This window comes from Bos grunniens, chromosome 24 (assembly GCF_055505025.1).
Source record: "Bos grunniens cultivar Pamir isolate PY7600 chromosome 24, Bosgru_T2T1.0, whole genome shotgun sequence".
Lineage (NCBI taxonomy): Eukaryota > Metazoa > Chordata > Mammalia > Artiodactyla > Bovidae > Bos > Bos grunniens.
Genome location: NC_141188.1, coordinates 37,843,383 through 37,915,471, shown reverse-complemented (window position 1 = coordinate 37,915,471; position 72,089 = coordinate 37,843,383).

Here is a 72,089-nt window from a genome sequence, read left to right as displayed (position 1 = left end):
CCATTCCAGGCATTGGGTGTAAAGCAGTACCTAAAATTAATGAAAACATTCCATTCATAGAGCCACCATTCTAGGGGAGGAGACAGATAATAAAGAAAATAAATTTGCAAAGTAAATAATATGTTGGATAGTGATAAAAACAAGGGATAAAAATAAAGAAGGGATGTCATACTGTGAAAGTGAAATTTGAACAAAAATCTAAGTGAAGTGAAGAGGCAAGGCATAATTGTAGCTGGGGTAGAATATTCCAGGCGTAAGACATTGCACTTGAGTTGCCTGCATGTCTAATACATTTGAAGACAGAAAACAGAAAAAATTGATAATAATAAAACAAAATTAAAAACTAGTTTTAAAAATTTAGTGAAAAGAATAGGGCATATGTTTGTGAAGAGTGTGCTCACAATCATGTACACATATGTACGTATAGAAAAAGCCTGTTTGGAAAAACAAAAAATGATTGAAAGTAGGATTAAGGGTGATTTTTGTTCAACTTTTACTTTTTGTTGTTTTAATTTTTTTCTAACAACCATAGCTGTCTTTCACACTAGAATTTTTATTTTTAAAACTCACCAGACAGGGATGGATTGAGCACCTGGAAGAAATGTACAATTATAAAATGAGGATAATAAAACCACCCACTTGATATTAAATATCAAATTTTATGAATACATGTAAACTCATGCCAAGTTCTTGGTCTTATACAGCAAGTGATGAACAGAGAGCCCCATCAATAAAATCATTTTCACTCTCTTCCCAGAAGAATTGCTCAGCCCACAAATACCCAGACAGGAAACTTACTGTCTCATAGTGAGGACATCAGCCTTGTGCTTAATTTAATTTATGACTTCACAGCAACTCACCAAAATTTGAGATAATGTCTTCACATTCTTTATTAGTTTACTGAAACATCTAAACAGGCACAGTTGAGCCCTTAGCAGATGGCAAGCTTCAGTCCCTGAAATGGGATTATAGTTCTTTCTTGGCCAGGAGCTGACAGATGTGTATCATCACATGCCTCCAGGGCAAAGACTGGATGCTCAGAGCTTACATGGGAACAATCGGGTTTAAAAAGTGCATTCCAGTTCTGCCAGCTAAATCAATATGTGACAACTGACAGCTGGAACTATCAAGTCATGGTGGGTCTGGAAATCGCTCTTAACCTTTGCCTTTATTTGCAGACTGCCAGCTCTGGAGAGAAACATCCAAAATGTGAGTGGATCGAATGGAATACTGCACGGTGACATTCTGATTAGGCTGCTATTTTTATAGATGGGTTACAGGGTCGTTAGATCTTAAGCTGAACTGCTTTCTCTTTATATTGTATTCCCAGCATGTTACCTAGTACAGAGTAGGTAAAAAACCTACTGTGTGATGAGAATTGGTCTTCTGCATGATGAATGCCCTCAGGTAGCACAGACCTGTCTACAGAGAGGCCTGCACGTGCTGGACGATCTAGAAGGTCAGCGAACACTGAGCCAAAGCCTAACCTCCAGTTTGTATTGAGCTAGGATTAGACTGAGCAGGTGGTTTTTCCCCTTAGTTGTGCAAATCAGCTCAATTCAACCTGGAATTACATCACCCTCCCAGGTTCCTGGGACTCAGCCAAGTTTTCAGCGCCACGTGTGTAGCAGATATTTCCTTCTTCTAGGTCTGTTTTTTTTTTTAATTATTATAACTGGTAAGTCTTCATTATTTCTGTTCCTTTTATGTATCTGTTAGGGTAACATAACTGCCATAACTTGCAGTGATTCATACTTTCAAAAGATTAGTTCAAGTTTACAAGGCAATATGGAGGTTCCTAGTCTGTAGATGGATTTCCTCCTCTGGATTTCCTCCTCCTAGCAATTTGGGAACTCAATCCTGAATATTCACTGAAAGGACTGATGTTGAAGCTGAAGCTCCAATACTCTGGCCTCATGATGTGAACAGCCAACTCATTGGAAAAGACTCTAATGCTGGAAAAGGAGAGGGGTTGGTAGAGGGTGAGATGGTTACATAGCATCACAGACTCAATAGACTTGAATTTGAGTAAATTCAGGGAAACAGTGAAGGCCAGGGAAGCCTGGCATGCTGCAGTCCATGAGGTCACAAAGAATTGGACACAACTTAGTGACTGAACAAAAACAGCAAGCAGTTTGGGTCTTAGGCTTCTGCCAACTTGTTTATCTGTCAGTTGCTGAGGCCCCCAGAACCATCTGCATCCAACCTGTTAGAGGAAGACAGGAGAATAAAAATGCTCTTGATGGATTCTTAGAAACTCTAAGCTGAAACCTATTCCTCCTAGTTCCATTTCAGGCAAAACGAGCCATACAGCCATCTTTGGGTTACAAGTGGGATCAGGATATGTTGCTTTTTGTTTAGCAGTTCGTCATTTGGCATCTTCTGGAAGGTGAAGCATGACTGGTGAACAGTTAATCATCTCTGCCACAGTGACTTATACAGATTCTTTTCAGCATCCAGAAGTCTTTGGAAGATGGCATGTCAGAGTTCCAATCTATTTCCTTCTAGGGACAGAGCTTTGTGGAGGTAGAGATCGAAGGGGAAACAATGACCAATGACTTCCTCCCAACCATCTGGAGTCCTAGAGCTACTGCGGCTGGACCTGTGGTTCATCTGCTCACACAGCTGGGGGAGGATCTACGGCTGACTCCCTTAGACAGCACCTATTTAAAAACAGTAGGCTCTTGACTCTAGGTGGCCCTCCCCCATCGTTTTCCTTTGTAGCTATTTCTTAACTAGTAATGGACTTATTTCACTGAGGCAGCCTCAAACACTCACTGGAAAGAGCATGGGCTTTGCAATCAAACAAGGACAGGAATAACAATCTGGTTTTGAATTCCTGTTCTATTGCTTACAAGGATAGGATTTTGGGTGATTAAATGAAACTGACCCTTGGCTTCTCTGTCTTCCAAATGCTAATATATCTGATCTCAAAGAAGCTGATGTGTATTTGGCACTTGGTAAACGGTCTGTTTTCTCTTCAGGATAACAATTATAGGAAGTTATTCAAAAGCTGAACATTAGTAAGGTAAGCTTTGAAGATATTCTTTTGGTGATGAGTATACCAAATGTCATTATAGGGCTCATGATAATTTCACAGAAAATATAGACATTTTTGTAATTTTTTCAGAGGAAAAGAATATCTTTAAGGCCTACCTTGTGCTATGTGCTAAGTCGCTTCAGTTGTGTCCAACTCTCTGTGACCCTGTGGACTGTAGCCTGCCAGGCTCTTCTGTCTATGGGATTCTCCAGGCAAGAATACTGGAATGGGTTGCCATGCTCTCCTCCAAGGGATCTTCCTGACCCAGGGATCAAACTTCCATCTCTTATGTCTCCTGAATTGGTGGGCAGGTTCTTTATCACTAGCACCAATCTGGAAAGCCCAAAAGCCTACCTTAGCTCTCTTTAAAGTATTTTTGGAAAACTGTTTGAAGGGCCAAAAAGATGGAGCAACCAAAAATAAGAATAAAAGTGGATATTCTCCAACTAAGAATAATAGTGCCTTCAGATGCCTATTTCTTCATAGATGGTGATAGAGATCTACTCCCTAGGCAGGGTAGACAGTGACACTTGCACTTTTCTATGGGATAATGCCCAGTTGTCTCGGTTACTATTCCTAGGGGCATAGATTCCTGGATTGCACAAGGGGCTCTCAAGTATTGTTCTGAGGGGATCATTTACTCTCTTATTTATTCGGGTTAACATCTTAAGGAAAATTACATCAAGTATCTTTTCTAACCACAATGGAAGTGGCATTGTTCTTGCTCAGTTGTGTCCGACTCTACAACCACAAGGACTGTAGCACACCAGGCTTTCCTCTCCTTCACAATCTCCTGGTGTTTGCTCAGATTCAGGTCCACTGAGTCAGTGATGCTATCTAACCATCCTGTCCTCGGTTGCTCCCTTCTCCTTTTGATTTCCATATTTCCTAGCATCAGGGTCTTTTCCAATAAATCAGCTCTTCGCATCGGCTGGCCAAAGTATTGGAGCTTCAGCTTCAGCATTAGTCCTTCCAATGATTATTCAGGACTGATCTCCTTTAGGATGGACTGGTTGGATCTCCTTGCAGTTCAAGGGACTCTCAAGAGTCTTCTCCATCACCACAATTTGAAAGCATCAATACTTTGATACTCAGCCTTTTTTTTTATGGTCCAACTCTCACATCCATACACAACTACTAGAAAAACCATAGCTTTGACTGTATAGACCTTTGTCATCAAAGTGATGTCTCTGCTTCTCAAACCACAGTGATATGTATGAAATGAGAAATACATAACAAGAAGTAAACTGGGAATTTTGTGAATCACTGGAAATGAAATAACACACTCTGAAATAATCAATGGATCAAGGAAAATATAAAAGAACAATAAAAAGTATCTTGAAACAAAAGAAAATGAAACCACAACATACAAAAATCTATGAGATGGCAGTGAAAGCTTCTAAGAGGGAAGTTTGTTATTGGAGGAGGTCATCAAGAGGCCACAGCCACCTGCTGATCCATAGCTGGACCCTAACAATGGAAAGGTTCTCACCACCTCTTCTGTCCTTGAAATGTACATCTTGCCCACTGTTTCCACGGCTGGAACCATATTCAAGGAAGGATGTATCCTTCCTTAAGAGAGAAACGTGTAATTTCGACCATCTGGATGGTATATACGACTGGACTCAGTTTACTAAAGATTTAAGCCTTAACCTTCACATCATTTATTCAGCATTTATTTTATTTATCTGATACTATCTAAGAACACAAAAATTAAAATGAATTACATATCTCTTCCTTCTTGGAAAAGACCTCCTTGTCTGGTAAGTACAAAACATTGTTGTGGTTTAGTTGCTAATTCACATCCGATTCTTTGTGACCCCATGGACTAAAGCCCACCAGGCTCCTATGTCCATGGAATTCTCCAGGCAAGAATACTGGAGGGGGTTACCATTTCATTTTCCAGGGAATCTTCCCAACTCAGGGATTGAACTCATGTCTCTTGCAGGTGAATTCATTTCAGTGACCACCAGGGAAACCCAATTTAGTCCTTGCTGTTGCTATTGCTGCTAAGTCGCGTCAGTCGTGTCCAACTCTGTGCGACCCCATAGACGGCAGCCCACCAGGCTCCCTTGTCCCTGGGATTCTCCAGGCAAGAACACTGGAATGGGTTGCCATTTCCTTCTCCAATGCATGAAAGTGAAAAGTAAAAGGGAAATCGCTCAGTCGTGTCGGACTCTTAGCAACCCCCTGGACTGCAGCCTACCAGGCTCCTCCATCCATGGGATTTTCCAGGAAAGAGTACTGGAGTGGGTTGCCATTGCTTTCTCCAAATTTAGTCCTTAAATATCTGCAAGTTGTGGGGAAAAAAAAGTACAAACTATGATGAGAATAATGAAACAACTGATATCAGGAACCATCTTCCTGAAGATTATAAATACAATTTGAAAATTCTGGAGTGAATAGTACTATACATTCTATGATTTTATTTCCTAGCCAACTGTGTAAATGTTGCATTTGGCAAGGAGATATTAAAAAGTTCTGCAGACTCTTCAGTAGAAGACATAGGCAATTTTAATCAGAGTTTGACATTAACACTCATCTGCATGCCAGAGTGCAGTTTCACCTCTATATAAACACCAGATTATTGTTTTCGCAACAGCTTGGAAGTCACCAGGTGGAAGAATAAGCAGCACTTTTCAGCCTCAGAAACAATGAAAAGAGTAAATGAACTTTGCGTGAATCCTCCAGTTCTCATGATATTTTCTCTGGCCTCCTCCCCAGGATGCTTTATCCAAAAAAGAAAGAAAAAAAAAAAAAAAAAGGAAACCAGTTCTCACACCTACCTCATGTATATTGGAATCAGAGTACTGAAAATCGAGGAAATTTGTTTTTCATATGGTTGAGTGATATATCAATGAAATAAAAATTTTTGTGTTATACAATTCAGAAAATTCTTAATGGATAAACATTCTTAAATGGATAAATTAGTTTTGCAGACTTAAAACAAATAATACTCTGTGTATTTACCATATTACATTTTATGTGTACCAAAAAACCAAGAAATTGACAAGTATATTCAGTATAAATATGAATATGATTAAATATCAATGTTTTAATGTTCATACTGGTGTTTCATAATAGTCTTATTTCAAAAGAATATATCATTTAATACTTAGGAAATATGTAGAAGAGTATAAAATGATCAGTATGTTTAACTCATTGTAGACATCTGAAAGAAAGCTTCTAACTATTCAATTAAATTAGGATGTGTAATATGTTAACAGTTTTTATATGCTACATTTCTCTATTTTACAAAGGAAAATATTGCAATTTGCATTTTATGAGCTAGTATTATATTTTAAAATGGAAACATAATGCAAAGAATTACTTAGGGAGAACCTATTTTAAAATTCAAAGATTTAAGCATCCTTATTCTTACAGAAGTTGATTTAAATTTCAATGGACAAAGAGATGTCCAAAATTTTATGAAAAGTGCTTTCTTTCCCATTTCAGGAAATGAAAATTTCTAGTAATTTTATCTTATACAATAATGCCAATTTTTGAAAGATGAACACCATGCTGGGGAGTCATGTGAGGAATATCAAACTTTTTCTGAATATGTAAAAAATCTATAATTCCATATAGTTATTAAAATGTGAGCAACTTCTATTTTCTTTGTATGTTCTCATGCTGTATAACCAGTCACCCAGAAATTTAACAGCTTCATTTTATTATGCTTATGGGTTTGGAATTTCAGGAATTTAGCAAAGACCAACATGAAATGTTGGCTTTTCTTTGTTGCATACTATCTCAGGCTCAGATTGGAAGAGTGGGAAGCTGGAGGAAATTCAGTAACTTGGGTTCCAGCACACTGTGAATCTGGACAAAATGCTCTATATAAATATAGTCCTCTGGGCTTCCCTCCTGGTCCAGTGGTTAAGAATTCACCTTGCAATGCAGAGGACACTGCATTGATGCCTGGTCCTGGTCCACTACATGCTGTGGAGCAACTAAGCCTGTGTGCTACAACTACTGAGCCTACAGTCTAGAGCCCGTGCTCCGCAAGAGAAGCCACCACGACAAGAAGCCCACGCACCACAACCAGAGCGTAATCCCCATTCACTGCAACTAGAGAAAAGCCCACGGGCAGGAACGAAGACCCAGCACAGCCAAAAATAAGTGAATAAAGAACTCTTTAAAAGGTAAATACAATCTTCTAATCCATAAAGCTAAAATACTATGGTGGCTCAGACAGTAGAGAATCTGCCTGCAGTGCAGGAGACCTGGGTTTGATTCCTGGGTCAGGAAGATCCCCTGGAGAAGGAAATGGCAGCCCACTCTAGTATTCTTGCCTGGAGAATTTCATGGACAGAGAAGCATGGTGGAATATAGTCCAGGAGATCACAAAGAGTTGGACATCACTAAGCGAAATCCATAAGACTAAGAAAATAATGCAGTCTTTTTTTCAGGGTTGTGTGTAACACATATATGTATGGATGTGTGTGTGCCTGTATACATAAAGATTTGTACACACATATATCTCTCTATATCTCATCAACTCACATTTCCTAAAGTAAACTGAATTGGTCACCTAGCCTTATTTGGTAGGAAAATTTAATTTTCATACCAACAGGAATTCATCTACTTACAAAAGCACTCTAAGGGTATATAAACAAAGGGAAATTTCCTTTGTAAGTCTGCATGGGGGGCAATACAAGACAATGATTGAAAGACTTGGCTGTGGAGCAGAATGCTTAGGTCCAAAGGTTGACCCCACAAATTAATGTTGGCAAGGCTTTAGGTAAGTTACTTGTCTGCACTGTAATCTTCATAATATGTAAAACTGCTATTTAATTAATATAATTTTTAATTTAATATTTAGTACATACATCACAAATGTGAGAAATAAATGAGTTAGCACAGGCAGAGTCTTAGAAGAGTAAAAGACATATGGTATGCTAGTAAATGTGGAAACAAGCCAGGCTTTATAAAGTAGCTATACGACTTACAGCAGAGTGACTATGAAATATGAGGTGGTAAGAAGTAAGGCGATCATCTCATACTGATGGCACAAAAGGCTGCCAATACTGAAATGTTTTTACTGATGGTTAAAAATGCAGTTTCCAGTAGAGCTTTCATAAAATCAAAGAATATTGATATAATCTGCCTAGCTAAAATGTGAATTTTTAACTCAATCAAAATTGCGTGCGTGTGTGTTAGGTCGCTTCAGTAATGTCTGACTCCTTGCGACCCTATGGACTGTAGCCCGCCAGGCTCCTCTGTCCATGGAATTCTCCAGCAAGAATACTGGAGTGGGTTGCCATACCCTCCTCCAGGGAATCTTCCCAACACAGCGACTACACCTGAGTCTCTTATGTCTCCTGCATTGGCAGGAGGATTCTTTACCACTAGCGCCACCTGGGAAGCTCCTCAATCAAAATTGTTCTCTTGCAAAAAGTACATCTCTTTTCAAAACTGTGTTTCTTCACATCGAACACTTCCTATGTGAGAATTTGGTCAGCATAGTGGTTGGTAATGTGTACAGAAAAAAAATATTATCTTCCACTCTGGAAGAAAATAGAAAACTTCCTGCCATGAGACCTAGCAAAGTAAACACTGGAAGGAACGTAAATGAAAGAGCCATCCATACCCAGGGAACCCCATTCCCATGATCCTGGCTCTTCAGCATGTAGGAATGACAAGTCAGAGATGTGGGGCTCCAGGAAGTAATCTTGAGCAGTTGGCAGGAGAGCCAGAAATACCTCATTTTTGTGTACATATGCGAAGGTGCTCTTGGTCTGTGTCAGAATTTCAGCAGTGTCTTTATCAGACTCTGAATTTGATCCACTTTCTCATAATATCCAAGACAGAAAGAAAGCAACCATCTGTTGGATCACCAAGGTAGAAATTGCATTATAATGCGAGAAATTAACCAGAAGGTCTGAGTCAGTGGGACCATTGCTGTGGTTCTGTCATGAGCAGAAAATAAACTCTGACGAATATGTTCCATCTTTAGGATAACAGTCAGTACCTCAGCCCAAGTATGCTTACTTCAGCCTGTAGACTTAATAAAATTGTGAAGTCTTTTCTGTGGTGATGTCTGAAATTGATTGGTGCCAAGTCAGTGTCAGAGCAAGAGATGCTGCTCATTTTAACCGAAGTGTTTGGTGTCACCAAGAAAATTGAGCCATCACTCATGTGAGCCCTGCTTTCAGAAAAACATGCAATGGTTGTGTTCCCTCATGTATACCTACAAAGTGAAAGTGAGAGTGTTAGTTGCACAGTCATGTCCGACTCTCTGCAACCCCATGGACCGTAGCCCACTAGGCTCCTCTGTCCACGGAATTCTCCAGGCAAGAATACTGGAGTGGGTTGTTATTTTCTTCTCCAGGTTGTTATTTCCTTCTCCAGGTTGTTATTTCCTTCTTCCCAATCCAGGGATTGAACCTGGATCTCCCACATTGCAGACAGGCTCTTTACCATCTGAGCCACCAGGGAAGCCCTACATCTACAAATGGGTGTCCGAATGAGAATAAGGTACTAGTACAGCATGGCACCCCACTCCAGTACTCTTGCCTGGAAAATCCCATGGACGGAGGAGCCTGGTAGGCTGCAGTCCATGGGGTCGCTAAGAGTCGGATATGACTGAGCGTCTTCACTTTCACTTTTCACTTTCCTGCATTGGAGAAGGAAATGGCAACCCACTCCAGTGTTCTTGCCTGGAGAATCCCAGGGATGGGGGAGCCTGGTGGGCTGCCATCTATGGGGTCGCACAGAGTCGGACACGACTGAAGTGACTAAGCAGCAGCAGCAGCACAGCAAGCATGTAGAAGAGAAATTTTATGATACAATAAGCCAAACACAGGTGTGGATTCCAACAGTCAAAAGAGGGCTGTGAGTACAGAAATGGAAACATTGATTATCTTCTCCTTCTCTTCTTACCACACACCTCTGTTCTGGCTCCCTGTGTTCATAAAACATGGCAGAAAGCTTTACCCCACTTTCCTATAGCGCTGAAGTCCTCAATGTTCTTCAAGGCTCATTTCCTCTATCTATGAATGAAGGCTTTACTGAATGTCTCAGCTCTACTCACCCATGATATTTAGAACTTTGAACAGTGTTGGCTGCCTTCAGTATACATTTATGAATTGATTGTACTCTATATTTTGATCATCTCAAATACTGCCGATTTCTGAAAATATCCTCTAACTTAACTACCTCAGAAACAAGTACCCATCCTCTGTCTTCTCCTAGTCTATAGTGATTAGTTTTTTTGTTTGTTTTCTGATAGCAGTAACTGCTCTGCACTGCAATAATCCCTTGAGTTCCCTCAAGAGATTAGAAAATGCCTTTCTCTTACTGTATCCCCACCATCTAGCAGAACCTTGCACAGAATCACTGCTCCCTAAGTGTTTGCTGAATGAGTATTCCTTTCCCAGACTCTTGCAGCCCTAAAGATGAGCAGGGGAAAAAGGGCTGTCAAATAAACAAATTTAGATTTAAGTTGGTGTTCAGTCACTCAGTTGTGTCCAACTCTTTGCAACTCCATGGACTGAAGAACACCAGGCTTCTCTGTCCTTCACTATCTCCTGGAGTTTGCTCAGACTCATGTCCATTGAATTGGTGATGCCATCCCACTATCTCATCCTCTGTCATCCCCTTCTCCTCCTGCCCTCAGTCTTTCCCTGCATCAGGGTCTTTTCCAATGAGTCGGCCCTTTGCATCAGGTGGCCAAAGTATTGGAGCTTCAGCTTCAGCATCAGTGCTTCCAATGAATATTCAGGACTGATTTCCTTTAGGATGGACTGGTTGGATCTCCTTGTTGTCTAAGGGACTCTCAAAAGTCTTCTCCAACACCACAGTTCAAAAGCATAAATTCTTTGGCGCTCAGCCTTCTTTATGACCCAACTCTTATATCCATACATGACTACTGGAAAAACCATAGCTTTGACTAGATGGACCTTTGTCAGCAAAATGATGTCTCTGCTTCAGAAGGACCATAAAATTTGTAAGCTTTACTCTTGCCTGGAAAATCCCATGGACGGAGGAGCCTGGTAGGCTGTGGTCCATGGGGTCGCTAAGGGTCGGACACGACTGAGCGACTTCACTTTCACTTTTCACTTTCATGCATTGGAGAAGGAAATGGCAACCCACTCCAGTGTTCTTGCCTGGAGAATCCCAGGGATGGGGGAGCCTGGTGGGCTTCCATCTATGGGGTCTCACAGAGTCGGACACGACTGAAGCGACTTAGCAGCAGCAGCAGCAAAAGGTCAGGCAAAAAAGGCTTTTCTTTAAAGAGAAGAAATAAACAAGACAAGAAAGACTCAAGGTGGGAAAGTAAGATGAGCATTGATCTGCTCTGAAACTTGGTAGTTTTTCTAGGATCAACAGATTCTGGAGGGGTTGTTAAGGTTGCGTTGTTCTGGGTCATGTTTGCTCAAGGATGGGATAAGAAGAGGAGCTTAACTAAAATTTGCTCAAGTCAAGTTAGCAGATATTTCATCTAGATTGGTCAGTGGTTACAAACAATTCAGATAATAATTTATAAGACAAACAGCAAATTTGGAGTGTGTTTGGTCCAGCCATATTTAATGAAGGGGAGCATCTACTTATTTTATTTATGTCATATGGGTAAGGGTGCCTGCCCTACCTGCTTAGTTGCTTCAGTCCTGTCTAACTCTTTGTGACCCTATAGACTGTAGCCTACAAGGTCCGTACATCCATGGGATTATCCAGGCAAGAATAGTGGAGTGGGTTCCTGTACCCTCCTCCAGGGGAATCTTCCCAACCCAGGGATGGAGCCACCATCTCCTGCATTGCAGGTGGATTCTCTACTGCTGAGCCACTAGGGAAGCCCCATGGTAAGGGTAGTTTTTTGCATTAAACTATTTCTTGGAAGGCTGGGGAGATTTACTACTGTTAGCAGTTTCCAGGAGCATTCAGGTAAAATTTAATACTGTCCAGGTAAAGTGATTATTTGACTTCAAGGATACAACAGCTCTTACCATTTGCCAGGCATTGTGCTTACTTTATCTCTGACTTTTATGTGGTTAAGCTTATAATTGGGGAACAACTTTCCAGAAAGAAGGACAAGCAAGAGTGAAGGTCCTTAGTCAAGAAAGAGCAACGAATCATCTGGGAAGAGAAATAAATCTAGTCAAATGGAATATTAAGAAAAAAACTAAACTAAAAGATTAAGAAAAATATTATATGATCTCTGAGTGAATAAGGTATTTAAAGATGAAGTTGGAAACTAATTGAAGAAAAGAGCTGGTTTTGACTCTATGACATACAGAGACTTCTATAAATCAAAGAATGTCTGTGCATCAGGTCTTTGCTCCTTGTTTTGCTTTGAGTTCCTGGAGACCAATTTCTATGAATTAGGACCCTGGGCTCCCACTGCCTTCTGGCTTCTGGACTATACTGTACTGTGCATGGCGCCAGCAGGTCAGAAGAATCCTCTTCCATGGTTCCAGGTTGGACTCCTGTAACACTGTTCCCTCCTATTGCCTTTCCAGGCCTAGAGAGGGTAACAGCTCCCTGTTGATAATTCTTGGGTGTTTCATTATTCCTCGTCTGGTCCCTTAACCAGGCCCATAGCTTTGTAAACTCTTTTAAATTAAACCCTTTGGTTGTGCCATCTGTTTTCTGCAGTAGTCTGGATCGAAATATCACAACCAAAACAGTAAGTGACAAAGGGAAAGAAAATGCTCTAACCTGCATTACAAAAGAGCCTTTACCAATTTCACAAGCATCAAATCATAGTCCTTAAAATTATTATGAAAATTAACAATGAATAACTCAGTAAAGATGAACAAGTGGCCACAACATTAAAAAATATTAATGTCACTAGATAACTATGCAATAGATACTTGAATGCTTGTAAGCAGAGATTTATTTGATGTCAGTTTCTGTGTTTCTTGAATTTCCTACTAAGAATAGCTTTTGTGCTCCGTCGCTCAGTTGTGTCCTACTCTTTTGTGATCCCATGGACTGTAGTACACCAGGCTCCTCTGTCCATGGGATTCTGCAGGCCAGAATACTGGAGTGGGTTGCCATTTCCTCCTCCAGGGGATCTTCCTGACCCAGGGATCAAACCTGCATCTTCCGCATCTCCTGCATTGGCAGGTGGATTCTTTACCTCTTGAGCCACCTGGGAAGAAGAATAGCTATTATAGGGAAATTAACATTTTTTTCTAAACCTAGTAGGTTCCTGGAGGTACAGCCTGTAAATATGAATGCCCTCAAAATATTGGTTCCTCTGTAGTTTCTCATTCTCGTGAGAATCCACACTCATTCTCCAGAAATTCATCAAAATAAACATTCAGGTATTTCTCCAGGTTGTAGCTCTGGTGTCTCCTGCCCAAGCTAAATCATCTTGGCTGTGATCCTCTAGATTTACCTTTTCCTACAGATTTCCATGGGGCAGGGTGTGCTGTGCCCTCAATTCTCTGAAAGGATTTTGGACACATTTATCAATGCCGCTGTCCTCTTATCTGAGGGGAAATCTACAATCCAAATGATATGAAGAAAATCTAACAGTCTCTTTGCCTTTAATACATTTAATCATTCCTAAAACATAAAAATATCTCCTTCTTCTCCTACCCTGAAAAACATGAAGATGCTTTAAGAATGACTACATATATTTCAAAATGATAAAATAAAATATATTTAAACCAATCCTGCAATTTCTAAAGTAAGTAAACATGTATTTGCAGAATTTGCAATGCCTTTTAATTATGCATTAGGGTAATCAATCTGAATTACTGGTATAATTTGTCATGTTAAACCTACACAAGTCCATGGCAGAAATCGTCACTGTAAATGTTTATATGTAAATTAGGCTTCTATTGCTTCAAGCCTCATAGAGCAATTACTCAGCTTCTTTGAAAGTGTGATTTATTGATCAGCAATTTGTAAAGATGGAAAGATGTTAGCTGATTTTCCCCTGTAGGTTATTCCTTTGGTTGGAGTTTTGAAATATGCTTTCCTTTTTTGTAGGCATGTTAGCCATGCAGTGTCATCTGTCATTAAACTCCTCTCTGTGAAGCTGCATACATAATATTGTAGATTCCTGGGTACTTTTTGTTGTTGTTGTTCAGTCACTCACTCGTGTCCTACTCTTTGTGACCCCATGGACCGCAACACACCAGGCTTCCATGTACTTCACCATCTCCCAGAGCTTGCTCAAACTCATGTCCATCTAGTTGGTGATGCCATCCAACCATCTCATCCTCTGTTGCCCTCTTCTCCTCCTGCTTTCAATCATTCCCAGCATCAGGGTCTTTTCTAATGAGTCAGCTCTTCACATCAAGTGGCCAAAGTATTGGAGCTTCAGCTTCAGTCCTTCCAATGAATATTCAGAGTTGCTTTCCTGTAGGATTGACTGGTATGATCTTGCAGTCCAAGAGACTCTCAAGAGTCTTCTCCAACACCACAGTTCAAAAGCATCAATTCTTTGGTGCTCAGCCTTCTTTATGGTCCAACTCTAACATCCATACATGACCACTGGAAAAACCATACCTTTGACTATATGGACCTTTGTTGGCAAAAAATGTCTCTTCTTTTTAATACGCTGTCTATGTTTGTCATAGCTTTTCTTCCAAGGAGTGAGTATCTATTAATTTCATGGCTGCAGTCAGTGTGTGCAGTGATTTTGGAGCCCAAGAAAATAAAGTCTCTGTTTCCATTATTTCCCCATCTATTTGCCATGAAGTGATGGGACCAAATGCCAGGATCTGCATTTTTTAGATATTGAGTTTTAAGCCAGCTTTTTCAGTCTCCTCTTTCATCTTCATCAAGAGGCTCTTTAGCTCCTCTTCACTTTCTGCCGTAAGGGTGGTTCATCTGCATATCTGAGGTTATTGATATTTCTCCTGGCAGTCTTGATTCCAGCTTGTGCTTCATCTAGTCCAGCATTTCTCATGATGTACTCTGCATATAAGGTAACTAAGCAGGGTGACGATCAGTACACAACCTTGACATACTCTTTTCTCAGTTTCGAACCAGTCTGTCATTACATGTCAGGTTCTAACTGTTGCTTCTTGACATGCATACAGACTTCTCAGGAGGCAGGTAAGATGGTCTGGTATTCCTATCTCTTGAAGAATTTTACACAGTTTGTTGTGATCTACACGGTCAAAGGCTTTAGTGTAGTCAATGAAGGAGATGTTTTTTCTGGAATTCTGTTGCATTTTCTATGATCCAATCAGTTCAGTTCAGTCACTCAGTCATGTCCAACTCTTTGCAACCCCATGAACTGCAGCACACCAGGCCTCCCTGTCCAACACCAACTCCGGGAGTCCACCAAAACCCATGTCCATCGAGTTGGTGACACCATCCAACCATGCCCTCAATCATATCTGAGGTTATTGAGATTTCTCCCAGCAATTTTGATTCCAGCCTGTGCTTCCTCCAGTCCAGCATTTCTCATGATGTACTCTGCATATAAGTTAAATAAGCAGGGTGACAATATATAGCTTTGATGTACTCCTTTTCCTGTTTGAAACCAGTCTGTTGTTCCATGTCCAGTTCTAACTGTTGTTTCCTGACCTGCATACAGGTTTCTCAGCAGGCAGGTCAGGTGGTCTGGTATTCCCATCTCTTTAAGAATTTTCTACAGTTTATTGTGATCCACACAGTCAAAGGCTTTGGCATAGTCATTGTCGGCAATTTGATCTCTGGTTCCTCTGCCTTTTCTAAATCCAGCTTGAACATCTGGAAGTTCTCAGTTCATGTACTTCCCTTTCAAAAATCTGTCTTTAAAAGTAAGGAATCAAACTAAATGCCAACAGATTGTATGAAGTTAAAAGTATTAATTAATATAACTCTACCTTAGTGATTGGAGTAACTATAAAATAATTAGCTTTGTTTCTCCCTCTCTTTGATTATCAAAATATTTAAAATGTATGGGTATATAGAATTTTGGGGCAAGTAAGGAGGACCTGAGAAAGCAAGATATTTTTAAATGTTAAATATTTAATAAGAAAAGGAAAGACACTATAACCTACCATTTATGGTTTCACTATTAATAATATATAGTCAGATTATTATGTCTCCAATACATTAATCATCTTTGCTTAAACTTAGTTAACTTAGAAACATGGATTTCAGTGAAACTTAATGAAAATTTTGAGTAAAAAGTTGCTGAGAATGTGATTTTGAGAATGACAAATGTTGAGTTAGCTGTTACCCTTTGTTTGGAAACATGAGTCAATATGTTTACAAAACAATCACCAAAAAGTTAAATCCACTCTTATTCTGTATTTTGATAACTTAAAATTGAATTTTAGACTAATGCAAAATTATCCTGTTTTTCATCACCATTAGGTTGAATTCTGACTCCATTTTGCTCTTTATTTTAATCATTTTCAATCAAGAGCTGACGTTTGGTAACTTTAACTTTACTGATCTTAGTGCAAACAACTACATATATATGTACATACACATTGTGGGTTCTCCTATCAAGTTAGGGAAAATCATCAGAAAGTATTTTATTAGAATGAATTTATTTCATCCCAGTAAAATAGATGTGCTGCTGCTGCTGCTGCTGCTGCTGCTGCTGCTGCTGCTGCTAATTCGCTTCCGTCATGTCCGACTCTGGATTTAACCATTAATTTTGAACCTGCAGGCAAAATTTCATTCTTTTGCCTATGTGTGCGTGCTTGCTCAGTTGCTTCAGTCGTGTTCAACTCTTTGCAATCTGTGGACTGTAGACTTCCGGGCTTCTCTGTCCTTGAGACTTCCCAGACAAGAATACTGGAATGGGTTGAGAAGCTCTCCTCCAGGGGATCTTCCTGCCCCAGGAATTGAACCTGTATCTCCTACATTGCACGTAGATTTTAACCACTGAGCCACCTGGGAAACACTTTTCTACCCATTTTATATTAATTCTGGATTTAAGAGAAACATCTCAGTTTCAGTAAGGGAGCATCTTTACATCTGACGTGGCTGGGTATTGCTGTCCCATTGCATTCACAAGGAATTGGATATAGCCCCCTCAGGTAACAAATCCTCAGATGCTCAAGACACTTAAATAAAATGTTGAAGTATTTGCATATAACCTATGGCTCATACTCCTATAGAATTTAAATAATCTAGATTAGTTATAATACCTATACAATGTAAATAGTAAATACAATGTAAATGCTATGTAAATAGTTGTCAGGGCAAGGCAAATTCAAGCTTTGCTTTTTGGAACTTTCTGGAATGCTTCTTCCAAATATTTTAAATTCATGATTGATTAAGTCCATGAGTACAGAACCTGCAGATACAGAAGGGCCAGCTGTGGTTATATTTCCTGTCTAACACCTTTTCCCTGGTTACAGAGAAAGCCATTTCCAGTTCTGAGTTTTCCTGTCTAATCAGAAAATGGCTCATCTTCTCTTCCCTCACACCATTATTTCCATTTGCCAGAGAGACAGGGAGGAAGCTGTGTGACCTCACGGATTTTGTGTATTTATGTCTAACTCTTACCCAGAGAGCTGCAGCAGCTTGCTGGGTTTTATATTCTAATTTTCTACACCTGATTCAGATTTCAGGTGTCTTGACTACCTAACTTAAACCTGTCACTTATTAGCCTCCTACAAAAATCCAGTCCCCTGTGAAACACTTGGAACGTGGTTTGTAGGTCTTTCTTAAGAAACCATAATTTAGATAATCTGAGTATTATCCAATGGGAGATTTATTTGAATTTACTGGTTTCTACTAGAAAACATGGTAATTGAAGTTGATCCAGAGAGCTATGTCAGAACAAAGGAGTTCTGCTGCAATATTACCAAGAGGTTTTATTTAAAGCAAACTGGGAAAGTTCTGGGCCGCAATGAGTATTTCAAGTGCCAAGTTCTAAGAGGAAATTTATTAGCAATATGCACAATTGATGTAACAGAGACAACACAAGAGGGAAATATCTGCTTTGACTACTCTAGTTTGACACCAAGGCATGAATTTTATAGCTTTTAAGCTTCTAAATAAGTGATTTGAAATGCTCCCTCCAAACACCCATGCATATATATCCTCCTATCATTTATTCTCCATCTCTGCTTTCTTACTTTCTACCCTCCTACGAATGAGCAACTCCTTTGGAAATAATTAGGAATAAGTAAGATAAGACCAAGGAAAACAAGAAAGACATAATGAACACTCTCTTTAAAATGCATAATGTTAAGTTGCCAGATAAAAAGTTCTTTTTGGAATTTGCTGTTAAATACAGCTGAACCTTAAATTTAGTAATTTTGCTTTGCAGCAGAAATTTAAAGTTGAAAGTATGGCACAGGTGATTCAGCAACACAAAGTAGCTTTGAGAAATGGACATCTGAATACATCTTATTTGGTTCTAAACTCAGCAAGCCAAACCTATTTATTCAATTCCTTATTCCTCCCACTAAGTGTTGCAACTTCTCTGGATTATACGGTCTTAAAGCATGTAAGGAAAGGAAAAGTGTTCAACCACAGGTTTAAACTGTTGTCAATATTATACATCAAATCTTCTCTCCAAAATCAAGTAACTGCTGACTTAATTTGTCAGTCGATATTTGCTACTAAAAATCTTTAAAATCTCTATGAGTACTTTTTTATACATAAACAGGTATCAAAGAAAACATGTGGGGATAAACACTGATCTTTTCTACTGTTGTAAACAAGAGAATTGCTAAATAAAATCATTCAAAGGGCATGATGTAAATACACTGAAGATATACAGCTACTAGAGAAATACAGTGAGTGACTAATCTTCAAGTAAGTTCACGTTTGCAAAGAAGATTCTTTGGTGAAAAAGATTGTTTCATCAAGTTAAGGCCGCACAAAATACTTCAGCTGTTTTCTCATCTAAATCAAATGTCATTATAGAGGATATTTTCATTTATTTCCCCTGTTCTTCCTATTATTTTGAATGCCCTTATGGTTTCTAGGCAACCATGCTAATACTTCTCTTTTAAAAATCTACTGCACAGGAATACTACTCTTAAAAAAGACTGGTGGCCTTCCTATGAATATTTTAAGTCAGAAATAAATGCTAACCAGAAAAGAAGAAAAATATCACAATTATAAGCATCAGTTTTGAACACTATGGTGCAGAAAGTTAAATAATGGGTAGCCTGTATATTATGAGCTCAACAGTGACCCAAGACAGAGGAAGAAGGTGCAGTTAAGTTGATTTCCAGGAAAGATGCACAGAGAAACTCCATGTCACATTCTGACCAGATCATTTGATATTCATGCTTGTTAAGTCCTGGGGAGGGAATGAGGGAATTCGTTTCAAAACAGCTGTGACAAGCACACCATCTGAGATAAGCAAGGATAGCCTGGACAAGAGAAGATCAATCAGGCAAGATGGTCTGCTTGCAAATTGGCACAGGCTGTAATGGAAGAGACATTGTTTCCTTACATTTACTTTCCAGAAAACAGAAAAATGATCATGAGGTATGAGGTAGAAATAGGATGATTTTGGCTTAATGAAATTTTTAAATGATTAGGATTGGCTGCAGGGGGTTAGACTAATTCCAAGGCAGTGAAATCTGTAATTGTACGTGTTTAAGGGAGATGACAGTCTTATGTAAGTCACTGGACTCCCACATTCCTTCTTGGGTGTCTCATAGGCATGTTGACTTAAATGTGCCTTCACACAAGCTCTGAATCTTCCCCCTCTGCTCTTCCTGCCTGCTTTTCCAATCTCAGTGGCCATTGTTCAGGCTGAAAATAAAAAAATCATCTGTAACTCCTCCTTTCTGTTTCTCATCTTTCACATCCACTACAACACCAAATGCTATGGCTTAACATGCATTTAAAAAGCAGACTGTCTCATCACTTTTATCCATTTATCATCTTCTACATCCATTAACCCCCGTCTCTATCTGCTGTCGTCACTTGCTTGGGTTGTTGCAGTGGCTCCTTAGTGATGTCCCTACTTCCACATAGGATCCCTGAAGCCTTTTCTCTTCAAGGACATTTTGTAAAAAGTCATAACCAATCATGTTAGTCTTTTGTTCAGATCCCTCTGATAACATTTCATTCCACTTGGAATAAAACCCAAAGTTCATATATATTAAAACTAAGCCTCATGTTCCTTGTGTGTCTGAGTGACTCACATCATTTTTTACTTCCCTTCTTCCCTTTTGCTTCAACCTCTGGAACCATGTGGTAGACCACAGGCACCAACACATTCCTGCCATGAGGTCTCTATTCTCAGTGCTCCTTCTGCCTGAAATGTTATCCCCCAGTTATCTACATGGTTTTCTCTCTCATTTCAGTCAAAGCTCTGCTTAAATGTCAGCTTATCAAAACAGACCTTCCCCAAATTCTCTTTATAATGTATTACAGCCATTACCCATCACCTCTATTTCCTTACTCTTTACAGCATCATCTAATATGTTATACTTCTGTTTACTTTTTTAGCATCTGAATATCATGACTAGAATACAATTCTATAATCTCTTATTTGACACTCTATTCCCAGACCCCAAAATGTGGTGTCCCATAGATGATGCTCAAAGAATATTTTTTTGATAAATGTTATTAGAAGTGTTTCAGCATGAGCAAGAGATTGGAGCATGCTAAGTTACTTCAGTTGTGTCCAACTCTCTGTGACCCTATGGACTTCTCTGTCCATGAGGCTCTCCAGGCCAAAATACTGGAGTGGGTTGCCATCTCTTTCTCTAGGGGATCTTCCCAACCCAGGGATCAAGCCGCATCTCTTGCATTGGCAGGCAGATTCTTTACCACTGAGCCACCAGGGAAGCCTAATAATGTTCCTTATAAATCTGCAATTCTCCTATCACCACCAAGAGATATATTTTGCTTATTCTCTAGATTAGTTATCTTTTGCAAATTAACTTGAGTATTTTCTTTAATTTTTTCTGAAAGTACTTGCTCTTTATGTTCCAACACCCCCAAATTTCTTATGAAGCTCATTAATTTTATGGAAACTGTTTATGACTACCAGGTTGTTATGTTACAAAATGTTGGATTCATTTTAGTTCCCCTGTCATTACCATCTTAACTATTTGACTTCTTTTCCTGAGGAGCCTTCTGAGCACAGTTATAAGAGAGTTATAATGACTCTTTAGCTGGCAACTTTGCCAGTAGGATTGCCATTCAAAACTGTTTATCACAGTAGTTTTAACTTACCAGAGATACAAATGCTATTATTAGCTCTTCAGGTTCTTATTACAGGGGGTATATAAGACTAGTTTTTGGTTTTGAAGTTTGCAATTTCTCTCACAGGCATATGAAGCTAAGACAACTTGCTTTAGATGGATTCTTAAAAACTGGTGGGTTATAGTTTTCATATAGATCAGCAAGTTGCTTTCCAGATCAATATATGTTACATTGTTTGCACTGAGAGCCCAAGATGATCTAAAGATATGAAAATGGCAGAGAATAAAAAGCTAAGTTTTGCTAAATGGTAGCACATATTTATTCATCAATCTTAAAAATTTGTTTATTTTCATTGTAAATACGAACACCTATTCTGGCCCACAAAACTGCCTGGTGGTACAGCGACTTTAAGAAGTTTTCCATTTGTCTGGGAGGCATATGACTGGATCCGACACAATGTGTTAGACACATTCTATTTGAAATAGAGTTGATTTACAGCATTGAGCCAGTCTCTACTGTACAGCAAGGAGACTCAGTTATACACATATAGAAATTCTTTTTAATATTCTTTTCCATTTTGGTTTATCACAGCATATTGAATATAGTTCCCTGTGCTATACAGTAGGACCTTGTCATTTATCCAAGATGTATAATAGTTTATATCTGCTAATCTCTAACTCCAAGTCCGCCCTCCCTCACCACTTCTTCCTTGGCAACCATAAGTCTGTTCTCCACGATGCACTGTGTTTTATGTCACCGTTGCAGTGAGTACAAGCTGTAGGGATTGAAAGAGGTCTTTTTTTACTCTGTTCACTTATAGTGAATGCTAATTTTTCAGTTCTGTTGTGGAAATAAAACATTTGCTTATGAGGAGGTTGTGTGTGTGTATGTGTTAGTTGCTCAGTTGTGTCCACTTCTTGGCGAACCCATAGAATATAGCTTGTAAGGCTCCTCTGTCCATGGAATTCTCCAGCAAAAATGCTGAAGTGGGTGGTCATTCCCTTCTCCAGGGCATCTTCCCAGTCCAGGGATGGAAGTCAGGTCTCCTGCTTTGTATGCAGATTCTTTACCCTCTGAGTGACCAAGGAAGCCCCTTGAGGAGGATACTATAAAATAATACTTACATGGAAAAATGGTCATTACAGTGAATATAATGCTCAGTTTGGGTTTGGAAATGATGTGCTACTTCCTCATCACAAAGAAAATAACTTTCTGGTAACATAATTCAGGCCTTCCCTGGTGGCTCAGATGGTAAAGAATCTGCTTGCCATGTGGGAAACTCAGGTTCAATCTCTGGGTCAGGAAGATCCCCTGGAGAAGGGAATGGCTGCCTATTCCAGTGGGCTTCCCTGGTAGCTCACCTGGTAAAGAATCCACCTGCAATGAAAGAGATACCAGTTTGATTCCTGGGTTGGGAAGTTCCCCTGGAGAAGGGATAGGCTACTCACTCCAGTATTCTTTCCCTGGAGAATCCCCATGGACAGAGAAACCTTGTGGGCTACAGTCCACGGGGGTCACAAAGAGTCAGACATGACTGAGGGACCAAGAACACACATACCTACTCCAGTATTCTTGCCTGGAGAATTTCATGGACAGAGGAACCTGGTGGGCTACAGTCCATTGGGTTACAAAGAGTTGGAACACGACTGGGAGACTAACACTTACTTTACTTACAACATAATTTAACTAGTAACCAATGATTTCACATTGATGTATTGTCCACCTGGTCATTTATTCTCTTGTTTCTCTGGTGATAGTAAAGTATACGGAGAGTGGAGTGATCTTAAATGAGACCATGTGGTGAGACATAAGCTTCATTCAGTAGAACTAAGTACCAGTTCCCACTTTAACACTAACCTATCAACCGACAGCCTGTCTTTCATGGCAAAATAACCTTCCTTGGGTTGTGCTATCTTTATCTGATTATAAAAGGGCTGAACAAAATCATCTCCAAGTGAACTCACTGGCCACATCTTGTTCTAAAATGTGACATTCAAAGGGGAACTAGTACAAGTAACTCAAAAGCACCTTCATTTTTTTTCACTCAGACCTAGTTCTTTTTCAATGAAAAGCACAAATTTCAACCTTAATCTGTTGAAAACTCTAGCCAATCCTCTCCATAAAAAAACCTTTCTGTGACAATGGAAATGTTCCATAGCTGTACTGTTCAGTGTGGTCAGATTTAGCGCTTGAAACTACTCTAGAGCAACAAAGGAACCAATTTTAGATGTTATTTAATTTCATTAATTCAAATGTAAATGCTTCCCGCTGGTAAAGAATCTGCCTGCAATGTGGGAGACCTGGGTTTGATCCCTGGGTTGGGAAGATCACCTGGAGAAAGGAAATGCTACCCACTCCAGTATTCTGGCCTGGAGAATTCCATGAACTGTATATATGAGACTAGTGACTAACTTATTGAGCAGCACATCTAAAGCCACTATGTATAGGGACTTCCCTGGAGGTCCAGTGGTTAAGACTCTGTGCTCCCAATGCAGGGGGTGGGGGTTGACCCCTGGTTGGCAACTAAGATCCCACATGCCTCCCAGTGTGGCCTAAAATAAATTAACTAATTAATAAAAAATTGAAAAAAACACCAACAGGAAAGGTTAATACTAAAAATAAAGATATTGTATGATTAATATAAAAAGGATATGATAACATGTACATTTTTTTTTAAAGCCAGTGTTCGTTGGCTATGTTTTCTGTTCTGCATTTCTACTTTAATAAAGCAGTATCATTTGTACAATGAACTACTAATGGAAACTAGGATGCTAGTAAAAGAAAAGCATTTAGAGCACATTGTGCATAATAGAAATTATCACCCACCATTGCTTTGCTTTCACCATGTGTTCAATGGCATTTATATAAATTGGAAAGGATCATTTCTTTTATTAGCATTTTAAGTCAGTAGAGTAATACTTTTTAGTGTGTTCCACTCCTCGTTTTTTTCTTGAATATGTGAAAATATCATTGAAGCTTAAATTAGGAAGGTACTTTAAAGGTCATGAGATTAGTGTATCCTTTCCATTTCTTTTTAGGGTATCATATATTCTATTTTTCAGAGTTTTTACCTATATAAATATGCATTAAATAAAATTAACTTTGAATAAATAAGTGAAAATGACTTCATATTTCAAAAACTTGAAAATATTATGGATACACTTTAACAGGACTTCCCTGATGGCTCAACTAGTAAAGAACCCGCCTGCCAATGCAGGAGGTATAAGAGACATGCATGCAATCCCTGAGCCAGGAATATCCCCTGGAAGAGGAAATGACAACCCACTTCAGTGTTCTTGCTTGGGAAATCCCACAGACAGAAAAGCCTGGTGGACTATAGTCCATGGATCACAAAGAATAGGACACAACTGAGCGTGCATGCATGCACACACACACACAGTGTTTCTGAATTGTTTTTGGAAGAGACAATTATATGCTTAATAAATCAGTAATAAAATATGAAAACAAATACCTCATAATACTGCCTTTGTGACCAAATGTACTGTTGTCGTTGTCCTTTTTTTTTTTTTTAACAAAAGTATTGTGTATGCTGTAACTCTGAAATATATTCCAGGAATTCAACAGATGAGAATAATAACCATGTAAATAAACACAAAAGCATCTACAAATGTTTGTTGAATGCCTATCTTGTGCTTAGTATTCTGAAAAATATAGAGAAAAATATTACATTTTCTCTTTTTTAAGAAGTTCACAGATTAATGAAGAGACAAGAAAGAACTATTCAATAAATCAAAAATCATTCCAATATTTAAACAATGGTTTTTCCAGTAGTCATGTATGGATGTGAGAGTTGGACCATGAAGAAGGCTGAGCACTGAAGAATTGATGCTTTTGAACTGTGGTGCTGGAGAAGACTCTTGAGAGTCCCTTGGACAACAAGGAAATCAAACCAGTCAATCCTAAAGGAAATCAGTCCTGAATATTCATTGGAAAGACTGATGCTGAAGCTGAAGCTTGGCCACTTGATGTGAAGAGCCAACTCATTGGAAAAGACCCTGATGCTGGGAAAGGTTGAAGGCAAAAGGAGAAAGGGGTGGCAGAGGATGAAATGGTTAGATAGCATCACCAACTCAATGGACATGAATTTGAGCAAACTCTGGGAGATAGTGAAGGACAGGGAAGCCTGGAGTGCTGTAGCCCCCATGGGGTGGCAGAGTCAGACACGCCTTAGTGACTGAACAACAATGGTGTCAGTTATGCACAATGAGGAAATTTGAAGAGACTCAAACATAAAGCTAGTTTTCTTCTCGGTATATTTGCTGAGTCATTGTACCATTGATACTGAGGAGGTGGGGAACTAAGCCAACTGTTACTAAAAGGCAGAGTGAGAACTCCTGCAGAGAACTTGAAATAATTAGGGAAAAGAATGGTTGGAAATGGCAGTATTTACTAGATTTTATAGATGGGAAAGTCAGAGAGCTGGTTCCTCCACATCATTTCAGCAAGAAGCTAAGGAGTTTCCAGATGCCCCCTCAGAAATGCTCTAGCTTCCCTGGTGGCTCAGATGGTAAAGCATCTGCCTGCAATGCAGGAGACCTGGGTTCGATCCCTGGGTTGGGAAGATCCCCTGGAGAAGGAAATGGCAACCCACTCCAGTACTCTTGCCTGGAAAATTCCATAGACAGAGGAGCCTGGTAGGCTACAGTCGAAGGGGTTTCAAAGAGTCGGACATGACTGAGTGATTTCACTTTCATACCTAAGGATCAGGGATTAAGCTCAGTCGAATGAGTGTTACTGGTAGTAACTTAGTTCAGGCCCACTTCAACTTTCTATTAGACTGAGAGGTTGATCAAGGTGAGCAACCTGTCACCCTGTCAGCATCAATCTCAACTGATTAAAAATCTTGGTTGTAGAACCACATTCCTCTGACTGCACTCTACATGGCTTCATTTTCTGGCTAGGTAGAGTAGAAATAAGCAATTATGATGGACTTTTATTTAATGAAGACTTAACAAACATTAATATTGTCAGAACATAATCCAGTGCTGGTAATATATGTATCCCAGAGTGTTAAGATTTTTAATTAATCTGAACAACATGTACTTGCAAGGATCTATATGTTGTGACAGTGTCTAGGCCACTTTTTCATATTGAAAGAATCTCAGAGCTAGAGCTTATCTAATTGAGATTGTCTTATCTGACCAGAGAGAAAATTGAATGCACTAAGAGTTTTTATATGCCCAAGTCCCCTAATGGCATACTTGTTTCTCATATGGTAAATTTCCATAATGTCAAATTCACTGATAGAGGATCACATTTGTGAATTAATGTGGTCATGTTATTACAGACATAGCCTTTAATTTACCCAATGTTGATTTAAAAAGAAGCCCAAAGTTCTGAGCTCATATGCATGTTTATCTTGATCCTCTATCTTGTTTTGTAGATTTAGCACCACTGGTCATTCTGATAAATCAGTCCACACTAGGTAACAATCAGAGTTAATCTAAAGACTCTGAAATCATATGCAAGACTTTGTGGTTTATATCTACTTGCATTTTTCTGGTGAAAGAAACCCTCTAAACAGTTAATATCCTTGCTTTAGATATGTAAACACATTAATGTAATAAATCTCAGGTCAGTAAAAGCAATATACTGAGATCCTATAAACAGACCAAACTTAGCAACAAGGTAATAGTTATTTTTTCTTTTGAGGAAAATCACCATTGGATACCAGTTCATTTTTTCAAGACAAAAGTGAAGATACTGACTTAAGTCTCTTTTCTCAAAGTGAAATTCATAGTGTGGAACATTTGCATCTGATGTATCTAAAAACTGACTTATCTTTTTAAAGTATAATGTTATTTAACATCTTTATTTACATATAATTCATCTACCATAAAATTTGGGATTCCCCAATAGCTCAGTGGTAAAGAATCCACCTGTCAATGCAGGTGATGTGGGTTCAATCCCTGGGTTGGAAAGATACCTTGGAGAAGGAAATGGCAACCCACTCCAGTATTCTTGCCTGGAGAATTCTATGGTCAAAGAAGCCTGGTAGGTGACAGTCTATGGGGTAGCAAAATTATCGAACATGACTTAGCAAATAAACAAAAAACCCATAAAATTTACCAATTTAAAGTATACAATTCAAATGTTTCTAGTATATTCACAGAATTGTGTCAGTCAGTTCAGTCACTCAGTCATGTCCGATGCTTTGCGACCCCATGAAATGCAGCACGCCAGGCCTCTCTGTCCATCATCAACTCCCGGAGTCCACTCAAACCCATGTCCATCGATTCGGTGATGCCATCCAGCCATCTTATCCTCTGTCTTCCCTTCTCCTCCTGCCCTCAGTCTTTCCCAGCATCAGGGTCTTTTCAAATGAGTCAGCTCTTCACATCAGGTGGCCAAAGTATTGGAGTTCCAGCTTCAACATCAGACCTTCCAATGAACACCCAGGACTGATCTCCTTTAGGATGGACTGGTTGGATCTCCTTGCAATCCAAGGGACTCTCAAGAGTCTTCTCCAACACCACAGTTCAAAAGCATCAATTCTTCGGCACTCAGCTTACTTTATAGTCCAACTCTCACATCCATACATGACCACTGGAAAAACCATAGCCTTGACTAGACGGACCTTTGTTGGCAAAGTAATCTCTGCTTTTCAATATGCTATCTAGGTTGGTCATAACTTTCCTTCCAAGGAGTAAGCGTCTTTTAATTTCACGGCTGCAATCACCATCTGCAGTGATTTTGGAGCCCAGAAAAATAAAGTCAGCCACTGTTTCCACTGTTTCCCCATCTATTTGCCATGAAGCGATGGGACCAGATGCCATGATCTTTGTTTTCTGAATGTTGAGCTTTAAGCCAACTTTTTCACTCTCCTTTTTCACTTTCATCAAGAGGCTCTTTAGTTCTTCTTCACTTTCTGCCATAAGGGTGGTGTCATTTGCATATCTGAGGTTATTGATATTTCTCCTGGCAATCTTGATTCCAGCTTGTGCTTCCTCCAGCCCAGCATTGCTCATGATGTACTCTGCATATGTTAAATAAGCAGGGTGACAATATACAGCCTTGACCTACTCTTTTTCCTATTTGAAACCAGTCTGTTGTTCCACGTCCAGTTCTAACTGTATGCTTCCATGTCCAGTTCTATCTGTATGCTTCCTGACCTGCATACAGATTTCTCAAGAGGCAGGTCAGGTGGTCTGGTATTCCCAGCTCTTTCAGAATTTTCCACAGTTTATTGTGATCCATACAGTCAAAGGCTTTGGCATAGTCAATAAAGCAGAAATAGATGTTTTTCTGGAACTCTCTTGCTTTTTCCATGATCCAGTGGATGTTGGCAATTTGATCTCTGGTTCCTCTGCCTTTTCTAAAACCAGCTTGAACATCTGGAAGTTCATGGTTCACGTATTGCTGAAGCCTGGCTTGGAGAATTTTGAGCATTACTTTACTAGTGTGTGAGATGAGTGCACAGAATTTTGTAATCATTGTTATTTTTGTAGTTGCTAAGTTGTGTCTGACTCTTTGTGACCTCATCGCCTGCAGCACACCAGGCTTCCCTGTCCTTCACTATCTCCCGGAGCTTGCTCAAACTCATGTCCCTTGTGTCCATGATGCTATTCAACCATGTCATCCTCTGCTGCCCTCTTCTTCTGATAACCTCAATTTTTCCCAGCATCGGGGTCTTTTCCAATGAGTAGGCTCTTCGCATTGGGTGACCAAAGTACTGGAGCTTCAGCATCAGCATCAATCCTTTCAATGAATATTCAGGATTGATTTCCTTTAGGATTGACTGGTTTTATCCCCTTGCTGTCCAAGGGACTCTCAAGAGTCTTCTCCAACACCACAATTTGAAATTATCAATTCTTTGGTGCTCAGCCTTTCCTTAGGATCCAACTCTCACATCTGTACATGACTACTGGAAAAACCATAGCTTTGACTATATGGACCTTTGTCAGCAAAGTGATGTCTTTGCTTTTTAATATGTTGACTAGGTTTGTCATAATTTTCCTTACAAGGAGCAAGTATCTTCTAATTTCATGGCTGCAGTAACCTTTACTGCAGACTGAGTAGTAGTCAGTCCTCATTCTCCCACTCCCAAGCCCTTGCAACCACTAATCTACTTTCTTCTCTATAGATTTGCCTATTCTGAACATCTCATAAATGTAATCATATAACATGTGCTCTCTTGTAGCTGACTTCTTTCACTGAGCATGATTTTATTTCAGTCCACATCCATTTTTATTGTAGAGTAGTATCTATTGTATGGGTGGACTAATTTTACTTATCCATTTATCTGTTGATGGATATTTAGGTTGTTTCCACCTTTCATTATTATGAAAGGTAACTTTCAATTATTATGAGTTATAATGCTGTTATGAACATAAAGGTACAAGTTTTGTGTAGACATGTCTCTTCATTTGTCTTAGGAATGGGATACCAAGGAGTGTAATTGCTGGGTCATATGGTTAAGTCTAGGTTTAACATTTTGCAGGTCTGCCAAACTACTTTACAGAATGGCTGCACCAATTTACATTCTCACCAGCAAAGTATGAAGATTCCAAGTTCTCCACATCCATATCAGCCATGACAATTCGACAGTTGTTATTGTCTGTCCTTTTTATTAGAGTAATCATCTTAATGGTGTGAAGTGGTGTCTCAATGTAGTTTTAATTTGCACTAATGTTAGTGCTTTTCTGCATTTCAAATTCCCTGAATCAGATTCTGTCTAAATACAGTGATATAAATAAATTGAATTCCAGCTTCCAACGCAGTCTAATCAGTGCTGAACTTTAAACAGAATAAAAATGCTGTAAACATGGATACAAGCAGATATTTATCTTGCTAAATAAAATTATTCCCTGGAAGCTACTAAGAAGACTCTCCATAGCAAATTGTTTGATGTTTAACACCAGGCCATCCTTAGAAGACAATAATAGTTCTTTTATTTAGCCATTCTCTTCATTTTTGTAGATTTGAAATTATTTCATTACATAAAGATATTAATGTATTATTTACAACATTGTGGACCTGTGTTCTCTTGTGGACCAACTTGTGCTGTTCATTTCATAGGAAATAGCTTCTTGATTGTGTTTTCATCAAGGCATTGCTTCAGATGGCTTTACAATTTTCAAAAATCATAAATGTTCCAGTGCAGCTTCACTTGTAGCCTGCTGAATGTGTTTACTGCCCTGTGTTTTAGACACCTGTACCTTGAAAGGAGCCGCTATGCAAGGCACAACCTACTGAGTTATTTTCAAAATACAGAGTATAGGGAGAAGTTTGTCAGAAATGGAAAAAAGTTATAAACTGGACTAGTTAGCAATACAGGGTGTAAAAACTGTATTTCCAGACTTTTAGTTCAACTTGTTTTTCTTTTTTTTTTTTTGAATTGCCATTTTTTTAAAATTTTATTTTATTTTTAAACTTTACATAATTGTATTAGTTTTGCCAAATATCAAAATGAATCCGCCACAGGTATACACGTGTTCCCCATCCTGAACCCTCCTCCCCCCTCCCTCCCCATACCATCCCCCTGGGTCGTCCCAGTGCACCAGCCCCAAGCATCCAGCATCGTGCATCGAACCTGGACTGGCAGCTGGTTTCATACATGATATTTTACATGTTTCAATGCCATTCTCCCAAATCTTCCCACCCTCTCCCTCTCCCACAGAGTCCATAAGACTGTTCTATACATCAGTGTCTCTTTTGCTGTCTCGTACGCCGGGTTATTGTTACCATCTTTCTAAATTCCATATATATGCGTTAGTATACTGTATTGGTGTTTTTCCTTCTGGCTTACTTCACTCTGTATAATAGGCTCCAGTTTCATCCACCTCATTAGAACTGATTCAAATGTATTCTTTTTAATGGCTGAGTAATACTCCATTGTGTATATGTACCACAGCTTTCTTATCCATTCATCTGCTGATGGACATCTAGGTTGCATCCATGTCCTGGCTATTATAAACAGTGCTGCAATGAACATTGGGGTACACGTGTCTCTTTCCCTTCTGGTTTCCTCAGTGTGTATGCCCAGCAATGGGATTCCTGGATCATAAGGCAGTTCTATTTTCAGTTTTTTAAGGAATCTCCACACTGTTCTCCATAGTGGCTGTACTAGTTTGCATTCCCACCAACAGTGTAAGAGGGTTCCCTTTTCTCCACACCCTCTCCAGCATTTATTATTTGTAGACTTTTGGATCACAGCCATTCTGACTGGTGTGAAATGGTACCTCATAGTGGTTTTGATTTGCATTTCTCTGATAATGAGTGATGTTGAGCATCTTTTCATGTGTTTGTTAGCCATCTGTATGTCTTCTTTGGAGAAATGTCTATTTAGTTCTTTGGCCCATTTTTTGATTGGGTCATTTATTTTTCTGGAGTTGAGCTGTAGGAGTTGCTTGTATATTTTTGAGATTAGTTGTTTGTCAGTTGCTTCATTTGCTATTGTTTTCTCCCATTCTGAAGGCTGTCTTTTCACCTTGCTAATAGTTTCCTTTGATGTGCAGAAGCTTTTAAGGTTAATTAGGTCCCATTTGTTTATTTTTGCTTTTATTTCCAATATTCTGGGAGGTGGGTCATAGAGGATCCTGCTGTGATGTATGTCAGAGAGTGTTTTGCCTATGTTCTCCTCTAGGAGTTTTATAGTTTCTGGTCTTATGTTTAGATCTTTAATCCATTTTGAGTTTATTTTTGTGTATGGTGTTAGAAAGTGTTCTAGTTTCATTCTTTTACAAGTGGTTGACCAGATTTCCCAGCACCACTTGTTAAAGAGATTGTCTTTAATCCATTGTATATTCTTGCCTCCTTTGTCAAAGATAAGGTGTCCATATGTGCGTGGATTTATCTCTGGGCTTTCTATTTTGTTCCATTGATCTATATTTCTGTCTTTGTGCCAGTACCGTACTGTCTTGATGACTGTGGCTTTGTAGTAGAGCCTGAAGTCAGGCAAGTTGATTCCTCCAGTTCCATTCTTCTTTCTCAAGATCGCTTTGGCTATTCGAGGTTTTTTGTATTTCCATACAAATTGTGAAGTTATTTGTTCTAGCTCTGTGAAGAATACTGTTGGTAGCTTGATAGGGATTGCATTGAATCTATAAATTGCTTTTGGTAGTATACTCATTTTCACTATATTGATTCTTCCAATCCATGAACATGGTATATTTCTCCATCTATTAGTGTCCTCTTTGATTTCTTTCACCAGTGTTTTATAGTTTTCTATATATAGGTCTTTAGTTTCTTTAGGTAGATATATTCCTAAGTATTTTATTCTTTCTGTTGCAATGGTGAATGGAATTGTTTCCTTAATTTCTCTTTCTGTTTTCTCATTATTAGTGTATAGGAATGCAAGGGATTTCTGTGTGTTGATTTTATATCCTGCAACTTTACTATAGTCATTGATTATTTCTAGTAATTTTCTGGTGGAGTCTTTAGGGTTTTTTATGTAGAGGATCATGTCATCTGCAAATAGTGAGAGTTTTACTTCTTCTTTTCCAATTTGGATTCCTTTTATTTCTTTTTCTGCTCTGATTGCTGTGGCCAAAACTTCCAAAACTATGTTGAATAGTAATGGTGAAAGTGGGCACCCTTGTCTTGTTCCTGACTTTAGAGGAAATGCTTTCAATTTTTCACCATTGAGGATAATGTTTGCTGTGGGTTTGTCATATATAGCTTTTATTATGTAGAGGTATGTTCCTTCTATTCCTGCTTTCTGGAGAGTTTTTATCATAAATGGATGTTGAATTTTGTCAAAGGCTTCCTCTGCATCTATTGAGATAATCATATGGTTTTTATTTTTCAATTTGTTAATGTGGTGTATTACATTGATTGATTTGCAGATATTGAAGAATCCTTGCATCCCTGGGATAAAGTCCACTTGGTCATGGTGTATGATCTTTTTAATGTGTTGTTGGATTCTGATTGCTAGAATTTTGTTAAGGATTTTTGCATCTATGTTCATCAGTGATATTGGCCTGTAGTTTTCTTTTTTTGTGCCATCTTTGTCAGGTTTTTGTATTAGGGTGATGGTGGCCTCATAGAATGAGTTTGGAAGTTTACCTTCCTCTGCAATTTTCTGGAAGAGTTTGAGTAGGATAGGTGTTAGCTCTTCTCTAAATTTTTGGTAGAATTCAGCTGTGAAGCCGTCTGGACCTGGGCTTTTGTTTGCTGGAAGATTTTTGATTACAGTTTCAATTTCCGTGCTTGTGATGGATGTGTTAAAATTTTCTATTTCTTCCTGGTCAAGTTTTGGAAAGTTGTACTTTTCTAAGAATTTGTCCATTTCTTCCACGTTGTCCATTTTATTGGCATATAATTGTTGGTAGTAGTCTCTTATGATCCTTTGTATTTCTGTGTTGTCTGTTGTGATCTCTCCATTTTCGTTTCTAATTTTATTGATTTGATTTTTCTCCCTTTGTTTCTTGATGAGTCTGGCTAATGGTTTGTCAATTTTATTTATCCTTTCAAAGAACCAGCTTTTGGTTTTGTTGATTTTGCTATGGTCTCTTTTGTTTCTTTTGCATTTATTTCTGCCCTAATTTTTAAGATTTCTTTCCTTCTACTAACCCTGGGGTTCTTCATTTCTTCCTTTTCTAGTTGCTTTAGGTGTAGAGTTAGGTTATTTATTTGACTTTTTTCTTGTTTCTTGAGGTGTGCCCGTATTGCTATGAACCTTCCCCTTAGGACTGCTTTTACCATGTCCCACAGGTTTTGGGTTGTTGTATTTTCATTTTCATTCGTTTCTATGCAAATTTTGATTTCTTTTTTGATTTCTTCTGTGATTTGTTGGTTATTCAGCAGCGTGTTGTTCAGCCTCCATATGTTGGAATTTTTAATAGTTTTTCTCCTGTAATTGAGATCTAATCTTACTGCATTGTGGTCAGAAAAGATGCTTGGAATGATTTCTATTTTTTTGAATTTACCAAGGCTAGCTTTATGGCCCAGGATGTGATCTATCCTGGAGAAGGTTCCATGTGTCCTTGAGAAAAAGGTGAAATTCATTGTTTTGGGATGAAATGTCCTATAGATATCAATTAGGTCTAACTGGTCTATTGTATCGTTTAAATTTTGTGTTTCCTTGTTAATTTTCTGTTTAGTTGATCTATCCATAGGTGTGAGTGGGGTATTAAAGTCTCCCACTATTATTGTGTTATTGTTAATTTCTCCTTTCATACTTGTTAGCATTTGTCTTACATACTGCGGTGCTCCCGTCTTGGGTGCATATATGTTTATAATTGTTATATCTTCTTCTTGGATTGATCCTTTGATCATTATGTAGTGACCTTCTTTGTCTCTTTTCACAGCCTTTGTTTTAAAGTCTATTTTATCTGACATGAGTATTGTTACTCCTGCTTTCTTTTGGTCCCTATTTGCATGGAAAATCTTTTTCCAGCCCTTCACTTTCAGTCTGTATGTGTCTCCTGTTTTGAGGTGGGTCTCTTGTAGACAATGTATGTAGGGGTCTTGTTTTTGTATCCATTCAGCCAGTCTTTGTCTTTTGGTTGGGGCATTCAACCCATTTACGTTCAAGGTAATTACTGATAAGTATGATCCCGTTGCCATTTACTTTATTGTTTTGGGTTCGAATTTATACACCGTTTTTGTGTTTCCTGTCTAGAGAATATCCTTTAGTATTTGTTGGAGAGCTGGTTTGGTGGTGCAGAATTCTCTCAGCTTTTGCTTGTCTGAAAAGCTTTTGATCTCTCCTTCATACTTGAATGAGATCCTTGCTGGTTACAATAATCTGGGCTGTAGGTTATTTTCTTTCATCATTTTAAGTATGTCTTGCCATTCCCTCCTGGCTTGAAGAGTTTCTATTGAAAGATCAGCTGTTATCCTTATGGGAATTCCCTTGTGTGTTATTTGTTGTTTTTCCCTTGCTGCTTTTAATATTTGTTCTTTGTGTTTGATCTTTGTTAATTTGATTAATATGTGTCTTGGGGTGTTTCGCCTTGGGTTTATCCTGTTTGGGACTCTCTGGGTTTCTTGGACTTGGGTGATTATTTCCTTCCCCATTTTAGGGAAGTTTTCAACTATTATCTCCTCAAGTATTTTCTCATGGTCTTTCTTTTTGTCTTCTTCTTCTGGAACCCCTATGATTCGAATGTTGTAGTGTTTAATATTGTCCTGGAGGTCTCTGAGATTGTCCTCATTTCTTTTAATTCGTTTTTCTTTTATCCTCTCTGATTCATTTATTTCTACCATTCTATCTTCTACTTCACTAATCCTATCTTCTGCGTCTGTTATTCTACTATTTGTTGCCTCCAGAGTGTTTTTAATTTCATTTATTGCATTATTCATTATATATTGACTCTTTTTTATTTCTTCTAGATCCTTGTTAAACCTTTCTTGCATCTTCTCAATCCTTGTCTCCAGGCTATTTATCTGTGATTCCATTTTAATTTCAAGATTTTGGATCAATTTCACTATCATTATTCGGAATTCTTTATCAGGTAGATTCCCTATCTCTTCCTCTTTTGTTTGGTTTGGTGGGCATTTATCCTGTTCCTTTATCTGCTGGGTATTCCTCTGTCTCTTCATCTTGTTTAAATTGCTGAGTTTGGGGTGTCCTTTCTGTATTCTGGCAGTTTGTGGAGTTCTCTTTATTTTGGTGTTTCCTCTCTGTGTGTGGGTTTGTACAGGTGGCTTGTCAAGATTTCCTGGTTAGGGAAGCTTGTGTCGGTGTTCTGGTGGATGGAGCTGTATTTCTTCTCTCTGGAGTGCAATGAAATGTCCAGTAATGAGTTATGAGATGTCTATGGTTTTGGGGTGACTTTGGGCAGCCTGTATCTTGAGGCTCAGGGCTGTGTTCCTTTGTTGCTGGAGAATTTGCTTGGTATGTCTTGCCCTGGAACTTGTTGGCCCTTGTGTGGTGCTTGGTTTCAGTGTCGGTATGGAGGCGTTTGATGAGCTCCTGTCAATTAATGTTCCTTGGAGTCAGGAGTTCCCTGAATTCAGGGTTTGGATTTAAGCCTCCTGCTTCCAGTTATCGGTCTTATTTTTACAGTAGTTTCAAAATTTCTCCTTCTATACAGCACCATTAATAAAACATCTACATTAAGTTTCTCTACTGTGAGGGTCACTCAGAGAGGTTCACAGCGTTACATGGAGAAGAGAAGAGGGAGGAGCGAGTTAGAGGTGACCCAAATGAGATGAGGTGGAATCAATAGTGAAGAGAGTGGGCTAGCCAGTAGTCAATTCCTTATGTGCACTCCACAACTGGACCACTCAGAGATGTTCACGGAGTTATACAGAGAAGAGAAGAAGGAGGAAGGTGACAGAGGTGGCCAGAAGGATAAAAGGGGGGAATGAAAAGGAGGGAGACAGATCCAGCCAGTAATCAGTTCCCTAAGTGTTCTCCACCGTCTGGAACACACAGAAATTCACAGAGTTGGGTAGAGTAGAGAGGGGTTAGGGAGGAGACACAGGCGACCTGGTGGAGAAAAAGGAGAGTCCAAAGGGAGAGAGAGCAGTCAAGCCAGTAATCTTGCCCTAGTGAAAAATGGGTCCTGAAGATTGGGTTCTTAAAGATACAAAATTGGTAACAAATACATAAAAGCAAAAATTAAAAATCTAGAGTAGAGTTTGGAATTTCAAAAATACGATGTTAAAGAAAAGAAGAAGGAAAAGAAAGAGAGAAAAAACGACCAAACAAAAACAAACAAGGTCGTGAAAATTATAAAGAAAATACAGGTACAAAATTGATAACTAATACCAAAAAGCAAAAATTAAACATCTATAGCAGAGTTTGGAATTTCAAAAATACAATGTTAAAAAAAAGAAGAAGAAAAATAAAGAGAGAAAACAAACAAACAAAGAAAAACAAACAATGTCGCAAAAATTATAAAGAAAATACAGGTACAAAATTGATATCAAATACCAAAAAGCATAAATTAGAAATCTAGAGTAGAGTTTGGAATTTCAGATATACAATGTTATATAGAAGAAGAGAAAGAAACAGAGAAAAAAAAAAAAGTCACAGAAATTGTGAAAAAAACTATAGGTACAAAATTGATAACATATACCAAAAAGCTAAAGTTAAAAATCTAGAGTAGATTTTGGAATTTCAAAAATACAATGTTAAAGAAAAGAAGAAAAAAAAAAAAAAACAAGGTCAAAAATTATATAATATATATATGAAGTTTGCTGAAGAAGAAAAAAATAGGGTCTTTTTTTTTTTTTTGCAAAGTAATAGGTTATAAAAGTGAAAATTAAAGGAACAATAGAGGACTTAAACTTTTTTAAAAAATTTAAAAAAAAAGAAAGAAAGAATGATCGTAAAAATAGTAAAAATATATCTAGGACTTTCTTTGGTTTTGTTGTGAGTATTGTGGATTCAGTTCATTTTTGGCTAGTTCCTTGGTCCGACTTATATTTCTCAAGATCTATAGGCCCCTTCCTATGTAGTCCGCAGTAACCACGGGGTTTTAATCTATTGCCTGTAGCTTCCAAGGCATTTCCCTCTGTTATAACTTCTTCTGTTTGCTGATCTCTTCAGTGTCTGGTTTCCACCCTGACACAAAGGGGACGGTGGAGGACACTTTTTTTTTTTTTTTAGACTCACTTGTTCAGTTGCGCTGTGGGGAGGGAGGGAGGGATGCTGCAAACAGATAACACTGGCGTGCGCTCGCAGTGCCTCAGCCACACTGGGTCTGCCCCTGCTCACGGCGTGTGTAGCCTCCCTGCCCACACTGCTTGGGCTCTAGGTTGTTCCGCAGGGAACAATCTGAGGCTGGCCCTGGGCTGCATGCACCTCCCAGGTCCAAGCCGCTCAGGTTCAGGCACTCGGGTAGTCCTCAGAGGCGCAGACTCAGTTGGGCCTGCGTTTTGTGTTCTTCCCAGGTCCCAGCAGCTCAGGTGATGAGGTGTTTGGCGAGCGCCAATGCTGCGACTTATCACCTCCCTGCCACTCGGTTATCTGGGTGTAAAACCGGCGCACCTTCTCAGGCAGATGTTGACTGTCCAGACCCCCAAGAAGTTTTAGATAGCAAAGAAGCCTGCTTACAGTTTCATAGATAATGTCTCTCTGGGGCTGCGATTGCCCCCTTCCGGCTCTGGCTGCCTGTCACCGGAGGGGGAAGGTCTGCAGCCGGCTATCTCTGTTCAGTCCTTTGTTCCGTGCGCGGGCCTGGCGGTGTCTTAGGTTAGGGCTGGCTTTTCGTGTGGTAGATATCCCACAGTCTGGTTTGCTAGCCCAGATTATCTCGCTCAGATAGCGCTCAGGGTATTCAGGCCAGATTCTTACTCTCAGCGATGCAGCCCACGCCGCACCTCCCTGCCCAGCCCCCTCTTGCTAATGGCAGATGCAGGCATCTGCGCTGCTTCTCCGCTGGGGGAGTTACCGTAGGGCTCGCAATCTGCGAGTTTTAATTGTCTATTTATTTTTTCTCCCTGTTATGTTGCCCTTTGTGCTTCCAAAGCTCGGCATAGATTTGGCAGTGAGAAGGTTTCCTGGTGTTTGGAAACTTCTCTCTTTTTAAGACTCCCTTCCCAGGACAGAACTCCTTCCCTCCCTCTTTTGTCTCTTTTTTTGTCTTTTATATTTTTCCCTACCTCCTTTCGAAGAGTTGGGTTGCTTTTCTGGGTGCCTGAGTCCTCTGCCGGCATTCAGAAGTTGTTTTGTGGAATTTACTAGACGTTTAAATGCTCTTTTGATGGATTTGTGGGGGAGAAAGTGTTCTTCCCATCCTACTCCTCTGCCATCTTGGCTCCTCCCCTCAACTTGTTTTTCTATCTAATTTTCAAAATCTTTACCTAAATGTTCCGTCCCTTAAAAATGAATAGAACCTATCATAACAGACATCTCACTCCATATCTGTTCATCTTAACTGAATTTTGCTTCCTAAAAACCATTTCAGATAATTCGTTATGTCTTTCTCTTTAAAATAACTAACAGCCCATAAATATTTGCTCATAAGAAGATGCATGGTACTCACTTCATAGATCATGACCTATGAATACTAGAACAGCTGGCCAAAGGGATTCATAGAGGCAATGTGTTTTCTTATGCTCTTAAGTTCTAAAGGAAAAAAGAAAAATAATAAGAAAAAACTATAAAATACTGTTACATACTATTGTATATTATTTTGGTGTCATGCTTGACATTCTTCTAAAGAAGGTATAAAATTTACATCATGTATGCAAGCTCATGTAACATGATTGCCACCATAATAACAATTATTGATAATTTCTATACAATAAGTATTTTGTAAATGTAACACAGCTGAGCAACTCCACAAAAACAATACACTTTAAAAAAAGCAACACTTTGAGAAAAGTGCGCTTCCCCTGTGGCTTAGTGGAAGGAATCCCCCTGCAATGCAGGAGACACGGGTTCAGTCCTTGGTCAGGAAGATCCTCTGGAGAAGGAGATGGCAACCCACTCTAGTATTTTTGCCTAGGAAATCCCCTGGAGAGAGGAGCCTGGTGGGCTACAGTCCATGGGGTTGCAAAAAAGTCAGACATGACCTAGCCACTAAACCACTACCACCATAGACAAACACTGTTAAGTACTATTAGGACCTGTATGTTTTACAAAGATATTTAATTAAGCAATTAAGTGATCCACAAAACTTCAAACACCAGAGGGGCAGAGTCAGTATTTAAACCCAGGCAATTAGGTTTCAGAGTCTGTTGTCTTAAATACCAAGGAATAGTGCCTCTACATAAAACTAAAATATTGATAATATTGATTTTACATTTCTCATTCTAAAGGAACAATTGAACATCAACACTTACCCCCTTCTGTCCCTTATAAAATACCAAGAAAAATACAGTGAAAATGAATGAGAAAAAAAAAAAATGTAACAATACTGGAAAAAATTATCTAGAAGAGCATAGATAATTTTATGAATTTCTGAAAAAGAAAAATAGACTGAAGTACAGTGACAGTCTGTAAAGGAGAAATCACAGTCCAGGAAACACTGCAGAGAAACCCGCAGTAAAGGTGAGGGCATATTTCCCAGGCACTGAGCTCAGTTTGGAGATTCACAGAACAAGTATAGTGAGTATGCATTCAGACCCAGGATTGAAAGGCAATCTGAAGAAGAGCTCTGATGCCAACCAACCTCCTGACCTCCACCCTTACAGAGTGACTACATGATCATGGGTTTCCAGGGTAAATCTAGGATGACAATGACAAAAATAATATGGGATCATTTGCCTGGGGAAAGCTAGGCTTCTAGGTTGGGAACCAAGACTCTAGGATAAAGACATCTTAATTCTGGCAGCACATGAATGCTTATACCCCTTGTACATCACTGACAGGCAGTGTGGAATCCAGGAGCAAATATGTCTAAAAGTGTCCTGAGGAAATCCAGAACGGATCCTAAGAGTTTCAGCATTATTCGTCATTCATAAATATGGATGGATTAGCAGGATTACCAAACAGTTGAGAAAGCACCAAAGAGAAGGACCAAGATAAATAAACTAAAGAATTGAATCTGGAAGGAAAGAGATTATATACATTATTTACATAGAAAAAGACTAGGATATAGAATTAAACAAAGAGATGGAGAATATCAGAGATCAGTAAAGAGATGGAAGATCAATCTAGGAAACTTGGTCTTTATCAAGTAATAGGACCACTATGCAAAGAATCCTCAGAATGTGCAGAGAGGCAGTAATGAAAGAAAGTGCAATTTCCATTTTCTTGATGATGAAGAAAGATAGGGCTTCCCTGGTGACTCAGTCAGTAAAGAATCTGCATGCAATGCAAGAGACCACCTGCAATGCAGGAGAAATAGTTTCCATTCCTGGGTCTGGAAGATCTCTTGGAGAAAGAAATGGCAGCCCACTCCAGTATTCCTGTTTGGGATATCCCATGGACAGAGGAGCCTGTTGGGCTACAGTCCACAAGGTCTCGAAAGAGTTGGACATGACTCAGGGACTGAAACACATACTTGAAGAAAGATAAGTCTTCATTACCTGGAGGAACGACAAAAGGTATACAAATAAGTATCTCCTGGTGAAATAGCAGGACCTCAAAGGTCAAAAGGCTACCCAAAAATTTCCCAAGAGGAAATACAAAACACAGCACATTGCCTATAAAGGAATGAAGATCAGATGGGTGTCAGGCACCTTGTTAGTAATCACGGAAAGCGTAAGAAAATGGAAGAATCTTCAATGTTTCGAAGGAAGATGACTGAACCTAAAATACATATCCAGATATGTAACCTTGAGTGTCTCCTTCACTTTGGCTCCTCATCGGTTTAATCCATCTAATTTTATCAAGTACTACCCCTGCCCAAGTCGATGTGAGTGTCACTATTAGCAAAATATCATGAAGCGAGGGGAATGGAGAATATTAGAAAAATTCATCACTGCCAACAGAAATAAAATTTTGAGAATGAACCCGAGTATCCTATTTCACTGTCTTTTAAAGGAATGGAGATTTACATCTGTTTTCTAATTCACTGAAGACAATTAAGAGTAGTCACTGAGAGGTCAGTGTGTGTTTAAAAATACAACTGGATATCCACAGGCAAAAATATAAAATAAACATCATGCCCATCCCGCAAAACTAACTCAAACTGGATCACAGACCTAAATGTAAAACACAAAACTATAAAATGCCTAGAAGATAATGTGGGAAAAAATTGAGATGACCTTAGGTTTGGTGATGACTTTTTAGATAATGACATCAAAGATATGATTCAAGAAAGAAATAATTGATAAGTTGGACTTCATGAGAATTAAAATTTGCTTCTTTGTGAAAGACATGTCAGGAAAATAAAAAGACAAGCTACAGACTGGGAGAAAATATTTGCAAAAGACATAGCTGGTAATGGAGTGTTATCTAAAATACACAAAGATAATTTTGTTGCTTAAAATTCAGCAATAAAAAAAAGATTTTTAAAAAGACCTGAGCTGACCACCAAAGAAGATATACAGATGGCAAATAAGCATATGAAAAGATGCTTTGTATCATATGTTGTCAGGGAAATGCAAATTAAAACCACAATGAATGAGAGACCACTACACAGTTATTTTTTGCTGTTGTTCAGTCTCTTAGTCATGTCTGACTGTTCATGATCTCATGGACTGCAGCATGCCAGGCTTCCCTGCCCATCACCATCTCCTGGAGCTTGCTTAAACTCATGTCCATTGAGTCAGTGATGCCATCCAACCATCTCATCGTCTGTCATCCCCTTCCCCTCCTGCCTTCAATCTTTCCAAGCATCAGGGTCTTTTCCAATGAGTTGGCTCTTGGCATCAGGTGGCTAAAGTACTGGAGCTTCAGCTTCAGCATCAGTCCTTCCAATGAATAGTTAGGATTGATTTCCTTTAGGATTGACTGGTTTGATTGCCTTGCAGTCCAAGGGACTCTCAAGAGTCTTCCCCAACACCACAGTTCAAAAGCATCAGTTCTTTGGCACTCAGCCTTCTTTATGGTCCAACTCTCATATCCATACCTGACGACTGGAAAAACCATAACTTTGACTATACAGACCTTTGTGGGCAAAGTAATGTCTCTGCTTTTTACTACCTGGTCTAGATTTGTCATAGCTTTTCTTCTAAGAAGCAAGTGTCTTTTAATTTCATGGTTGCAGTCACTATCATAACACAGTTATTAGAATGGCAAAAATCCATAAAACTGACATCAGACGCTGATGATATGAAACAGAAGGAACTCTTATTCATTGTTAGTAGGAATGAAAAGTGGTCCAACCACTTTGGAAGACAATTTGGCAGTTTTTTTTTTTAATTTAATTTTATTTTTAAACTTTACAATATTGTATTAGTTTTGCCAAACATCGAAATGAATCTGCCACAGATATACCCGCATTCCCCATCCTGAACCCTCCTCCCTCCTCCCTCCCCTACCCTCCCTCTGGGTCATCCCAATGCACCAGCCCCAAGCATCCAGTACCGTACATCGAACCTGGACTGGCAACTCGTTTCATACATGATATTATACATGTTTCAATGCTATTCTCCCAAATCTCCCCACCCTCTCCCTCTCCCACAGAGTCCATAAGACTGATCTATACATTGGTGTCTCTTTTGCTGTCTCGTACACAGGGTTATTGTTACCATCTTTCTAAATTCCATATATATGTGTTAGTATACTGTATTGGTGTTTTTCTTTCTGGCTTACTTCACTCTGTATAATAGGTTCCAGTTTCATCAATCTCATTAGAACTGATTCAAATGTATTCTTTTTAATGGCTGAGTAGTACTCCATTGTGTATATGTACCACAGCTTTCTTATCCATTCATCTGCTGATGGGCATCTAGGTTGCTTCCATGTCCTGGCTATTATAAACAGTGCTGCAATGAACATTGGGGTACACATGTCTCTTTCCCTTCTGGTTTCCTCGGTGTGTATGCCCAGCAGTGGGATTGCTGGATCATAAGGCAGTTCTATTTCCAGTTTTTTAAGGAATCTCCACACTGTTCTCCAGGCAGTTATTTTTTAACAGTACAAAACATATTCTTATCACACAATCCAATAATCATGCTCTTGGTATTATACCCACAGAAAAATCTGCACAACCAAGATATTCCCTAACAGGTGAATGGATAACTAATCTGTAGTACACCCAGGCAATGGAATATTATTCAGCACTAAAAATAAATGAGCTATCAGGCCATGAAAAGACATGGAGGACCTTTCAAGGCCTTTTACTGAGTGAAAGAAGTCAATCTGAAAAAGCTACACAGAATTCCAACATTCCAGAAGAAGAAAAACTATGGAGACAATGGAAAGATCAGTGGTTGTCATGCGTTCACTGAGTAGAGACTGAGTACACGAAGTGCAAGTTTTTTTTAGGGTGGTAAATTATTCTGTATAATAATATGTATAATATTATTATAATATGTATAATATTATTGTAATATGTATAATATTATTATAATATGTGACATTGTACAGGAGACAGGGGTCAAGACCATCCCCATGGAAAAGAAATGCAAAAAAGCAAAAAGGCTGTCTGGGGAGGCCTTACAAATAGCTGTGAAAAGAAGAGAAGCGAAAAGCAAAGGAGAAAAGGAAAGATATAAACATCTGAATGCAGAGTTTCAAAGAATAGTAAGAAGAGATAAGAAAGCTTTCTTCAGCGATCAATGCAAAGAAATAGAGGAAAACAACAGAATGGGAAAGACTAGAGATCTCTTCAAGAAAATCAGAGATACCAAAGGAATATTTCATGCAAAGATGGGCTCGATAAAGGACAGAAATGGTATGGACCTAACAGAAGCAGAAGATATTAAGAAGAGATGGCAAGAATACACAGAAGAACTGTACAAAAAAGATCTTCATGACCCAGATAATCAAGATGGTGTAATCACTGACCTAGAGCCAGACATCCTGGAATGTGAAGTCAAGTGGGCCTTAGAAAGCATCACTACGAACAAAGCTAGTGGAGGTGATGGAATTCCATTTGAGCTATTCCAAATCCTGAAAGATGATGCTGTGAAAGTGCTGCACTCAATATGCCAGCAAATTTGGAAAACTCACAGTGGCCACAGGACTGGAAAAGGTCAGTTTTCATTCCAATCCCAAAGAAAGGCAATGCCAAAGAATGCTCAAACTACCGCACAATTGCACTCATCTCACACGCTAGTAAAGTAATGCTCAAAATTCTCCAAGCCAGGCTTCAGCAATATGTGAACCATGAACTTCCTGATGTTCAAGCTGGTTTTAGAAAAGGCAGAGGAACCAGAGATCAAATTGCCAACATCTGCTGGATCATGGAAAAAGCAAGAGACTTCCAGAAAAGCATCTATTTCTGCTTTATTGACTATGCCAAAGCCTTTGACTGTGTGGATCACAATAAACTGTGGAAAATTCTTCAAGAGATGGGAATACCAGACCATCTGATCTGCCTCTTGAGAAATTTGTATGCAGGTCAGGAAGCAACAGTTATAACTGGACATGGAACAACAGATTGGTTCCAAATAGGAAAAGGAGTTCGTTAAGGCTGTATATTGTCACCCTGTTTATTTAACTTATATGCAGAGTACATCATGAGAAATTTTGGACTGGAAGAAACACAAGCTGGAATCAAGATTGCCAGGAGAAATATCAATAACCTCAGATATGCAGATGATACCACCCTTATGGCAGAAAGTGAAGAAGAACTCAAAAGCCTCTTGATGAAGGTGAAAGTGGAGAGTGAAAAAGTTGGCTTAAAGCTCAACATTCAGAAAACGAAGATCATGGCATCCAGTCCCACCACTTCATGGGAAATAGATGGGGAAACAGTGCCAGACTTTATTTTTCTGGGCTCCAAAATCACTGCAGATGGTGACTGCAGCCATGAAATTAAAAGACGCTTACTCCTTGGAAGGAAAGTTATGACCAACCTAGATAGCATATTCAAAAGCAGAGACATTACTTTGCCAACAAAGGTTCGTCTAGTCAAGGCTATGGTTTTTCCAGTAGTCATGTATGGATGTGAGAGTTGGACTATGAAGAAGGCTGAGCACCGAAGAATTGATGCTTTTGAACTGTGGTGTTGGAGAAGACTCTTGAGAGTCCCTTGGACTGCAAGGAGATCTAACCAGTCCATTGTGAAGGAGATAAGCCCTGGGATTTCTTTGGAAGGAATGATGCTAAAGCTGAAACTCCAGTACTTTGGCCACCTCATGCGAACAGTTGACTCATTGGAAAAGACTCTGATGCTGGGAGGGATTCGGGGCAAGAGGAGAAGGGGACGACAGAGGATGAGATGGCTGGATGGTATCACTGACTCATTGGACGTGAGTCTGAGTGAACTCCGGGAGTTGGTGATGGACAGGGAGGCCTGGCATGCTACGATTCATGGGGTCGCAAAGAGTCTGACATGACTGAGCAACTGATCTGATCTGATCTGATGTATAATATTATTATAATATGTACAATATTATTATAATACGTATATTATATATGTATACATAAATATATTATATAAATAATATATGTATACTATCATATATGTATACATGTTATAATATGTATATTATACATAATATGTATAATAAAATTATTCTGTATAGTAACAATTATGGTTGATACATGACACTTCGCTTTAGTCAAAACTCACAGGAGCTTACAGTGCAGAGAGTTATAACCTTAATGCACACAAAACTAAAAAAAAAAATTTAATAGATCTGAGGATTCCAGGGTAGAAAGCATAATGTGACAATTGCATTATACCTCTATGAAACAATTTCACTGAAGTGGATAGCAGAAAAATGTGCTAATATAAGTATCTTCAGAGATGTATACATAGAAAGGAGGTGACGCTAGTGGTAAAGAACCCATTTGCCAATGTAGATGACTTAAGAGATATGGGTTTGATTCCTGGGTCAGGAATATCCCCTGGTGGATGGCATGACAACCCACTCCAGTATTCTTGCCTGGAGAATCCCATGAACAGAGGAGCCTGATGGGCTACAGTCCATGGGGTTGCACAGAGTTGGACTTGACTGAAGCTACTTAGCACACACTCATATAAAAAGGAAATTGGCTCAACGCATCTGTGCACCATAAAATATCACTTTTCCACTCTTGGTAAAAACTTACACATACAATGTAATTAAATTGCACAACTTTGAAATCTTTTTTTCCCCGCTCCTGATTATAAACTCTGAGTTTCTGAATTTCCAGCTTAATGCTTCATAGACCCTCACTTGCAACACACTTTTAATGAGTTCCCCTTCTTTAATCACAATTTCTACTGCCCATCAATGCAAGCTCATTCTCCTTCTCAACAAATAAATGGGCGATAAAGCAATCACAACAAACCCACAAAGCATTTAAGGTCACACTACTCAACACTTTATAAAATTATAATTCTTGGGTTTTTCCAAACATTTATAACACTCTGAGCTCATTCGGTAAGAGGAAATATATCTATCTCTGTCAACACATTTTAGTGACTTCTTCTTTTTTTGTGAGAGTCTCTAAGGGTTTCCTAATTAGAGGAATTTACAGGAAATGTCAAACAGTCTAAATAACTGATGTGTTGTAATTAAAGTCTTAGCAATTGAGCAAATTAACCTTTATATTTTAACAACATCAAACTACATGGCAATTTCCACAAAGTTTCTAAAGCAAGCAATTAGGAGAATATAAAAACTGGGAAGGGGGAAAAAAATTTCTGGAATGTTAGTATCATAGTCTAAGTGTGGAATTGAATTGATATTAGTGGTCTTTCTCTAACATTACAAATAGTGAAAGTGCTTCATTATTAAAATATAAGACATTAATTTATTTCAGGTGATGTAAAATTAGGTGAATAAAATATCTATAATTTTAATTGTTAAGGCTTTAGTAATATTTTAAAATTTCAATATATGTGATGGTATATTGATAAGAAATGTAAACATTATTTTAAATGATAGTAAAATTAGAGACATTACTTTGCCGACAAAGGTCCGTCTAGTCAAGGCTATGGTTTTTCCAGTGGTCATGTATGGATGTGGGAGTTGGACTATAAGGAAAGCTGAGCACAGAAGAATTGATGCTTTTGAACTGTGGTGTTGGAGAAGACTCTTGAGAGTCCCTGGGACTGCAAGGAGATCCAACCAGTCCATCCTAAAGGAGATCAGTCGTGGGTGTTCATTGGAAGGTCTGATGTTGAAACTGGAACTCCAATACTTTGGCCACCTGATGCAAAGAGCTGACTCATTTGAAAAGACCCTGATGCTGGAAAAGATTGAGGGCAGGAGGAGAAGGGGATGACAGAGGATGAGATAGTTGGATGGCATCACCAACTCAATGGACATGAGTTTGGGCGGGCTCCGGGAGTTGACACTGTTAAAATATAAGCTCTGAACATCTTCCAGCAAAATATAGTGTTTTATTATGACAAATCCAATTTGCCTTTTATAAAATAATTCCTTGGGATATGGTCAACTTTTTGTTAGTATCTGGGGAGTTGAGATAAAATGAGAAGATTTCAGAACAGAGCAAATACAAATGGATTGTCTTGAGTTTTCCTAAAACTGTATGCCCTCTGATGGATAAAGATAAGAGGCTTGTGGAAGCTTCCTGATGGGAGAGACTGGCTGTGATTTATGGACCTAACATTCCAGGTGAGCTTACCATACAAGGTCACCTTGATTCATTGACCTAACATTCCAGGTTCCTATGCAATTTTATTCTTTACAGCACTGGGCTTTACTTCCACCACCTGACACATCCACAACTGGGCATTGTTTTTGCTTTGGCTCAGCCTTTTCATTCCTTCTGGAGCTATTTCTCTGCTCTTCTCCATTAGCATGTTGGGACTGTGGCAATGGAGAAGACTCTTGAGAGTCCTTTGGACTGCAAGGAGATCTAACCAGTCCATCCTAAAGGAAATCAGTCCTGAATTCACTGGCAGGACTAATGCTGAAGCTGAAGCTCCAATACTTTGGCCACCTGATGTGAAGAACTAACTCTTGAGAAAAGACCCTGATGCTTGGAAAGACTGAAGGCAGGAGGAGAATGGGACGACACAGGATGAAATGATTGTATAGTATCACTGACTCAATGGACATGAGTTTGAGCAAGCTCCAGGAAATGGTGAAGGAAAGGGAAGCCTGGTGTGCTGTAGTCCATGGAGTTGCAAAGAGTCAGACATGACTGAACAACTAAACAAAAACCCACCACAGCGCTGCAGGTGGAGAGTTAGACTGGTAGGAAGATTGAAAAGATCCCCCAGAATCATTGAAAGTCAATAGAATACCTTCCATAGAATTACTTTTCTGCCGTGAATTTTTATTTTTTATCCTACCTTGGTTTCCTTCTATGACCACAAAGCTTTCTTGCAGTTGCCAAATATAAATTCAGAGACTTCAAATAATAGTTTCTACTAAAATTTGAGTTGATTTTAAACTGACACCAGTGAGACTTACATATCCTTATGGCATTCAAATGCTTTTCTTTCATATGCCAACTTGTCACTGTTTCTCAGGTGATTTGAATGCAAGTCAAGGCCAACTTTTTATTGATATTTACTTCGACACTGATGCTGACAATTTAGACTTCAAGTGACAGCATCAATACTGATAGCAGTAACAGAAAGTCAAAGGGCATCTTTGTTAAAAAATGTGGATTTCAAATGTATTTTAAATAAAAGTGATGAGAATTTTTGATTTGGGTTCCTTGAGAGATTAAAATAGACAGTAGCTAAATAATAAGAATAGACTTTTAAATGGATAAGAGATTTCAAAAGAAACATTATGTAGCTATTTTAAATCAAACATGACCTTAAAGGAAATAAAGAATAATAAAAGAGGACAAAGGAGAGGAGAGAAAAAATGATACGAAAGGTGGCAGAATACAGACAAAAAAGTTTGGAAGCCAGACTGTTACATTTCCTTTTTCATTTGTTAATTTTAAGATAAAGGCAAATCTCAGTCTGTTTCCTGTGATAATAATGGCTTATTTTGTCTTTCTCACCAAACGTTTACTAAACCTCTTCACTCTCCCTCTGATAAAGTACTTCCACATTGCACTACAGAAGAGGGGCTGTGTGAAAAATGGAATCTGAGAAAACCTAATAGTTTTATAAGATATAAAAATCTAAGCTTTATAATATTTTTATTCCTTAGGGGAGTCAATGACACTGTTTCTATTGAAAGTATAATTGAATTCAACACCAATAAGAATGTATCTAGAAAAACACAGAGCAAGCATACGCACACAAAGTTCTGTACTCCATGTCACAGAGACCGTACAGAGCTGAAAATGTTCCAAGGAGTGCAAAGAAGTCATTATTCAGGGAATGGATGGGGCTCAGATATGTGGATGCCTCTTTAATTGAGAAGACTTTATTTGGACATTGTGGTAAACAGAATGAGACCTCCCTCCACCCCCAAAGATGCCTACATCCTAATCCTCAGAACCTGTGAACATGGTGAAGGGACTCAGCAGATAGGATTAAGTTAAGGATCTGGATTTGCAAGATTATCCTGGATTAACGTTACCACCAGGATCCTTATAAAAGACAGAGAGAGACTGAAGAAGCTACTCTGGTTTTGAGGATGGGGAAAGAGCCAGGACTGAAGAAATGAACACAACATCTAAAAGCTGGAAAAGGCAAGGAAACAGATTCTCCCTGGAAGCTTTAGAAGGAACGCAGCCCTGCTTATCCTGATTTTTAGCCCACTCAGATTCAGTCACACTTTGGACTTCCAGAATTACGAGAGAAAAAGTCAGGATTGTTTCAAGCCACTAAGTGTGGGGTAATTTTTTGCTATAGCAACAGGAAGCTAACACAAGCACCTGTAATGAACTAAGCACTGAGGACGCAAAGATGACTCAGACACCATCCGTAGATTAAGGGATCATTGTGCAATGGTGATGTGGATGAAGGAGTAACAGCACTGAAAAGCACGATCGTAACAATGTGATAGAAACATACTCTGACCTAGTAAAGGAAACAGCTCATCTAATTCTGACTTGGAGAAATGAAGTTGGTTTTGTTGTTAGAGGCCATGGTCAAGGTAAGTCTTGAAAGATGGGTAGGGCCCTGCCTAGCAGACAAAGGAGAGAAATTCATTCCAGGCTAAGAGAACAAATGCCTGTAAAAGTCAAAACACTCAGACTGGAAAAATTCATATTCAAGTGAATAAGAATTTGTTTAGCAAATCTCAATATTCTAGAAAAAAGGAGCCAAAAGGTTTTTTTTATTTTAATAACTGTTAGAAGTAATTTAGGGAGACTATGTTATCTTTATTTAAATAAAGCTTTTTGGGATATTCAAGCGCTCATGGTGATATGGCAGGAATGCTTGCTTCACATATGCTAATTTATCTATGTATGTTTGGCATTTCACACCCCGACTATAAGATCTCCAAACTAAAAATACAAATAAAGTAAGAGGAGTCAAGAGGAAAATGAGAATGAATAGATTGGTACTAGATTACCTACAGAAATTAGTAACTGATTATTAATGTCCCTGCCATTCAGCCATCATTGCTGTTGTTTAGTTGCTAGCTGTGTCCGACTCTGTGCGACCCCATCCACACTGGCTCCTCTGTCCATGGGATTCTCCGGGCAAGAATACTGGAGTGGGTAGCCATTTTCTTCTCCAGGGGATCTTCCTGACCTTGGGATCGAACCCAGGTCTCCTGTATTGGCAGGTGCATTCTTTACCCCTGAGTCACCTGGGAAGCCTCATTTAGTCATTAGGTCTCTGTTACATCTACATGTTTCTTGTTGACAAGGACTCTGCTTTATATTTATCTTACTATTCCTCCAGTTACAGAATGCAATGCTTGTACACCGGATGCAGAGTAAACACTTTGAAAATCAGACTTTTAATGTATGCAGTCAACTGTCACATAATAATCATGATCTGAGATTATTTTCTCTGGCACATAAAAACAGGTTAATGATCTGAATGGAATGTCTCAAACTCTTAAACTTGACATGACCATATGTTTCAATACTTTTTCTTAATTTCACTAATTAAGAACACAACATGGGAATTATGTCAAAAGGGAGATACCACTTATTCAGCAACTTAATTTATATTCTGGAGAAGGAAATGGCAACCCATCCAGTATTCTTGCTGGAGAATCCTGTGGACAGAGGAGCCTGGTGGGCTGCTGTCCATGGGGTCACATAGTCGGACACGACTGAAGAGACTTAGCATGCATGCATGCATTGGAGAAGGAAATGGCAACCCACTTCAGTGTTCTTGCCTGGAGAATCCCAGGGACAGAGGAGCCTGGTGGGCTGTCGTCTATGGGGTCGCACAGAGTCGGACATGACTGAAGTGACTTAGCATCAGCAGCAGCAATTTATATCCAGTTTCTTTTGTCATCTTTCTTTTGTATTTCACCACGTTAAATAAGCATGGGGCTAGTGCCACTACCATCTCTTCTAAGACTGATTATGTTTCCCAGAGTCTCCTTCTCTGCAGGGTTTTGGCTTAGAGTTTATCAATGAAAGGAACTCACAGGAAATTTGCAAAGTGAAAATGAAGAAGAACAAGAGACCCACAGTAGCTTTTCCCACCTGCTTGCCCCTGAAGATGGAAACAATTGGTGATATCATCTCAGAGTCTCAAGAATTGCAGCAGCTTCCTGGTTAGATGGAGAGAACCATCTAGTTTGGAGTTCACAACTGAAATCTTTGGTATCAATGTTTACTAATTTTAAGAGCAGCTTCTCTGACTTCTACTTTTGCAGCATTTCTACAGGTCATCAATCCCTAAGGTTTGTTAAACTCCTACATACATAGCATGACTTCTGCTTCCTAATTGAACCTTGTCTATTATTTGTGTATACTTTGTCTAGTATTTCCAGCAGTCCTAAAGGGTAGGTGCTTTTAAAATGTGAGAAGTGAAGTTATTGAGCTTCTCCACCATTCTAAAGATTTTTTTCTCAGCTAGTAACTTGCAAATGGCTGAATTCAAAGATGCCTCTAACCCCTGCACCGTGTAGTTATATGTTGCATTGAGCTTTAAAAAGAAGGTGTGAAACTTTATGAGAAAGATGCCAAAGAGCACTTAGAAACAAGCCTAACTACCCAGGTAAAATTATTTTTTACTCAGGAATCAACCTGTTTTAAGGATAGTCTTCTAGTACTCACTTATATCCTGACTGTCTGAAAATGGTCTTATTTTATTAACATGTCATTTAAATATCCTTAGCTTCCTAATAAAAACAGTACACACACAGACAGAAGCATACACACACACTTCCTTATAAAGAAAAATGAAGCAATCAAAAAAGAAACATTTACTCACACTTCCACATCTGTATCCATATACCCTTTCCTTTACTTTAGTAGGATTATCTATCTAAAGCCAAGTCTTACACTTTTCCATTAGTTCTTATCCTGTATCACCTGACTTAAGATAATTTTCAAGTATTTTTTCCCATGCTATGGATTGTCATTTTACTTTCTTGATGGAATACTTTGAAGAACAAAAATTCTACATTTTGATCAAATCCAACTTTTTTCCTTTGACTCATGTTTTTGGTATTACATCTGCGAATCATTTGCCAAAGTCAGGATCACAAATATTTACCCCTATGCTTTCTTCCAAGACATTTACAGTTTTAAATTATAGTGAAACCATAAATTTAGGTCTTGATCTCTTTTAATTTAATTTTTGTTTGTAGTCTTAGATAAGGGTCCAAGTTCATCCTTTTGCCTATGGCTATACAATTGTCCTCTGCCCATGGCGGAGCCTCATGGGCTGCAGTCCATGGGGTCGTGAAGAGTCTGACACAACTGAGCGACTTCACTTTCACTTTTCACTTTCATGCATTGGAGAAGGAAATGGCAACCCACTCCAGTGTTCTTGCCTGGAGAATCCCAGGGACAGCACAGAGCCTGGTGGGCTGCCATCTCTGGGGTCGCACAGAGTTGGACATGACTGAAGTGACTTAGCAGCAGCAGCAGCATACAATTGTCCTAGCACAATTTGAGATTTTTTTACATGTGTACTAATTTAAAATTTGTATATCTTCTTACTGAACAAAAGTATTTTTGTATACAGTTTCCCTCTCTATCCTCAATGATGCTTTTTGTTATCACAGACTATTTGGTCTTTTGCAAATGGTGACTCACCCTTTCTTAAAGATTTTATATTTATCTTGTAATTTTTTTCCATCATTTTAAATTTCAATGTTTCTGTATCCTTATATTTTACTCATGTCCTTTTTAAATGTCATGTTGCTGGATTTTTTTTTTTTTCAGATTTTCCAATATGAAAATCCCTGTCTTTCAACTTGTTAGTTTAGTTCATTTACATGTATTGTGATTATTAGTATATTTGGACTTGATAATATAGCCTTCTTGAATATTTTCTACATGTTCAGTTGTTTCTATTATTCTCATTTCTCTTTTCCTTCCCTTTTCAAAAGTCAATTCATGTTTTTATTTGTTTTGTTTTCCTATTGATTTTCATACATAATGAAGATAGAATCAACTTGTCTCATTTACTAAGATATCTAGAGAGCCTGGAACAGTGCCTGCCACTTATTAAATAAATATTGACAGTTTGATGCCTAGAAAGCACTGTGGTTCCATTTCCATTTTATGAGCAAAGAGATTGATGCTCTATTGAGTGAAAGGATTGACATGCAAGACCTCACACCAGAAAAAGAAAAAATAAACATACATCCCCTTAGGTTTCATGAATCGGTATTTTGGGCTTCTCTGGTGGTTTAGATGGTAAAGAATCAGCCTGCAGTGCAGGAAACCTGGGTTCGATCCCCAGGTCAAGAAGTTCAGTTCAGTTCAGTTGCTCAGTTGTGTCCGACTCTTTGTGAACCATGGACTGCAGCACTCCAGGCCTCCCTGTCCATCACCAACTCCCAGAGTTTACTCAAATTTATGTCCACTGAGTTGGTGATGCCATCCGACCATCTCATCCTCTGTCATCCCCTTCTTCTCCTGCCTTCAATCTTTCCCAGCATCAGGGGTTTTTCAAATGAGTCAGTTCTTTGCATCAGGTGGACAAAGTATTGGAGTTTCAGTTTCAGCATCAGTCCTTCCAATGAATATTCAGGACTTATTTCCTTTAGGGTGGACTGGTTGGATCTCCTTGCAGTCCCAGGGACTCTCAAGAGTCTTATCCAATACCACAGTTCAAAAGCATCAATTCTTTGGCACTCAGCTTTCTTGATAGCCCAACTTTCAATCCATACATGGCAACTGGAACAACCATAGCTTTGACTAGATGGACCTTTGTTGGTAAAGTAATGTCTCTGCTTTTTAATATGCTGTCTAGGTTGATCATAACTTTTCTTCCAAGGAGCAAGCATCTTTTAATTTCATGGCTGCAGTTCACCATCTGCAGTGATTTTGGAGCCTAAACAAATAAAGTCTGTCACTGTTTCCATTGTTTCCCCATCTATTTGCCATGAAGTGATGGGACCAGATGCTATGATCTTAGTTTTCTGAATGCTGAGTTTTAAGCCAACTTTTTCACTCTCCTCTTTCACTTTCATCAAGGCTCTTTAGTTCTTTGCTTTCTGCCATAAAGATGGTGTCATCTGTATATTTGAGGTTATTGATATTTCTTCTGGCCATCTTGATTACAGCTTGTTCTTCATCCAGCCCAGCGTTTCTCATGATGTACTCTGCATATAAGTTAAATAAGCAGGGTGACAATATACATCCTTGATGTACTCCTTTCCCAATTTGGAACCAGTCTGTTGTTCCATGTCCAGTTCTAACTGTTGCTTCTGGAAAAGGGAATGGTTTCCCACTTCAATATTCTTGCCTAGAGAATACCAGGGACAGAGGAGCCTGGTAGGCTACAGTCCATGGGGTCAAAAAGAATCAGACACAACTGAGTGACTAACGCTTTCCCTTTCAGTTATCTGTATTTTACACCAGCCTTTAAAAATACAGAATAACAAAAGAATCAAATATTTTAATCATTCATCAAGCCCTTTTTACATGTGAGGAAACTGAAACAAATTAAAGTATATGCCCTGTAAAACCAACTAGCAAATGCTATGATTGCTTCCAACTCATGCCTAGGAAATTAAATATAATATTTTCTCTTTATTAACTAAGTTGTTCCTTTCCCCACTCCCCTTTGGCTACACTAGGTCTTAGGTGCTACATGTGGGATCTTTTTTTTTTTTTTTTCCCCCCAGAATAAGGATCAAACCCAGGCTTCCTGCATTGGAATCACAGAGTCTTGGCCACTAGACCACCAGGGAAGTTCCAAGTTGTTCTTTTTTTGTTTAAAAATAAAATTGAAATAAAGTAAGCCAGGGGTGCTGATCTGTGACAAAGGTAGGTGATCTGTCCTATGGGATCACTGGTGAATATCACATTCCCAAAATTCTAGTGCTAATGATTTCTGTGATTTGACTCCACTCACTGCGGTAAACGTTTAGTGTTTGTAAAAAGAAGAGCAAGAAGGAAATAGAACATTTTCCATGTAATTTTCCATTTGTGTGCTCTGACTTCATTAAAATTGCATACTGATCCAATCCCTTGGTTTTGCTAATAGCTCCACAGAGGGATAGTCATTACTAGAGCAGGAGCACCACAATCCATTTTCTCTGATCATTGTTTTGTGATATTGCTAATTTGACAGCTCCTGCTGAACATGGGCTCATTATTTTGTGTCATTGTTTTGGCAAAAGGAATATCAGATGTGCAGCAAAGTAACTTAGAAAGATGATGATAGGTTAGAAGAAAGAGTAGTTTTTCTCCAGGCATGGGAGAGAAGAGCCAAATTGAAATGGTAAGGAATGAACTGCTTGACCCCTATAAGATACCTTGTCCTTCAAGGCTCAAATCCTCTGCAACTTTTTTTTGTGAATTCACATGGTTAGATAACATCACTGACTCAATGGACACGAATTTGAGCAAACTCCAAGAGACACTGTAGGACAGAGGAGCCTGGCGTGTTGCAGTCCATGGGGTCACTACGAGTCGGACACAACTTAGGGACTGAGTGACAACAATGACCTAAACCTCATTGCAACAAGGTGGATATGCCCACTTTCTTTTCTGTGCTCTAGGGTCTATCTATTTATCTATCTATCGTCTTCTATCTATATTTATCTATGTACACATACTCTAGAATTTCACATTGTTGTTCATTCACTAAATCGTGAATCTGACATATATGATGCTTCTTTTATATACATGTACCTCTAGACCCTATTTTTGTCATCTAATTGCTTTCAGGGAAAAACAAAGAAACAAAAAAGCTCCTGCCTGCCTCTCTAACCTCAATTTGCTGCGTTACTCCTTGCACTCTACCCTAAAGCCATACTTACTTATTTAAGGTTCTCAAACTTGCCACATACTCTCCCAACATCAGAGTCCTACAGTTCTCCCCACTGTTCATGATCAAGCAGCTATTTTTACTCCCCTCCACTTTTTCTCCTTCCTCCCCATCTTAGCCTGTATTAATTCTTTTTTAAAAATACATACCTGCTTAAAATAATTTATCAAAAGACCTTTGTCATATCTCACCCCATTTATCCAAGTTTAAGTCTCCTACACAATTCTTCTTTATATCATTTATCACATTGTAACTCCATGCTTAATGTCTGGTATCCATTGGATTTGGGCTTTAGGGGATTCGTTTCCTTCACCTCTGTTTCCCTAATAACTCTCCAGTGACTGACACATAGTGGTCCCCATTAAATATTTGTGGAATCAATGAATAAACATGGCATTTTTTTTTAAACTGTGTACCTCTATTTTGTTTGATTCTTCGACTTTGAATGACCTTCCTCTGTATTTTCCTTTCTTGCTCTTTATGATCCAGTTCTGGCTTCATTTCTCCCAGAGGTCTTTCATAACCTCCTTTCTCCTCCATGTTCTCTCCTATCTCAGTGTATTCCTCTTTTCTGTGTTCCCAGAGGACACTGTACAAACAGTTCTCCTAAGCCCCTGCCACACAGGAGTGCAGCCCTAAGTCAACATATACTCCTTGCAGAACCTTGATACCTCATGAACTGTAAATCATATTTGCTTTTTCTCCATTATATGACTAGAAAAAAATGCACCATACTGGAACTTAACATAGATGCCCCAAAATATAGTTGAAAGTTTAAAAAGATATTTGAATCATAATAGAGATATTTGGATTATAATGGATTAAAAAGATTATCATAGAGATTAATATAAGCTTTAATGTTCCACTCAATGTTAAGTCTTGCCATAATCATCCAGAACAGAACCAAGGGGAAAAAGGGCTTCCCCACTGTCTCAGTGGTAAAGAATCTGCCTGCAATGCAGGAGTTGCAGAAGACATGGATTCAATCCCTGAATCAGGAAGATCCCCTGAAGGAGGGCACGGAAACCCACTCCAGCATTCTTGCCAGGAGAATTCCGTGGACAGAGGAGCCTGGAGAGCCCATGGGATTGCAAAGAGTCAAACCTGACTGTAGCAACTGAGCACAAGGGGAAAAAGACATGTGATGAATAATGTAGATTTACAGTGAGGTTTTATGGTTTTTCTTGTAAACACTTTGTGGAAATAGTTGACTTTTTCTTCTTTCTCATTATTATTTGCCCATTTGAGCTTTCTTGAGATATTTATCACTATAGGTTTTTTTTAAAATAAAGTATAACTAAAGTATCCCTGAAGAGTTATATATGTGAAATTAGTTTTTGAGAATAAGTTGTTGCCAGTCCTTGTCACCTTATAAATGGTCTACTGAATGTAAATATCTCACCCTGTGCTTAACACTTTTCCATCTGCTTTGAAGATGCTAGTGTATGCCAGGTTCATTGCCTAGGAGAGGAGGCCATTTTCTAGCGGGCTTAGCTTGTCCTAAACACAGTCAATTTTGTTTATTTCATGTTATGAGAAGAACTCCAAGGCACAGTTTAGTGGTAGGAAGAAAGAAAATGAGGTGAAGGCAGTAGCTGTCAGTAGAAAAACAACTGCTGATAACTTTTGATCAAAGTACAATCACTGGAGCAGATTTATTTTTTGCTGCCACCAAGAATATATGCTTCTAAGGTGATGTATGCCAAGTGAAACACTACCATGAGAGGGTCAGGGAAAGAGCTCACTTAGCAAGAATGTGTGATTAATTTGTCTCCTAAATTTATGAGACAGTGCAGTCGAGCCAGTTTGAAAATAGCAACAGCGCGATTACAAGTGACTGGGTAAACAATGTATTAACTGTGGGTGGAATTTAATCTCTTCATATGTTCTAAAAATTCCAGTTTTTGAAAAAGTCCATGGACAAAGAAAGGGTGAATATTATCGTTATAAGGACTCCTGCAAGGAAGGAAGGGCAGAGTGGGGGCATCTGGTCCGGAAACACTGATGTTTCCATCCTTACATTTCTAATAAGTAGGCAGTCTTCCAGGTATTTTGGGATATGAAGTCAGAATTTCCATTTCCTTATTTATGAAATTATAAAATATTTAATGAGAAGTGTCTGCTTCCCTGGTGGCTCAGAGGTTAAAGCGTCTGCCTGCAATGCGGCAGGTTCGATCCCTGGGTTGGGAAGATCCCCTGGAGAAGGAAATGGCGACCCACTCCAGTATTCTTGCCTGAGAATCCCATGGATGGAGGAGCTTGGTAGGCTACAGTCCACGGGGTCGCAAAGAGTCAGACACGACTGAGTGACTTCACTTTGTCCCTTTTGTTTGTCTGTTGATGCATCTTTCTGACAACTTTAAAATAACAATAGCTACTGTATATTGAACACATATTGCATATGTAGGACTTTACATAGATAATTTTATTTACATAAATATATCTGTAATGGTATCAAGATGTGATTATTGATTTTATTTTAAGGAATCAGAATAACACTCAGAAAGACCAAAGAACTTGTTCAGAGTCACATATAGTCACAGTTGGAATTTGTGAATGAACTGCAAAGTTTGTCTTTCTAAGCAAAGTTCAGAGATTGGGTTATTAACATGGATCTAGGAGTCTATATTGAGCACACACTGGAACTATATAAGACTCAACTTGTATTGAAACGTGCCAGCCAATGAGATGGAAACAGGTATACCAGAAGGCTGATTTCGTATTAAAGGTACATGACCTGGGCTTAGTGGATTTGATTCAGGGGACATTGAAGCAGTGTAGTATATTCATCAAACATAGTCCTTCAAAGTAGGAGTGAATAAGTGTTTTTTACGGTCTGCACCACACAGTGAAATATTAATAGTTCTTCCTTGTGAAGCTGGGTCTGTGGTCCAAACCGAACTCATGACCGGCATTATACGTGCGATTTAACCACTAGGTGGCACTGAGTCTGCAGAGTTAGGATGAGCCTTATGAAATTATGAAGTGAAGTCGATCAGTTGTGTCTGACTCTTTGCGACCCCATGGACTGCAGCCTACCAGGCTTCTCAGTCCATGGGATTTTCCAGGCAAGAGTACTGGAGTGGGTTGCCATTTCCTTCTCTAGGGGATCTTCCCGACCCAGGGATCAAACCCCCGTCTCCCGCATTGTAGGCAGACGCTTTACCCTCTGACCCACAAGGGAAGCCCTTAGGATGAGCCTTCGGTTCAGTTCAGTTCAGTCGCTCAGTCGTGTCCCACTCTTTGCGACCCCATGAATGGCAGCATGCCAGGCCTCCTTGTCCATCACCAACTCCCGAGTTCACTTAGACTCATGTCCATCGAGTCAGTGATGCCATCCAGCCATCTCATCCTCTGTCGTCCCCTTCTCCTCCTGCCCCCAATCCCTCCCAGCATCAGAGTCTTTTCCAATGAGTCAACTCTTTGCATGAGGTGGCCAAAGGACTGGAGTTTCAGCTTTAGCATCATTCCTTCCAAAGAAATCCCAGGGCTGATCTCCTTCACAATGGACTGGTTGGATCTCCTTGCAGTCCAAGGGACTCTCAAGAGTCTTCTCCAACATCACAGTTCAAAAGCATCAGTTCTTCGGCCATAGCCTTCTTCACAGTCCAACTCTCACATCCATACATGACCACAGGAAAAACCATAGCCTCGACTAGAAGAACCTTTGTTGGCAAAGTAATGTCTCTGCTTTTGAATATGCTATCTAGGTTGGTCATAACTTTCCTTCCAAGGAGTAAGCGTCTTTTAATTTTATGGCTGCAGTCACCATCTGCGCTGATTTTGGAGCCCCCAAAAATAAAGTCTGACACTGTTTCCACTGTTTCCTCATCTATTTCCCACGAAGTGATGGGACCAGATGCCATGATCTTCATTTTCTGAATGTTGAGCTTTAAGCCAACTTTTTCACTCTCCACTTTCATTTTCATCAAGAGGCTTTTTAGTTCTTCTTCACTTTCTGCCATAAGGGTGGTGTCATCTGCATATCTGAGGTTATTGACATTTCTCCTGGCAATCTTGATTCCAGCTTGTGTTTCTTCCAGCCCAGCGTTTTGCAAGATGTACTCTGCATATAAGTTAAATAAGCAGGGTGACAATATACAGCCTTGAAGTACTCCTTTTCCTATTTGGAACCAATCTGTTGTTCCATGTCCAGTTCTAACTGTTGCTTCAGCTAAACTTTACTGGGTACATCGATATGCATCTTTTCCAGGTATGAATGAACACCACTTTTCTTGTATAGACCCCCTAATATACAAATATCTCAAACATTTGATTCTAAATTATACTTACTTCAGCTACTATTTATATTCTCCTCCAGCTTCATCACCTCTCCCCCCATGGGTGGCTTGAATGACATTTTTGAATTGGCTATGCTAGAGCTTGTGTAGATCGTGAAGCAAATGTAAGCATATTGAAATGGTCCACATGTACTCTTCTAATGAAGTGACATTCTAGACATAGTCATTGACTCTCCAGGAAGAAAGTACATCTGCAGTAACTTAATTCCTTAGTAGGGTCTTATGAATAAGAGAACTGGCTGTCCTACTGTGTGACTGAATCTCAAAATTCCAACCCTGCCTTTTGATTGCACACAGGAATTCATTTATTAATACTGCATCTTGGATGGAATAATGTTTGTAAGCCAATTTAGTTTTAGGGAAACAGAAGCAAGTCTATGAAGGAAACACTTTCTTTTCCTTCCCAAATACATTACATAAAAAGCTTGAAAACAAAGAGAATATTTATCAGCATAGAAACATAAAACCTCAAATGAGATATCAGAGTAAAGTTTTACTTTTTCATGGCAAGCTATGCAGTATGCTGAAACTTAAAACTCTTCAAATATAAATCAAATTGATGGAAATTAAATTTACAAGGCAGAAATTAAAGACCAATTATGGACAGAGTATAACACTTGCTATTATAAAAGAATAGATTATATTCTCATTACCCTTTCAGGGTAAAATGGGAATATAATTGGAATATATTTAAATAATGAAACATTTAATAAAAACTTACTCTTTTTCCTAATAAACATTATAGTGGTGTATGAGGTAAGACTGGTGAATTTAACCATCTCATTGTAAAGATTAGATACCGTAGAAAACAAAAGTTAATTACGCATCTAAATCCTTCAAGACCTTGTTCATGGTGACTCCATAGAATTCTACAGTTAGCAATTCACTTCATGCCGGCCTTGCTTCTTTTGAATTTCTCTTTCTTAACTTCCTTGCTAGAATCTGGTGACTTCTTGAGAGCTGGCCACTGCTACATTTTGACTGAACAAGAATGGAGGTCAGGGCTTCCCTGGTGGTCTAGCAGTTAAGAATCCATAGGTTCAGTCCCGTCCAGGAAGATCCCACAGGCAGTAGAACAACAAAGCCTGTGTGCCCCAACTACTGAAGCTCTACACTGGACCCATCATTACCTTGCCTGCTATCCGTGGTTTCCTGGGCAGAGACCCAGAGCAGCCCTAAGGATGGACTCCCATTCATGACATAGGATTGAAGGTGCTGGGGCGAAAGCAGGCAGACTGATTTCTCACTCCACTCCACTTGGAAAACTGCATCGAACTAAACAACCGAGCTCCTGTTTTAACAATGCACAGAGCCTGCTTGGAAAGATATGTATAAAACAAAGGCACATAAGAAGCAAATAATAAAATAAAGTATGACAAAGATATAACTCATAAAGTATATCTTTATATGTGGTGCTGGAGAAGACTCCTGAGAGTCCCTTCGACAGCAAAGGGATCAAACCAGTCAATCTTAAGGCAAATCAACCCTGAACATTCATTGGAAGGACTGATGCTGAAGCTGAAACTCCAGTATTTTGGTCATATGGTGTGAACAGCTGACTCATTGGAAAATTCCCTGATGCTGGGAAAGCTTGAAGGCAGAAGGAGAAGAGGGCATCAGAGCATGAGATGGCTGGATGGCATCACCGATGCAATGGATATGAACTTGGGCATACTTCAGGAAGTGGTGAGGGACATGGGGGCCTGGCGTGCTGCAGTCCATGGGGTCATAAAGAGTTGGACACGACTGAGTGACTGAAGAATAACAACAACATAATGAAGATATAATTAGGAAATTAATGAATTGTTGATGCTGTTGTTTGTTGCCAAATTCCTAGACCAAAAATGTCAGCTCATTATATTTTTAACTGGATAATTTTTATAGCTAATAATTGGTTTCTCATATTTATTTTTTAAAATCTTCCCTATAATCTATCTGTTTAGATACTTTGACCATTTTATATTAACATATAGATTTTTTAATTGCCTAAAATTGTTCCTTATAAATTAATAACATTACCCTTTGCCACATGATTGTATTGAATAGCAACTATATTTTCATTTGCCTATTTATCTTTTGATGATCCCATTTGTAATTATTATGTGTGGCTTTTATTTTTATACATTCAAATATCTGAATTAAATATGTCAATCTTTCCTCCACTGTTATCCCATGCTTAGTAAGTCCTTTATCCATTTCATAATAACTTAAATGATGTTCAGCACCTATGTTTTCCCAGACAATTCTTCCTAGTCGAAAAGCTTGTTCAAAAAAGTACAGTAGTCATATTATTAATATAAAAACAGTTAGCATAAATTGAGAACTCTGTGCTTTATTTCATTTAATTATCTTAACAATGCCATGAAATAGGGGGTATTTTTATTTGCAGGTTACAGGTAATAAGAGTGAACACAGAGAGATTAAGAATTTGGCTCACGACCAGATGCTGAGGCTGGTTTGAAAGCTTAGATTCCCCCCCCCCCAAGATTTACCAATAGTATGTTGCTCTTGGGGGGTGTCCTAGGTGGCACTAGTAGTAAAGAACCCACTTGCCAATGCAGGAGACATAAGAGAGGAAGATTCGATGCCTGGGTGGGGAAGATGCCCTGGAGGAGGAAATGGCAACCCACTCCAGAATTCTTGCCTGGAGAATCCTGTGGCCAAAGAGGCCTTTTGCAGGCTACAGTCCATGGGGTCACAAAGAGTCAGACATGACTGAAGAGACAGCATACATGCATGCACATGTTGCTCTTGGACATTCTTATTCCTGTTTGTTTAACTATGTGCAGTCTTTTCTTTTGGGAGACTTTTCAATCTAATAATTCTTTTCTTCATTCTAAAATCCCAAGATGATGTGGTTTGTGGGATGTCTTTCATTCACTGCAAGGCAATGGGGCATGCATGCTCAGTTCTCTCAGCTGTGTCCAGCTCTTTGCAACCCCATGGACTATACCAGGCCAAACTCTGCTGTCCGTGGGATTTCCCAGACAAGAAGACTGGAATGGGTTGCCATTTCCTTCTCCAGGGGATCTTCCTAACCCAGGGATCAAACCTGTGCCTTTTATGTCTCCTACACTGACAGGCAGATGCTTTACCGCAGAGCAACTAGAAGCCTCTGACCTAGGCAAACAACCCTTTAATTTTGAAAATTTCACTCATTCAATTATGGAACCGCTTATTTGATCACTTCATCTAAAAATCTCCATTTCTTCCTATTCTGTTTTTTTTATGGAACTCCTACTATGAGGTGACTGGACCTTGTGGATAAATATTTAATTTTAAAAAATCTTTCTCTTCCTATCATCTTTTTCTTTGTGCTTTTGTTCTAATTACAGGAGGATTATTCTGAAAATCTTCTAATATCTTCTTGTACTGACTTGTTAAAACTTTGGCTATCACAATTTAAATTCCCATGAATGTTTTCTTTTATTTTTCATATCCATCTTCGTTTCATAGATGTGCTGCTCATTCTTACCAAAGTGTATTAAAAGTAGCTTTTATAAAGTTTGCTTTCGGTTACCTTAAGTTATGTTCTTGCTTCAATTCATTTTTTCCTTTTGATTTAGGCTTTGACCTTGATTTTAGAGGGTTTTGGAACTATCCTGAGGCCCTTACCTTTGAATTCCCGCTTGAGTGAGGCACTGACAGTTATGCAGTAGATCTGGGTGTGACGTGACTTTTTAGTGAGTGGAGGGTCAGGGCTGTAAAGCAGCCTAGCAGAGGTGCCTCTTTTCTTAGTTGACCCCAAATGTGAGCGATCTCAGTAGTGAGAAATGTCTTTTTCTTGGGCAGTTGCTCCAGAAAATACTTCATTTTCTTGCTTTGGTGACTGGAGAACATATGTTTGATGGCCTCTGTCCTTGGAGCCAGGATGAGGAATGAGCCTGAAGGACTCATGATTCCTGTGCACATTTTCACTTACTCCCTATGTCTTCCATAATCCTTGCCACCACATGCCAAGCATCTTGAGTTCAACTTCTTCAGAGAACAAACATCTACCTGCTGAGGTTTGGGGAAAGAGAGTTACCTGATGGCTTGCTGGATGAGGAAGAGATTCCAGGTTTCATCTTCTCTGTAGACGACCAATCTCCACTTGGGTCTTAGATGATCCAAGACTCAGACCACCTCACATCTTCTGATGCATCCAAGTTTCAAACTGTTCTGGTCCCTCTGGAGTGTGCATGTCTGCTCAATCGCTTCAGTCATGTCTGACTCTTTGCGACCCTACGGACTGTAGCCCACCATGTTCCTCTGTCCATGGGATTCTCTAGGCCAAGAATACTGGAGTGGGTTGCCATGCCCTCCTCCAGAGTATCTTCCCAACCCAGGGATAGAACTTGTGTCTCTTATGTTTCCTGCATTGCCGGGTGGATTCTTTACCACTGAGCCACCAGGGAAGCCCCCTCTCTGGAGTAAATTGAGGCTTTATCATCATTCTTCTCTGCAGGCACTTAGGTTTCAGCTTTCTCTCCTCTACTAGTTGGGAAATAAAAAGTTTTTAAAATATGAACTGCTATACAAATTATTTCTTTTTTTCAAATAGTTGGAGAAAGAGGTCAAAGTCATGTTTTTAAAAGTAATTTATATTCTGAACCATAAAAAACCTTTGCTCCCAAATTGCCTAGAGATTTCTACTTATCATTGTATGTGGTTGTCACTAAGGTAACCCTACTCATTCTATCCACCATCTTCTGACCAGATAAACTTTATTTTTTTTAAAAAGGAAATTTTTAATTTTATATTTTGGTAAGAATTAACATTTAAATACTTATATGGTTGAATAAGAAGAGAAAATTGAAAAATGGATACAGGAAAAGAAATGGATACAGGAGTGCCATCAGTGATATGAAGCTCTATTTTTCATGGCTCTGCATAGCATCTTTTCATAGCTGGGTGCACAGCTGGCCCTTAATCACATTGTGATGTGACCAAACATTTTCAGCAACCAAATTCATTTTCCTTGCTTTTTTCCAGGCCTATTCTAAAGCACGCACTAGAGGCTATCAAGTCCAGAGTTTACCCTGACCAGCACTTGAACAAATTTCTTAAGAGGTGATCAACACAGCTCTCAGCATACTGAGACCTCTCATAAGTGGGGTACAGAATTCAACTATTATCATCAGAAGCATTGTTACATGTCTGTGTTGCAGTGCTTTGTTGGCTAAAGCATGGTAAAGAACAACATTTCTCTGACATTACATTGAGCTTAGCTTACATTACATTAGCTTTACATTACACTAGCTTCATAGCTCCTATAAAGAGCATAGGATCTGGAGTCATAAAATTATATTAATACAATAAGTCTTATTTCGCTGCCACCTAGAAGCCCTGTGACTGGATAAATGATCCTTTTTGAGCTTCAGTTTACCTCAATGTGGTAGATACAGATAATAACAATTTGCACTGTGTCCTCTGAATTTCTTACTCCATGATCAGCACCCTCCCCTATACACTCAGTATTTTTTCTGAAAGTTCCCTCTACCTCTTGCTTTAAGTGAATACTGGCCATCTCCTGAGAATACTTGCTGTCAGGTAGAGGAATCTATTTTTAAAGAATATATTTTTAATATTCAATATTTTTAAAGAATCAACTCACAGTTAGATAGTGGGTGAGCCAATTCCTCCTATCCAGACACACTACCATAGCGCCTCCCCCTCCCCTTGCTCTTCCAGAAGTCCTTCTGCTATGAGGCCTAGCCATGCTATTAGCATTTAGCACTCTGCTCTCACCGTCACTGGCTTCTACTGACCTCCTTGTCAATTCCCTTCCATTATTGATTCTTCAGGACCTGGGTCACAATCTCCTTACACCTTTCCTGAGTATTTTAAATAATTTTAATATTTATTAGAACAACTCTCTGATACCCTGAGTTCTCAGCTCCTTGAGCCCTTGATCTTCCTCCAACACCATTTCGATTAATCTCTCAGGATGTTTTAATTGTTCTTGTGGCTCAGCCAGAAGTGAGGCTAGTGCTTGGGGAAACAGGGATGAGAGCCAGTGACAGTCCCTGCTTTAGCCAAAATTCTAAGTGTTAAATGCAGAAAGAATATTCCAAAAGTAAAAGTAATTTCAAACCAAGACTACTTGGCTCAGCTGCAACTATTCTATTTTTGAAAGGCCTTACAGTCTGGGAGCAAGAGCAAGAACTGGAGACACAGAGAAACAATGACCTGTGAAACAGGAGCTGTGCCTTTCTGTGGGTAGAAAACATTTTGTGAGGTTTTAAATAGAGTCATATTTATCTCTTGAATTTCTCACGGAATAAAGCTATAGACTATTCTGACTTTTAACCAAAAAAAAGGTGTATACTCTCTTGTGAATTTCTCAAAACAGAATTCAACTCGGGGCTGCTATTAAATCAAACAAAGATAAGTAATGGAAAATAAACATGTATTCTTTTGGTATCTGCAAAATTTAATGCCTTTTATATAGAATCTATAAGATCCATGATTACAGTAATCAGCAAGGTGGTTAACGAAACCTACCTCATGAAGCTCTTGTAATGATGAAGTGCAATCGGAAGTGTGAAGAGAATTGCCACACTGAAGAGGTTTGATTTTTGACCATGCCAGGCTTTTGTACAAATGTGGTCTCTTGGGGATGAATGAGCTGAGCAAATCACAAAGGGCCAGCTCTCAAAGATGACTGCTCTAGAACCTGTGAATTTGACATTCCATGTTCAAAATGTATAATGAATTCAACTTTTGCTCACCTCCACCACAGCTGCCCTCATATAGGAAGAACCTTTCTGTCTTGCCTGGATCAGGGCAGAACTTTTGAGGTCTCTTTTCTTGCCACAAAAGGTCTATCCCTAGATGGTAGCCCTAGTGATCCCTTTATAAATATAAATCTGAGTATGTTCTCTCCACCCCCAACCACCACACTACAGAAGAAAATCCAACTCTGTATCATGATTGATGAGGAATGCTCCCTGGTTAAGCCTCTAGCCACCTCTCCTTCCTTCGTCCTTGTCATTCACCATACCTCACACTGGTCGGTACGTCTTGATTGCTCATCTCTCTAACCCACTAGCTTGTAAAGCCATTTGGCACAGGGAGTTTTTGTCTGTTTTTGTTGCTGCTGTAAACCTGTGGCTTCAGACAGTGACTGGCACATGGGAAGCACTGAAAACATATTTGTTGAATGAATCAGTGAGATTCCTAAGTGTGGTTTCACAGCACATCAGCCATATTCTCTGGTGGTTAGATCCTAGACCTAGCGCTCACCAGAAACCGTCTTACACCCAAACACAAGATCCTATTCCTATTACTGGTTTTGTCACGTGGTCTCTGAGAAACAAGATTTAAACTATTTCAGACCGTCAATCCATTGGCTCTACCACTTACTCTAGACTTTACATCCATTTGATCCTCATGGTCCATTCTTCATACAGTTGCCAAAGCGATGTTTTCTCTTTTTTTTAATTTTTAAAAACATTATTATTATTTTTTTTTTTACTTTACAATATTGTATTGGTTTTGCCATACATCAACATGCATCCGCCATGGGTGTACACGTGTTCTCCATCCTGAACCCCCCTCCCACCTCCCTCCTCATACCATCCCTCTGGGTCATCCCAGTGCACCAGCCCCAAGCTTCCTGTGTATCCTGCATTGAACCTGGACTAGTGATTCCTTTTTTATATGATATTTTACATGTTTGAATGCCATTCTCCCAAATCATCCCCCACCTCCGTCTTCCACAGAGTCCAAAAGACTGTTCTATACATCTGTGTCTCTTTTGCTGTCTCGCATACAGGGTTGTCATTACCATCTTTCTAAATTCCATATATATGCATTAGTATACTGTATTGGTGTTTTTCTTTCTGGCTTACTTCACTCTGTATAATAGGCTCCAGTTTCATCCACCTCATTAGAACTGATTCAAATGTATTCTTTTTAATGGCTGAGTAATACTCCATTGTGTATATGTACCACAAAGTGATCTTTTCAAAATGCAGATAGAATCATAGTACCCCATCTGTAAAAAAAAACAAAAAACAAAAAACACACTTTACTGGTTCCACTGTGCTTACAATCTTGTAAAGCTGGCTTCAGCATCCTCAACTGACATGACCCTCACCTGTACTCACTAGGCTCTGGGCACACCTGGACTCCTTTCTGTTTCTTAAAACTACGCTTTTTCTAGCCTTAGAACATTTCCCTTGCTGTCCCTCTGCGAGGAATATTCTATCCCAAATTTTGACAGTGCTGCTTTACTTTGGTCATTCAGACCTCAACTCACATAATCAACCCTTGGGGAATATTCCCTACCTCCTAAAGGTCTTCAGTATGAAATCCTGAGCATTTGTTTGTAAGAGTCCAATAATCAGGGTCCAATATGGGCTTCCCAGGTGGTGCCAGTAGTAAAGAATCTGCCTGCCAATGCAGGCAATGCAAGAGACATGGATTTAATCCCTTTTACTCCAGTAATCTTGCCTAGAAAATCCCACGGACAGAGGAGCCTGGCAGGCTATAGTCCACGGGACCGCAAAGACTTGGACACGACTGAGTGACTGAACACAATGTCAGGGTCATCGTTTGCATTTTCATACATAATCTGAAGTTCAATTACAGCATATAGTATAAACTATTGTCCACAACATAATAGGAGTAGAAATTTGCTCAAGGGGTTGGAAACTCCAGTTCTAAAATAATTCAGGTTATAATTGCTATTTCTTGTTTTACCAGTGAAATGTAATTGAATCTTGACAACATGACTGTAATCAAAGGACACCCACAAAAGCACATAATCAATGCAGCCAAGCCTCCGGATGATCACATGCAAGAGACATGAATGGAAGAAGACACCAGAATCCACTACATTTCTATCAGCATTAAGCAAGTGCAAATTAGATGTCTTCTGTGTCATTCTCTTGAGCAGCTTGGTTCCACTTGTGTTAAAAGTGATCATTGATCACCTGAAGAACCATGGTAGATAAATTAGTTTCAGCTTGATGTTATTTTGTATATAAAAGACTAATTTGTAAAAACCTTAGGCATCATAGATTGTGCTTAATGTGGTACACTAGCTTAATTACTTTTAAATGATCAGTAAGAAACTCAAATCAATATGAAAATAATGTGAAAATAAGAACTACAATGACAGCAGTTATGAATTAACAGTGAACTCAGTTATCCCAAGACTGTTTAGCAAATAAGACTGGTTTAAGGGAGGATGGTGAGCAAAACAAACCTATGGAAAGAAGGCAGTCAGACACAAAATAAATAGGAAATGCTTCATTGATCAAGAAGTTGACTGCAGAAGAGCCTTACATAAGCTATACTATGTGGAGTCAGGCCAGAAAGGAAAGAGGTGACATACACTTGGAGATTTGTCCTGTGACTTAACTATTTGTCCAGTTAGGGTAAGAAGGTTTCAGGGAATAATATTATACAGCCACATCTGAATCATCCATCTAAAGAAGCATCCGTTAATCAATGTCACTAATTTAACAAGCACACATTAAGCCATGATAAAGTATAGTTTTCCTCCTATCAAACTGGGACAAGAATTGAAAACATCGAGTGTAACTGAAGACATGGTGATATAAGCATGCTCATACACCATTGGTCAGATTGTAAACTGGTTAGACTTCCAAAATTAGAATTTAGAATTGAAATACACATGCCTGCACACATACACACATGTTCCCACTTCTAAAAACCTACCACTAAATACATTCACATGTGCACAAAGATATTTACTCATCACAGTGTAAGGGTGAGAGTTAGAATACAAATGTCTATCTGAAAAACAGCAGTTGAAAAAAGATTCACATACTCAGAGGCATCCTATATCCCCTGTTAAAAAATTACATTGGTAAATGGTGGGGGAAAGGGGGCATAGTAATATTTATGGAAAGATCCTATGTATATAAAAAACAAAAGACTAAAAAGGATAAATGGACATTTATATACATTTATACAAAATATAAAAACTTTATAAATACATAGAAGGATACCAGAAGGTTGGCCATGAAACTATTAGGGTGGTTACAACTGGAGAAATAATGAGAGAAAAGAAACATCCACATTTTTCTATTAAAAAAATTATACACAGGTATTACTTGTGTTAATTAAAAATAATGAGTCTATGAACTTATTTTCAAAATAAAGCAAGACTAGACCTGCAATGACAGACAGAGGCTAAATCAGAATAAACATTTGGCTGGGAGCCTTGAGACATGGACCACATAACTGACTAGTTGTGTGACTTTGTGCATGTCATATAAACTCTCGGATCTCAGTTACTGTGGTGGGCTGAGCAACAGTCAGCATATGGCAAGGCCCTTGTCCTGGAAACCTGTAAACATAAAAGGAGCTTTGCAGATCTTGCGATGAGGAGATTATTCTGTGGACTGGATATTATCACAAGAATCTTTACAAGAGCGAGGCAGGAAGGTTAAAGACAGAGATGGTGATGTGGCAATGACAGGGGGCAAAAAGGAGACAGAGAAAGAGAGTGACAGAGAGATGAGACTGAAAGATGCTACACTTCTTTGAAGATGGAGAAAAAGACCACCATCCAAGAAATACAGTCTGCTTCCAGAAGCTGGTAAAAGCAAGTCTCCCCTGGAGCCTCCAGAAGCAACCAGCCCTGAAAACGCTTTAACGTTAGTTCAATCACATGGAACTTGGACTTCTGGGCCCCAGGATTGTAAGATATATTTGTGATGTCTTAAGTCATTAAATTTGTCGTAATCAATTACAGCAGAATGAGAAAATAAATACAGTTGGGACTTCCCTGGCATTTTAATGGGTTAAGACTCCACTTCTCCATGCCACACAACCCAGCTTAAAAAAAAAAAAAGAAAGAAAATCGGTAACAGTTATCTAGCCTATAAACTGCAACTGTAGAATTGGGTTATTGATGATAATAAATTCAGTAATTATTAAAAGAGTAAGCATTTATAAATACTTTATACGTTAGATGGCTCAGACGGTAAAAAGTCTGCCTGCAATGCGGGAGACCTAGGTTTGATCCCTGGGTTGGGAAGATCCCTGGAAGATCCCCTGGAGAAGGAAATGGCAACCCACTCCAGTATTCTT